This window comes from Crinia signifera, chromosome 4 (assembly GCF_055691185.1).
Source record: "Crinia signifera chromosome 4, ASM5569118v1, whole genome shotgun sequence".
NCBI classification, from domain to species: domain Eukaryota; kingdom Metazoa; phylum Chordata; class Amphibia; order Anura; family Myobatrachidae; genus Crinia; species Crinia signifera.
Genome location: NC_139220.1, coordinates 141,998,160 through 142,070,248, shown reverse-complemented (window position 1 = coordinate 142,070,248; position 72,089 = coordinate 141,998,160). Strand labels below are relative to the sequence as shown.

Genomic DNA, 72,089 nt, shown 5'->3' with positions numbered 1-72,089 from the left:
GCGCAACACCTCTAGTGCCCACCCCCTGCCAAAAACCTTGTCCCCACCCCCATCACCTTTGCTCTGGCGATCGGTACGCTGGAGCTCCCCTGACCCGCCAGCCAGCCAGCTAGCCGCCGTCACTCATTTTACAGTGACGTTGGCAGCAGGCTCGGGTATGGTCGGCATGGCTCGGGAGCGCTCAGGCACCCGAGTCCTCCTGAGCCGCCGCGATCATCCCCCAGCCTGCCGCCGACGTCACTGCTGAATGTGACAGGTGGCCAGCTAAGGCTGCAGCGGCAGCTCTGGCGTACTAACGCCGGAGCAGAGGTGAGGGAGGGGGGCTTACAAATTCCTGTGGTGGGTTTTGCTGGGGCAGGATAAACCTGCCCTGGTAGGTTTGTCCTGCCCCAGCAAAACCCACCACTCAAGGGGTTAATAGGGCATATGTGACACAATACCAGTTTCAGGACAATGCCTGTCTATCTATGGTCCTATACAAGGAAAATATAAGAATGCTTAACCACATTTAAACTTATGTGCTATAGCAGTAAGAGTATTGTATCAATAAACACAGTAGTGGACCCGGGGGCAGCCAGTATCATGTGGGAGGGCTGTCCAGTGTGTCTGAGACTCCTAAACCACTCTGGTCAGCTGTAGTCAATATCCCTGTCAGTGGCGCATATCGGGGTAACAGCTGGTTTTCGTGCGGCTGTCAGGAGAGGATGTCTCCCTATCAGTGGTGACTGTGAGCCGGGATCAGTGAATAGTCACCATACGGCTCCTGGAGGGAAGCGTCTCCTTGTCAGTCTCGCGTGTTAGGCAGGGGTTACAGCTGGGCTCCGTACAGCTCTGGAAGGGGAGAAATTGCCGGTTTCTTAGTCCATGTAAATAGCACAGCTGATGGGTGCCGCTGGATGCGGCATATGGGGGAGGGGGTTAGACGGCCGTTTCGCTGTTGCTTCATCAGTGTGGGTGTGTCCCACTGATGTCTGTTATATTGAGTGAGTGGGCCAATGGGACATGAATATGTGATTCTCTAATTAGAAGAGTGTGGGCATATATTAAGAACTGTATGGTGGGTTGATGCGCACCAGAAAAAAATTGGTAATGAATAAGATAAATTAGTGTTAAATGTATTATAGTGTTAAATGTTATTTCTTATGGGATGAATATTATATTAAGGTGAAAAAAAGAAGAAAGAGCTCCAGTGCATAATTGTGGTGATAATAAGGTTATATATTAGACCTATGTGGAATGAGGAAATGTAAATGACAATTATACGTGTAAGGTGATATTGTGAGGTGTCCAACCTGAAGTGAATGGTTAAGATGATATATCCGAACCAATGCAAAATGGATACTAAATGACACGAACGTGGACATGAAGATACCATCATAGAAAGAAAAATAAGTTCTTAAGAGAGAAGAGAGATTTCTCCAGCAGGAACATCTTCAAGTGGAATTGCAAACAGAAAACAAGACGGCAAAGATATCAATCTGACTTCAGCTCCTCTGATACAGATCTGTCAGATATTGAAGAACAACAGACAACCACCTCTAGATCTGCGGTTCCTTTTTAAGAGGAAGGAACAGAGACAAGAGGCAGGTATCGAAACACAAGAAGAGGAGGACGCGCAGGGGACAGAAGAAGAGCAAGAGACCCAAGAACATGGGATATCCCACAGCCACAGAGACAGTCCCCGAGATTTCGCAGGGACTACTGACAAGCGATGGCAATCTTAGGGTGATTAATCTGTCTACCAGAGAACTCTCACCACTCCAGATGCAAGTACTAAGCAAGGGTCTTTCTTTCTCCCCGAACCATTCTTTTGACCGTTTCCATTGGGAGAATGATCTCCATTTATTTGGCCGCAAAATTCTTCTCAGGAAATTCTTTTCACCCAAGGAATTGTCACCAATCTCAGATCCTCGTATGAGAAGTGGAGATTCATCACTCCTCTGAGATATCCACTGGTGGTGACCCTAAGACCACCAGTAGAGATATCCTGAAGAAGAAAAGTAACTTTACACCTACCACTAACATATGCCCGTAAGTAAAGATATTTTGGGATTTGGTCTCAAGAGACATGGATCTCCTACATTTCAAAACGAAAGAGAAAAAAAACAATTCAGAAGATAACCTTACGCAAGACGAAAGGATGACACTAACTGAAATAAGTAAATGGGAGGACATCCTAATAAAGTCTTCAGACAAGGGTGGGAACGTGGTCATTTGGCCTAAAGACCAATATATGAAAGAAGCGATGAGACTAGGGAGGCCAATCCCGGGCCATTTTTTCAATCCCGGGATTCGGGATTGAAAAACTGTCAATCCCGGGATTCCCGGGATTGGCCTCCAGATATGCCCAATGACAAAAATGTATTACCTCCAACCATGCTGCAGAGGAGCTGTGCGGCAGTGGAGGAGCTGTGCGGCAGCGTGCAGTGGCATGCGGTGGAGGAGGTGAGGTTACTTTGCTGGCCAGGGACTTGAGGTGGCGAGTAACTCGATGTCCGGGCAGACGCGGCAGCGTGGGAGGCAGTGTGTGGCTGCGCAGCGTGATCACTCACATGAAGCTGCGCAGCCACACAACCTTGTTGCCAGGCAGCGCAGCGTGATGTTAGAGGTCACGCTGCGCAACCACATAGTGTTCCCACGCCGTCGTGTCTGCCCGTACTCAGTTACCCTCCTCCTCTCCGGCCCGGCGTTCAGTGCTACACGGGAGAAAGGGATCAAATGCGCATGCGCATTTCGATCCCGTAATCCCGGGATTGAAGCCTCCAATCCCGGGATTCAAATCCCGGTCAAAAATGCCCAAAATCCCGGGATCCCGCCGATCCCGATCCCGGGATTGACATCCCTAGATGAGACGACTCCAAGATCAATCATGCTATCGTCTACTAATGTTCAATCCCACGGATAATTACAAAATCATGTACAATAGGATTATTGATGAAGCAAGTCGATCAGGTACTATTACCAAAAGTGAACATTTATTTCTCCAAATCGAGCATCCCAAAGTACCAACCTACTACATGCTACCGAAGGTACACAAAAGCCTCAATACCCCCCCCCAGGGAGACCAATAGTATACGGAATAGGGGGGCTTTTGGAACAAGCCAGCATCTTCTGCGATCATCACTTGAGACATCACGTCTTAGCACTGACATTATATGTTCAGGACACGAGTGATGTTCTCAGGAAAATCAATGATGTGGAATTGGGACAGGACCAATATCTTGTTACGCTGGACATTGAATCGCTATATACTAGCATCAACCACCAAAAGAGCCTTGAAGCAATCCAGTATTTTTTGGACATTGAGGGCAGAGATGAATTCAAGACTTTTCTCCTCACATTACTAGACTTCATCCTACATAAAAATTATTTTACGTTTGATGACAAATTCTTCCTGCAGACCCGAGGGATAGCAATGGGCGCGGCTTGTGCACCCACTTACGCCAATCTGTTCCTCGGGTGGTGGGAGAGAGAACCCGTTTTCTCCGATAACAATGAGAAATTTACCAGCCATGTGACAACATGGCTACGGTATATAGATGATATACTCATGATATGGCAAGGAGAAGAACAGGAACTCATGGAATTCATCTCAAGTCTCAATAGCAACAAATTGAATCTGAAATTGACTTACAATATCAGCAAGAAAAAGGCCATTTTTTTAGATCTTCACATCTATACCAACGGCACAGGGCAATTACATACAGAAATGTACAGAAAGGAGACCTCCACCAATAATCTGTTACATGAACAGAGCTCACATTTTCCGCCAATAATCAGGAACCTGCTGAAAGGTGAATTCTTAAGACTGCGACGGAACTGTACCACCAGAGAACTGTTCATCTCCAAAAGCCTGGAACTTTCCAACAGGCTACAGGAGAGAGGTTATAGCAAATGCCTTATAAAAACGGCGAAACATCATGCTTTCAAAACCAACAGAGAGGATCTTATCTTTCCAAATAATTAAAATAAAGATAAAATCGAGACGAATTCAACAGCCCGTTTTGTTACAGACTTTTGCACCGAGTGGATGGATCTACAAAAAATAGTGATAAAACACTGGCCCATACTGCTGAATGATTGAGACCTCAAGGCATCACTCCCAGATAAACCCTCATTTAGCTGCAGACGGTCCAGAAATCTAAGAGATAGATTGGTACAAAGCCACTTTACCAGGAATCCCAGAAAAGAACCCAAAATAAGAGGTACATATCCCTGTAATAAATGTAAGGCCTGCAATCACTTCTTAAAACCGACAAAGTCATGACTATATATGGAGAAACACATACTATCAAGAAATTCATGAGTTGCAGTACCATGGGCATTATTTATTGCTTAGAATGCCCTTGCAAGTCGGTATGACATCTAGGGTGTTTAAACAGAGACTATTGGAACACATAGGCAATATTCGCAATGCCTATGCAGATCAACAGAAAATGAAGAAACTCAACTCTAGCTCGCCATTTCCTTATCTTTCATCAAGGCTCAACAGATGAATTAAAAGCATTTGGCCTTCAACATATCAGATTGGGAATAAGAGGTGGCAATCTAACAAATGAATTACTCTGCCAGCAATGCAAATGGATATTCTAACTCAATACGGTCAGTCCACATGGACTTAATGAAAATACCAATTATACTCCTTATCTTGAGTAATATACCCTACCAGCTCTTTAATATTCTTATACTTTCTTTTTTCAACACATACAACAAAACATTTCCCAAATTATTTTTAAGATTTATTGTGTCCTACTATATGGTTTTCATAAATTGTTTTGGCCATGAGACATATAAAATGGGCTTGGTATATTACTATCCTTACACTATAATTATTATAATATAATTTATACCACATCTATTGTTCTGGTTTATTAAATCAACATTTTATTGCACGATAATTAACACATTATAATCTATACTATATTTATTAGTATTGTCATTTTATTATAAGACTAAAAAATAATAAAAGTACACAGTACACCAGTATATTTTTGTTAATATTTTTTTTTAAATTAATAACGTTCACTTCAAAACAGTAGGAATACCTTTATTCAATTTTATAATATATATTTATATATATTTAAGTCACTAGTAGTCAGTGGCGTAACTATAAATTTTGCTCCCCCCTGCCAAAAATAATTGGAGCGCCCCCCCCCACCCACCCTCATCTGAGTGCCAAAACAGGGAAATTTAACAAATGAAATAAAAAATTAAATATAGATATCTATACATCTGAAAAAATGACACCTGGGTTTTGCATAGTTAATGGGATATACACACACACTGTGACACACTTTGTGTGACACTCACCCCCTCTTAAACACCCGTTATGCTCCATGCTAGTGTGCTACAGGCTCCAGAGAGTCCACCCTGTAAGAAAAGTCTCAGAAGTCACGCTGGAAGTAAGGGACAGTCTGCAAACTACTTGCCGCTATACAAGTGTAATCAAGAGTGAATGAATACACTTGTAAAGTGGAAAATAGTTTACAGACTATCCCTTAATCCAGTGTGTGACTGTGACTGTGTGAGCTCTAGCAGACCTGAGAGGACTCGGGGGTACGGAACTGCATACAGAAGAAATAAATCAGTGCAGCTCCGTGACCCCAGTTCCCTCTCTTATCCTGCACAGCAGCAAAGAACTGAAGGCAAGTCAGGGAGAGCGCCCCGCAGACCCCAGGCTCCTCCAAGCCACTGCGGGGGTTGCTGTATGCTAATTACGCCACTGCTAGTAGTGTTAATAAATCATAGCTTTTTCTCCACTATCACAGGCACTATCATATCATTCTTATCACGACACCCTGTAGTATCTAAATTTCTATATATTGTCAACGTTCATGTCATTTAGTATCCATTTTACATTGGTTCGGATAAATCATCTTAACCGTTCACTTCAGGTTGGACACCTCACAATGGGCCTTATTCTAGTTCACTCTTTCTGACAAAATCCTTCTTAGATGGACAAAACCATGTGCACTGCAGGTGGGGCAGATGTAATGTGCAGAGAGAATTAGATTTGGGGTGGGTTTTACTTCAAAGTGAGATTTATATTGCAGTGTAAAAATAAAGCAGAAAGACAAGATATAAGCGATAATTCGCATATATCTAGAGAGCGCCACAGTTGGATGAATTCAATACAAATTTATTAATATAAAATAACACACAATAAAATTGTACAGACAATATAAGCTCATAAAAATACAAAAAAGTAAAAAGAATCGATATATTCGCACACACTCCTATTGACGATTTCAAGGGCTGTAATAGACAGCTGATTGTCCTTTAAATTGATCCCCAAATGGATTTGGGGAATTATAAATGTCAGTGGCTTACTCAGAGTATTTATCAATGATTAACCGACCTCAGATCCTTTGAAATTTGAACAGCCGAGAGAAATATTCAGTTGTGCTGTGTATATTCAACAGACAGCTCCAGCACCCCTGTCAGCGGTCGCCGCCTGTTGACAACCCACTGATGAGATGTTTCACAGGGGGCGAGCCGTCCGTCTCCGGCAAACAGCGCGGAGGGAAGTTTGCTGTACTGCCGGGAATCACAGAAGTCAGGACACAGTGCAAACACTCACCCAGGTTGCGGTGGCTTGAATTACCGGTCAGACGCCGGCTGCTTGTTGAAGATAGCAACACACTGGGGAGGTCACTCTGGAACGGCTTGGAAAGTTTTAAGGCAGGTTGAGGTAGATTGTTAAGCGGTTGCTCTGAGTCGGCTACACGGAGTGCCAGCTGGTAAAAATCCCTTGACGCGTTTCTCCGCTATGTGGGTAAGCAGCGGTTTCCTCAGAAGGTATAAGACAAGGTTTGTGAGCCATGCTATTTAAAAGACTGACATCCAATCATCTTTATGCACTAATTAGTGCTTCTAGCAAATGTCCTGATGCAGGTTGTGAGTTAACCCTTGGTGGGTTGGGTTTAGAAAGAAGCACTTTTTGCTTAGTCATGTGTAATTTCCCAGAACATTCGAATAAACTTATAAAACATTAATCCTAATGCTCCTGTATAACATATCATCCATACAAATTATAAACATTACATATACAAGTATATAAACCAATATATATTATCAAAAAACGAAATAAATAAATAGAAATAATAATAAAAAAAAAAAAATGCATAAACATAATATAATATAAACAATACTAAGAAAATAGAAAGGGGAATGGCATCCGAATATATTGTGGAGATAAAAAGGAAGGAAGAGCGTGCAAAAGAAGTTATTGCTTTGTATATATTCAACTCTAAGGAAGACTAATAGGGGTAAATTTGCCATAATGTTAATATAGAGCTGAATGGCTCACTCAGTAGTGCTCCTGCTTAGCAATAGAATCACTAGCTGTGCTATCCACAAGTTCAAAACCCCTGGTTAGCAGAGTTCGGCAAAGTGTATTTTTATTATTATAATTTTTTTTTTTTTTATATTATTATTAACCTTTTTCCTTTTTATCTCCATACCTTGTACTTGTGTTATAATATGGGGTATTATCCAGATAGAAACATATGATTATCCAAAAATTAAATACAGACAAAACCACATTGATGGTGTGGAAAACCAGAGTGAGTAGACCTTTAAGACAGAGACAATGACAGTAATGGTTTCTTCAACTTATTAACATATTAGATAAGTGGTTTGGGTGGTTGTATATGCAGCTTCACATTATATCAGAAAACTCAATAATAAAGCTCAATAATAAAGCTACAAGACTTAGGCTAATCAGATATTATTGAGCTCTATGCATTCATTTAAGCCCGCTGGATGCAAGCTATTAAGAGCAAAAATCCAGTAAGCTTCCTTACGGCAAAGTTGGTTAAACCTGTCACCACCCCTAGAGGTAGCATCGATGGTCTCAATGCCCTGAATAGTTAGGCCATCGATGCTACCTCTGTGTTTATACTTAATATGTCGCGATAGGCTATGAGTAGGGTTACCTTTAAGTATATTTATTCTGTGTTCCAAAAATCTAACGTTAAGTGAACGAGTTGTACGGCCCACATATTGGGCACCACATACACAAGAGATGAGATAGACCACAAAAGTAGTAGTACAGTTAATGTACTTTTCAATAGGGTGTCTGACTCCAATAAAAAATGAGGAAAAATATGTGCTATCCTTCATAAATTTACATGTAATGCATTTATGTCTTAGACATTTAAAGCATCCCTTACGTCTACTAAGTTGTGCATTAGTTCCCATGGGGTTTGATAAAAAATGGCTTGGTGCTAATGAGTTCTTAAGGGTGTTGTTTCTTTTGAAGACTATTCTTGGGCAATCTTCCAAAGACTCTGACAAGATTTTATCGCTTTTGAGGATTCTAAAGTTCTTACTAACAATATTTTTCAGTTGTTTGGAGTGTGTATTGAACTTGGACACAAAAACAGGTGTGGAATTCTCCAACAACACCTCGTTAGTCTTATGTTTAGAATTCTGAATTAATAAAGAATCGCGATCAACTTTTAGTGTTTCATTTCTAGCTCTAATTAGCAGATCTTCCGGGAAGCTACCCGGAAGATCTGCTAATTAGAGCTAGAAATGAAACACTAAAAGTTGATCGCGATTCTTTATTAATTCAGAATTCTAAACATAAGACTAACGAGGTGTTGTTGGAGAATTCCACACCTGTTTTTGTGTCCAAGTTCAATACACACTCCAAACAACTGAAAAATATTGTTAGTAAGAACTTTAGAATCCTCAAAAGCGATAAAATCTTGTCAGAGTCTTTGGAAGATTGCCCAAGAATAGTCTTCAAAAGAAACAACACCCTTAAGAACTCATTAGCACCAAGCCATTTTTTATCAAACCCCATGGGAACTAATGCACAACTTAGTAGACGTAAGGGATGCTTTAAATGTCTAAGACATAAATGCATTACATGTAAATTTATGAAGGATAGCACATATTTTTCCTCATTTTCTATTGGAGTCAGACACCCTATTGAAAAGTACATTAACTGTACTACTACTTTTGTGGTCTATCTCATCTCTTGTGTATGTGGTGCCCAATATGTGGGCCGTACAACTCGTTCACTTAACGTTAGATTTTTGGAACACAGAATAAATATACTTAAAGGTAACCCTACTCATAGCCTATCGCGACATATTAAGTATAAACACAGAGGTAGCATCGATGGCCTAACTATTCAGGGCATTGAGACCATCGATGCTACCTCTAGGGGTGGTGACAGGTTTAACCAACTTTGCCGTAAGGAAGCTTACTGGATTTTTGCTCTTAATAGCTTGCATCCAGCGGGCTTAAATGAATGCATAGAGCTCAATAATATCTGATTAGCCTAAGTCTTGTAGCTTTATTATTGAGCTTTATTATTGAGTTTTCTGATATAATGTGAAGCTGCATATACAACCACCCAAACCACTTATCTAATATGTTAATAAGTTGAAGAAACCATTACTGTCATTGTCTCTGTCTTAAAGGTCTACTCACTCTGGTTTTCCACACCATCAATGTGGTTTTGTCTGTATTTAATTTTTGGATAATCATATGTTTCTATCTGGATAATACCCCATATTATAACACAAGTACAAGGTATGGAGATAAAAAGGAAAAAGGTTAATAATAATATAAAAAAAAAAAAAATTATAATAATAAAAATACACTTTGCGTAACTCTGCTAACCAGGGGTTTTGAACTTGTGGATAGCACAGCTAGTGATTCTATTGCTAAGCAGGAGCACTACTGAGTGAGCCATTCAGCTCTATATTAACATTATGGCAAATTTACCCCTATTAGTCTTCCTTAGAGTTGAATATATACAAAGCAATAACTTCTTTTGCACGCTCTTCCTTCCTTTTTATCTCCACAATATATTCGGATGCCATTCCCCTTTCTATTTTCTTAGTATTGTTTATATTATATTATGTTTATGCATTTTTTTTTTTTTATTATTATTTCTATTTATTTATTTCGTTTTTTGATAATATATATTGGTTTATATACTTGTATATGTAATGTTTATAATTTGTATGGATGATATGTTATACAGGAGCATTAGGATTAATGTTTTATAAGTTTATTCGAATGTTCTGGGAAATTACACATGACTAAGCAAAAAGTGCTTCTTTCTAAACCCAACCCACCAAGGGTTAACTCACAACCTGCATCAGGACATTTGCTAGAAGCACTAATTAGTGCATAAAGATGATTGGATGTCAGTCTTTTAAATAGCATGGCTCACAAACCTTGTCTTATACCTTCTGAGGAAACCGCTGCTTACCCACATAGCGGAGAAACGCGTCAAGGGATTTTTACCAGCTGGCACTCCGTGTAGCCGACTCAGAGCAACCGCTTAACAATCTACCTCAACCTGCCTTAAAAATTTCCAAGCCGTTCCAGAGTGACCTCCCCAGTGTGTTGCTATCTTCAACAAGCAGCCGGCGTCTGACCGGTAATTCAAGCCACCGCAACCTGGGTGAGTGTTTGCACTGTGTCCTGACTTCTGTGATTCCCGGCAGTACAGCAAACTTCCATCCGCGCTGTTTGCCGGAGACGGACGGCTCGCCCCCTGTGAAACATCTCATCAGTGGGTTGTCAACAGGCGGCGACCGCTGACAGGGGTGCTGGAGCTGTCTGTTGAATATACACAGCACAACTGAATATTTCTCTCGGCTGTTCAAATTTCAAAGGATCTGAGGTCGGTTAATCATTGATAAATACTCTGAGTAAGCCACTGACATTTATAATTCCCCAAATCCATTTGGGGATCAATTTAAAGGACAATCAGCTGTCTATTACAGCCCTTGAAATCGTCAATAGGAGTGTGTGCGAATATATCGATTCTTTTTACTTTTTTGTATTTTTATGAGCTTATATTGTCTGTACAATTTTATTGTGTGTTATTTTATATTAATAAATTTGTATTGAATTCATCCAACTGTGGCGCTCTCTAGATATATGCGAATTATCGCTTATATCTTGTCTTTCTACATATTGTCCTCTTACAAATATACCTATTTGTACTTGGGAGCAGCCAACCATATTTACATCCATATTTACCTAATTGATTCAATAATCTTTGTGTAATTTTCCAGTTTTTTATTATTTTCTATTTTTTCCCCAAAAGGGGGTGTGGTCACTGATTGCGCCCGATTGGTTTGTTCTTTCTGAACCAGAGCTGTTAAAAATAAAGCAGCCAGTATTTACCCTGCACAGAAACAAAATAACTCACCCAAATCTAATTCTCTCTGCACATTTTACATCTGTTCCCCTGCAGTGCACATGGTTTTGTCCATCTAAGAAGGATTTTGTCAGAAAGAGTGAACTAGAATAAGGCCCTATATCACCTTACACCCACCCGTATAATTGTCATTCACATTTCCTCATTCCACATAGGTCTAATATATAACCTTATTATCACCACAATTATGCACTGGAGCTCCTTCTTTTTTTCACCTTAATATAATATTTATCCCATAAGATATAACTATAATACATTTAACACTAATTTATCTTATTCATTACCATTTTTTTTTGGTGCGCATCAACCCACCATACAGTTCTTAATATATGCCCACACTCTTCTAATTAGAGAATCACATATTCATGTCCCATTGGCCCACTCATCTAATATAACAGACATCAGTGGGACACACCCACACTGATGAAGCAACAGCGAAACGGCCGTCTAACCCCCTCCCCCATATGCCACATCTAGCGGCACACATCAGCTGCGCTATTTACATGGACTAAGAAACCAGCAATTACTCCCCTTCCGGAGCCGTACGGAGCCCAGCTGTAACCCCTGCCTAACACGTGCGACTGACAAGGAGACGCTTCCCTCCCAGAGCCGTATGGTGACTATTCACTGTCCCGGCTCACAGGCACCACTGATAGGGAGACATCCCCTCCTGACAGCCACACGAAAACCAGCTGTTACCCCGATATGCGCCACTGACAGGGATATTGACTACAGATGACCAGAGTGTATTAGGAGTCTCGGACACACTGGACAGCCCTCCCACACATAGGTGCTGATTTATGTTTTTGCTGGTGGGTGCTCAAGCCAAAAAATATAGAGGAGTGGCTTCATGGGGAAGGGGTGTGGCCACAAAATAATACCACTTTATAATACGGAGCACAGTTGTCTCCAATATTCAAATTACGGCAACAGGGTTCCACATCCATAAATTCCCCCACAGTGCAGGTACATAAATGCCCCCACAGTGCAGGTACAGAATACACTCTTCCCAGCGGGTCCGGCAATGTGGGTACTGCAGCTGCAAATTAGCAAGTTAATATAGCGTTCCAGCAGCGGGACTCGGCCCGTGGGTGTTCAACAATTTCCGTGGGTGCTCGGGCCCTTGAGCACCCACAGAATCGGCACCTATGCTCCCACATGCCGCAGATAGGAGCTAAGTATACTGGCTGCCCAATACTGGGTCCACTACTGTGTTCATTGATACAATACTCTTACTGCTATAGCACATAAGTTTAAATGTGGTTAAGCATTCTTATGTTTTCCTTGTATAGGACCATAGACAGACAGGCATTGTCCTGAAACTTGTATTGTGTCACATATGCCCTATTTAATGGTGTATATCTATATAATAAGTTGAAGAGTGTGTGTGTGTGTGTGTGTCCGTTGCATTGCGGGCACACCGTGGCACTCAGAGCCACCAAATTTGGCAACAAGGTACCTCTGGACCTGGTGGTGTGCACCTTGAAGCCGTTTTGGGGAAATTTCACTTAGAAATGTAAAAAACACCAAGGTTCAATTTGCCTTAATTAATGATCTGGGAAAAAAATCGACGATCTGGGAAACCGAAGACAAAGGAACAACACCACACCTTTCAGTTTATTGCTGTCATTTAGTATGAATGCAAACACATTCTAGCATTATGGTGAAGGCTTTCAACCAGGGCTATTTTTCTGCAGGCTCCAGCAGGAACTGTGGCCCTTATTCTAGTTCACTCATTCTGACAAAATATTTCTTAGATGGACAAAACCATGTGCACTGCAGGTGAGGCAGGTGTTACTTGTGCAGAGATAATTCAATTTGGGTGGGGTTTTACACCTGCCTCACCTGCAGTACACATGGTTTTGTCCATCTATTTTGTCAGAAATAGTGAACTAGAATAAGGGCCACAGTTCCTGCTGGAGCCTACTGAAAAATAGCCCTGCTTTCAACAATTGTTGGGAATAATTGGGGAAATACATAGACCACACATCACACACACACGTACACATTGTAAACACACACATCACACACACAGTACACCATATATGTACACACAGCACACATATACTGTATACGTAGAATACAACACACACTTACACATTGGCAAGATACACACAACACACTCACACATACATAACACACACCCATATACACTACAACACACCCAAAAACAGTACAACACACCCAAAAACAGTACAACACACACAAACACACAGAACACACACACACTTATACCCCTTTTACACCAAAAACCCCAGATCCGACATGGCATTTGGAACACAGATCCAAGCCAAGTCGGATCCGGGATTTGCACCGTTTACACTGTGGTGCCTACCTGCATTGTAGACGGAGGTGGTGCTTGAAGATGACATCATCTCCAAGCGCTGGGACAGCAAATCACCCTTGCCAGGACCGCCGATCATCGCCCTGGGGGCAAGCCCAGCACCAAAGTAAGCTGTTGGGCTGCCCCCAGCCGCCGTCTGCGAGGTGAATGGATGCCACACAGACATCCATTCACCTCCTCCCTGACTCTGCTGCTGTCTGCAGAGTACAGCAGACAGCAGCGGAGGCTGTGTGTGACCCCCATCCAACCTCCATACTGACTAAAGGATGCTACGGTCTGGAGGTTGGGCTTCCTCCATTGATGTAAACAGGAGCCAGGTCAGATGAATGTGACAGGTAGCAGGAATATCACATGTAGTGTGACATAGAGGTGCATGTCCCTACGTCACCCCACCATCTCTGTCCCTGCGTCACCCCACCATCTCTGTCCCTGCGTCACCCCGTCATCTCTGTCCCTGCGTCACCCCGTCATCTCTGTCCCTGTGTCACCCCTGTCCTTGCATCACCCCACCATCTCTGTCCCTGCGTCAGCCCGCCATCTCTGTCCCTGCGTCAGCCCGCCATCTCTGTCCCTACATCACCCCGCCATCTCTGTCCCTACATCACCCCGCCATCTCTGTCCCTACATCCCCCCGCCATCTCTGTCCCTACATCACCCTACCGTCTCTGTCCATGCGTCACCCCACCATGTGGCATATTGAGAATTTTGGCTCAATCCGGGTGGCATAATGTGAATTTTGGCTCAATCCTTGTGGCATAAAGTGAATTTTGGCTCAATCCGGGTGGCATAATGTGAATTTTGGCTCAATCCGGGAAGCATGATGTGAATTTGGGCTTATTCCTGGTGGCATGATGTGAATTTTGCCTCAATCCATGTTGCATACCTTGAAGTTTGGCTCAATTTATGTAGCATAATGGGAATTTTTGCTCTTTCCGGGTGGTATAATATGAATTTATTTTGCTCATTCTGTGTCGCATTAGGGGAATTTTGGCTCTTTCCACATGGCATAATAATTAAGGGGAAAGTGTCAGGGGATCTACTACTGTTTTGCATAATGTGTACAAGGGGCATACAGCATGGTACACTACACTCAAGGACATGCCCCCTTTTGAATGGCGGCACCCTCTTTTTCTGGAATGTGCACATAACTTCAGCCTGTAATTTCCCATACCTTACCATACCCCCACTTAATAATTTCCACTTTGACCATTGCACACACATATTTATACGTAGCGCACCTCACACACTTACACATTGGACAGATACAACACAACACACCACACCACAGTACACATACCCACATACACTACAACACACACAAAAACAGTACAACGCACACAAACACACAAAAATAAATGCATCATAGGTGCTAAATCTCAGGAGTGGATGTGGAATTCATCAACACACACAAGCTATAAAATCAGGAGTGGTGCGTTTCAAACAACACCACCAGCCCTGATTTCATTTCTGGCATAGAGTATCAATGCAAACACATTATAACATTATGGTGGAGGTTTTTGGAAATTACAATCTTGAGCCATAAACGCAGCAGAAGCCAACATTTTACAGCAATTTTGGAAATTAAAAAAAAAAACACGCAAGGTTGTCCCGGGCAACGCCAGGCGGGTCAGCTAGTATTGAAATATAGTGTTACCCAGAAAAATGCAAATTTGTTATTAGAGAGGCAGCTATGTATTATTGAATCCTTGCTTTTTCTGCATATAAAACTACGGCTTTGGGGAGTAATCCTTTTCCGCATAATTAACTCAGATGACAAATGTAAGATATTGTGCATATAATTAACCACTGTAATATAGTGCTACATTTTTCTATTTATGTGCATGTTAAATATATTTACCTTATTCCAAATCTAGTGAGGCTAAACATAGTCTCACATTTCCAGGTTTTTCCTCCCCTGCCAGGGATCGCTCATTTTCCCATCAATGCCATACGGTAAATGGGTAAAAAGCAGCATCCGGGGCTAGGAAGAGGGCCTACCTCTGATACTTTATACTCATATCTTTTCTGGGCTCTCTCATTGGAGCTTATGTGTGTAGCTTTCCTGCAATGACCCAGTGGTAATCAGGTGGCTCCGCACACTGAGCTTTAACAGCAGAAGCCCTCTGACTCCTTCAGTAGGCGTAATAAATCTGCATGCACTCGCTCACTTGCTATATTGGTACAGGTGCACTGCCCTGCAAGCAGCAGCAGTAGCAGCAGATTTAAAGGAGATTTTCTTTTCTCCCTTTCCTATTTTTTCCTATGCAACTTTCTGCGTCTACGAATCAAATATTATAATTTACTCAATCATAATTATGTACGTAATAGCACAACAAGGCACTCTTCTATTAATTAATGTCTAAAGGAATTATGTTATCATGTCCCCAACAAGAGCAATGGATTATTGATTTACAGTCATTCATTGCACTGATGTTTACTATACCCCTTATTTCTCCTGCATATCATTTACTAGCAGGAAGATCTATTATTGAAAAAAAAACTATTGCAGCGGTTCTCAAACTGTGGGTCCTGACCCCAAAGTGGGTCCCGACCTTCTCAGCATGGGGTCACGTCTCCATGTTGCTGACCATAAGGCTGATGACTTTTCTAATCTCAGTCAGTCATTCAAGGAGTCTGACCAATCTGTTGAATTGTCTGCTATTTTAGGCTCCTCCCATCACTCTGTGCCTCCACAATGCTGCCATGTATGTGCTGTCTGCTGACTATTTTTTTTTTATTGTCTGTTGGGGTCCCAGAGCAAAATAGTTTGAGGACCCCTGACTTATTGAATATCAATGGGTCTCTGAATTGTATATCTAGCTGCTTCCAAAAAAAATTGTCTTCTTATACAAGGGAGATTTTTTCACTAATTATTAGTGTCTAGCTGCATATTTAATAATTCTCCCTACATATTGTCTCTGCTACTTAAAAAGCTTGGGAGATTGTGAAAGTTAGTGTCATAACTGATTAGCAACCACATTAGAAGCATACTAGATATCTTTTCACAAGGTGATATTTTCGCCAGCTCGCTATCATTAGAACGTAGCTCATCTGCTCTAAACTATATAGAAGCAGAGACGCTACATTTGATATATTAACAGTATTTCCATCTGTTTTATATATATATATATATATATATATATATATATATATGAAAAAGAAAAGGGGGGTTTCAGAGGGCGCTGGAGTAACACAGCAACTTTGATAAAATAATTGTATTTAATACAAAAAAAGATTAAGAATGAAATTTCACATGAATCACCCTATACTGGGTGTAACAAATAAACACAAGTGTTATAATAATTTGCCACTTCTGGTGGATAGATAAATTGCTCCAAAGATGTTCACAAATGCATGCACAACTCTGGTGGGTTGATAGTGGAAATTCCAGCGCGTTTCGTCATTCTCATGACTTCATCAGGGGCAACTTCATCAGGAGCAACTGAGCAACCGAAACAGCTATGTTAATCCAAATCAAAAACATATATCCAGATTGAATTTCTCATAGATAACCAGATAGGCAAACTCCAACAGTAGCAAAAGAGCTTGATTTTCACTGCGGTGGATTCAAGCTGTATACACGCTCCCTCTAGACTTCACTATTATGTGGGTCTCATACCGCTGAGCCTATTACCTTTTATTTCTGGAGAAAATCAAGCTCTTTTGACCTAAGTTCAATATTTTAATGGATTGAATAAAAGTTGAAATTTTTACCTGCGAAATGGTGAGTGCCCTCCTTAAAAAATATTGTTTTATATATATATATATATATATATATATATATATATATTTTAATACTTTCTCATTGTCCTGTCTAGGAGATATACTTTCTTTGACAGGTGTTTTATGTTTTATGTTATGTTTGTAGAAATGTCTTTGTCCTGATAGTTGGCTCCCAATATTTTAAATTGAATTCTAATAAAAGTTAATTTTTAATATTAAAATACTATACAATCAATAATATGTGCCCCTAAAAAAGAGAGTTATTTTCTGTTTTTTCTTTCTACATCATATCACTCTCTAGGGAGCACCTCCACCTTCATAATTGCCAGATACGTTAGTATCTATTAATATATTTTTTTCTACTGTGGAACATTACAGATACACACAGTTTTTTGTGTAATCAACAGTGATACTTGTGCATAGACAAAATTTCCCTCTCCCTTTTCCCTGAGAACAAAATACGCATCCGTCAGAATCAAATAAAATAAGGCCCATTGTCCGCCTCTAGACTGCCCCAGATGTTCTGCAGCACTTTACTACTCAATACAGAGGGCAGTGCTGACGATAGTCTCAAACTCACATAGCGGTATGTACACCCCCCCCCCCCCCCCCAAAAAAAAATATGTGTAGTGAGGATTAGATTTGGGTATTTTTATTTCTGCGCTGGGAAAATACTGACTGCTTTATTTTTGCACTGCAATATAGATCTCACTTTGAAGTAAAACCCCACCCAAATATAAATCCAAATGCAGGAATTGCTGGAGGGAAGTTCAGGGCACTTGTGCACAGTCAGACTGTGAAAAGTGTTGATCTGGCATCTGGGCCTTGGGCATCTGGGCCTTCTTGGAAGAACGCTTATGAAAGATGAAGGATTTCCTGATTGGCCCAAAGGTGAATTGCTGCCCTTTGATTGGACAATCCATAATCAGATGGATTTCCTGTCATGGAATGAGGTCAGGGGGATCCGCTACCAGTGCTGATGTATGGAGATGCTGACGGGAGCAGAGAGAGACCCACCGAATGGACAGCGGCTCCAGGCACAGAAGAGACTCCGCACCGCATCGTCTGTACATCTGACACAGGCATTTAAGTCCACAATTATAGAAGAGTATTAATTGGTGCCATAGGCATTCGCACAAATGGTCTGCACTGCACATGCGTAAATATGAGCATGTGCAGATCCCCCACCATTAGAACAGCACTGAATTAGGCCCCTTCCAATCGGGTCTGCATTAGGCCTTCTGTGGTTTATACTATTTTAGTGTACTGACACACTGCACTGGAAACATTCTGCGCTCTAGTTAGGGATGACCATCGTTGCCATTGCCATCTATGGTTGCCATTGATGGCGATTCTGCAACTGGCCATCGATAGTGCTAAACTATGTAATGGATGACCATCAATATTTTTACATATCGATGGTCATCCATTGTGTTTGATTGATTGGCATGTGGGCCAATCAAAACACGGGGGCGGGGCTTTGCGGGTGTCGGGGCGGAGCTATGCTCCATGTACCGGCACTTTGAAAAATAAAAATGCAAAACATTGTTTTGCTATGCTATCGATGGAGGGAAACCATCTGATTCTCCCCCATCGATAGCAAAAATATTCGACATCGGCCATGAACCATCGATGATTTCGAATCAACGATGGTCGATGGCCATCCCTAGCTCTAGTTCATTCTGCACTACACATGTGCTTAGGAAGGTGTCTGTGTGCTTTTCTGGGTGTGCTAATAGCTTGAGGCTAAATGTAATTTAGCTTTGTGTATTTTGGCCCATAATCTATTGAAAATTATGTGTGTACAGGTGTTGATAAAGGGATTTTTGTAAGAACTTCACCCGATGTCTGGTCAGAGGGGCTGCAGAATGCCATCGAGGAAGGTAGCAGCTGGTTGCAGTAGGGAGCCACGGGCAGAGACAATGGGTCGTACAGGGGGGGGGGGGGATTCAATCCCTTATGGATTTTGGGTAATGTATAGAAGCAAGGAGCCAACGGGAATTGTGGGCAAAGGATCTTTTTAGTAGATTCGCTGATGATGTTTGCATCAACACCCATTTGCAGGATGTTGGATAATTTCTGTTTGCAATCAGCAGCAGGGTTGCTGTTCAGTTGCCGATATGTAGAAGTTTGTGCAACGAGGTTACAGACGCTCTGACCTGCTTGACTGCAAAGCTAAAGTTTTACAGTCTGATAGATTATCACTGTTACAATCTAAAGTAAAAAACAAAGCATTGACTGATGTGATCCCCTGGGTCAATAGAATGAAGCGGATCACGTTAGCGTATAGCAAGCTGGGTATAGGGAGATGGAGACATAATATTTACAGCAAGCTCTAAAACAAACAATGTAAAAAATACAAAGCTACAGAAGAGAAGCAAAATAAAAATAAAAAATATATATAAGAAAAAAATGAAAGATGCACAAACATCATAATATAGCAGTACAAAAAGAAAGAAGAATCTCTGGTTATATAAATACATTGATATTAGGATCAACAACTAAAAGATAACACTGTAGACCCCATTGTTCATTTAAGCCCTTCGGGGCTAAGGTTTGCAAGAAATAAATCCATTTGCATTCCAGCTGCATCAATTTTTTATTTCTGTTGCCCCCCCCGTAGAGAGGCAGGTATCTGATCTATAACAATAGATCTCATACTTGCCACACTGTGGCCCATTTTGATGCAGTGGCGTGCAACAGGTTGGTCGCTATGTCCACACAATAGACCCTGATGTATGCCTGACCTATGTAGGGCCATCCGCTCCTTAAACGTACGTTGCGTTTTCCCCACATAGGACAGGCCACAGGGACAAGTGAGAACATATATGACATATGTTGAGTGGCAAGACAAGGGAAATTTTATAGGGATGCGTTTGCCAGAGTGTGGGTGATTAAAGGTGGCACCCACTGTCATGGACCTGCATGTGATGCAGCCCAGACAGCGGTAGCACCCATTTTTTCTCCCCAGGAAGGTTGGACCGGGGAGTTTGTCCCACCCTGATATATCAAGCCTAACCACCTGATATTTAATATTTTTACCTCTCGTGAGGCTAGGAAGTAATCTGGTGTTATTCAGGAGGGGCAAATCTTTATCAGTAGACACTGTTGGCCAAAATTGTTTAGCTTTCTTAATATTTCCCTTGCTGCGAGTGGAAAACTGGTTAACCCATGGAATTTTATTGTCTTTGGCCGTCACTTTTTGTCCCTTACCCTTAAGTAGTACATTACGTGGGATACTAAGGACTTTCTTTTTAAGGGCCAATAGCTACTTTTTAGGGTAACCTCTATCAAGAAATCTGGGGTGAAATGTAATAGGATGAGAGATTCAGAAAGTGAGAGATTTGGTAAGAAATCTCCAGTTTTTTTAAAGTGGCAATCATTTACATGGCAAAAACCAGTGTGATTTTGCAGTGTAAAAGATTGCCGCTTTAAAAAGACTGGAGATTTCTTACCAAATCTCTCACTTTCTGAATCTCTCATCCTATTTCACCCCTGGCGACCATTGCATCCAAAGCCGGTTCCACTTGACTGGCTTCTGAGGTGATACGCCTTACTCTTAACAATTGAGAGTAAGGTAGGCCCTTGTGAGTGGACACCGGGTGAAAACTTTCATTGCGCAAGACCGTATTACGGTCGGAGGATTTAATGAACAAATTAGTTTGGATACAGGAATTTGTAATAACGATGTTTACATCCAAAAAGTGTACTGTAGAAGGATCTATACTGTGTGTGAATTTAATCACATTAGTGGTCTGGTTGTGTGCAGATAGTAAACTTTCCAGCCGCTCAGGCCCATCCCCCCAAAAAATCAATAAATCATCAATGAAGCGCCGATAAAATAAAACTTCTGATATCAGGTTATTGTGATGAAAAAATAAACCTTGCTCCACATGATGCATAAAAATATTGGCATACGCCGGGGCCACTGAAGACCCCATAGCGCAGCCAGCTACCTGTAAATAAAATTTACAAAAAAAAAAATATATATATATATATATATATATAGGAGACAGGCAAGGGCGTCACTCGGAGACTTGTTTCTTGCTGAAAGAATTTCTTTATTGCATGGGTGAAACCATGCAATAAAGAAATTCTTTCAGCAAGAAACAAGTCTCCGAGTGACGCCCTTGCCTGTCTCCTATCTGATGCACCTTATTGGTTCAGGGAAGGCACCGGAGCGAGCTGCAGTTATAGTGCGAGTGGAGTGCCGGATCTTCCTTTTCTATTATATATATATATATATATATATATATATATATATATATATATATATATATATATATATATATATATATATATATAGGAAGATAAATCAGAGCGCTCCATAGTGCAATAAAATAAAGACATTTATTTATAAAAAAACAGTTTTTGTCTTAAAATAAAATCAGGCATAAAATCAGGCCGTTATCACGTACCACAATAAGCGGTTCAACAACCGCTAGACAACAGCATACACAGTGGTTAAGTTATACACACTGAACAGTCGGAGCGGTTACACTCATAGACGTCACTGCTTCACTTGCATTGGATGGACAAGGACTCCAACGCCAGTCCTTGTAAGAGGTGTGCTAGCTATTTGTCTTATAAATTAGAACCACTACACCTGTGTATGTGGTAGTTTAAAAGGTTACAGTCCACCCACAGAGTCTGCTCAAATGTGCACTAGATCCTTCAATCTCCAAGACCGCTGCTTCCAACCAGTAGAGAATCCCTGGATCCAAATGGGATTAGGACAATCTGGAGAAAAATGTAGCAGGAAGCGCTTCTTAGTGCAATAACGTTTTTAATAAAAGGCAGTCTGCCACTTCATAGAAAAAATACAAAATAGACAGGTACTCGTACCCCACAATTCATCAGTGTGGGTTGAATACCACATGATTTAAAATCAATTTCAATGGATAACAACGGTCCCCGTCAGTCTCCTCTCGGTTTAAAGCTGGGGAATCTTGCTGGCACGTCCGTGTATATCACCGGGACCCTCATGCAGGTTAGCGGCTCTCCCCCTCCTGACAAGCGACCGACTGTAGTTAGCGTCTGGTGAGGCACGCCCAAACGTGTTTCGTCATGGATTCCCCAGCTTTAAACCGAGAGGAGACTGACGGTGACCGTTGTTATCCATTGAAATTGATTTTAAATCATGTGGTATATATATATATATATATATATATATATATATATATTTATATATATATTTATTTATTTATTTAAGGGCCACCCATGCACTTTGTAAAAATTAGGCAAACCAAAGTAGAGGCTGGCCACACCCCCTCTGGAGACTGGTCACACCTCTAAACATGGGCCCTACGAATGAGTTCCGTGGTGGGCCCTTCCTGTTCCAGTCCGACTTGTGTGGTTGTATCAAAAACTATAGCAAGACATATGAAATTCAATGCTGTTGAGACATGGCAAAAATGGCTGTGACATAAGTCGTTATACTTGACATGTGCAACATTAACTTTTACAAGAAAAAACTGTTTCTTGCTGGAAAAAACAAAAACATACCATTTTACCATGCATTTGTCTCCATCCCAGCCAGATAAAAATGGCAGGTGCCTCCTGCATTTATGTAACATGACAATAAACATTTAAAGTTGCCTAGATACAGAGCGTGGATCAGGCTACTGGTTTATCTACCCTAATCTCCCCAAATCCTATTTATTTCCTCAATTGTGTATGGTCAAATTATTATGATATTATTATTAGACGCTACATCCAACCAGGTGGGGAGCTCCTCTGGTTATAGGGAGTCCCAGTAACTGACATCACTGGGAATTCTCTCAGTAGTGTCGGGAAAGAGCCGCATGTGAGTATACACATATGCGGCTCTTCGTGCGTTGGTCCAGGTATATTACATTTTATGGTACTTGAGTAGTTTCATAGCGCCACGTTACGCTACGATGTCAGCGTAGGCCAAGCTACGTTGTCAGCGTAGGCCAACGGCAGCCCAGCGTAGTCAGCGTAGTGTCCCCGCAGCAGCCCTGCGTAGTCAGTGTAGTGTCCCTGCCAGGCAGCGTAGTCACATACTGTCCCCGCGAGCTGCATCTCTGTCCCCGGCATCCCTGGCAAGCCTAGTGAGCACATCTCATACAGCGCAGGTAACCGCTAGATCCCCTGTGCTGGCCGACGCCGGCAGAGAGGCGCTCTGCCAGGGCCTATTTTTAATTCCATTCCCACCCTCTCCTGCTGCTCTCTTAACATGTACACTGGCACCACTAACACCGCCCCTCCCCCATCCAAACCCTTTTTTATCATGGTGCCCCCCCTGTCATTTTATCCTGGATCCGCCCCTGCATGCATACACACAAACATACAAGAGAGATTGTTTTTACATGGTATTATATATTGCACAAACTGAAAAGTGAAAGTGAAATTATAAAGGTTGTGCTCACCTTCCCCTTTTTTACAACCAGTTGGATTAGTTTGTATGTGTAAGATACAGCGAGGATAAGACAGGTAATGTGCTGTATATTCCCAGTTCTGATATCTTGAATGCTAAGGAAGACTTCCAACAGGATAAAATTAACTGTGAGTAAAGATAAACTATCACCAAATGAGTTGTTTATGAACTTCTGCTGAACGTACTGTCACGAGCTGCCTCTGGCTAGTCTGAGTTATTGCAGCCTGATTCCTGTATGTGTTCTGTGTGCAGTTTTAGCTAATACAGCACATCAGCACATTATCTCCATATACCAGGCTGCAGTTTATTTCAGATGTTTAGCTGCAGCTGTGTATCCACTCACCTTGCACATATTAGGCCATCAGCACTCTGCCTGTGTGTCTGGCTATCCACCTGCAGTGATTAGGGGACTTGTCCTTTCTGGTGGTTCTCATTAGGAGTTGCTCCCTATATCACCCAGCCTGCCCTGGACTCTATGGCGGTTATAGAGTCTTATTAACTGATCCTGGTCTGTGCTGTTGGTCTGGTAACCTGCGCCCCTATGGGGGTTTGAGCCTTGCCAGTCTGTGTCCCAGTCCTGTGTTCCTCAGTGAAAGCTAAGTTTCTGGAGTATCTTTGTAATCCATCATTGTTACACCTGTGAATATTGCAAGAGTGTAATGGTATTGCATCATGTGTCTTGTTGCACTTGTGTATATTATTAGAGTACTATTATTTACCATCCTGTGTATTGCTGCATTCATTGTTACATTCTTTACTATGTTGTGCATTGTTGCATCCCGGGCTATACTATTTCCCATCTGGGGTATTATTGTCCATAGCATACTGTCCCAGTACAGGAAACAGGTGTAGGACTCCACCTTCCAGTCTTAGCTCCTTCAGTAAGATCTTCTGTTCCTCTCCTTGCACTGTCTCCTCTTGTCCCTTTGTCCACTATAAGACCCCAGTAACTGGAGGACCTAATTCAACAGAGAACAGTGGCTGTTATAGGTGAAGCCTATAACAGGAGGCTTGCGAATACTGCACAAGGGTAAATAGACAGCACTCATAACGTACTTTATTTAACAATGTTTTCACATTTTACATATTTTTAATAGCAGTTGAGTATCCCTTTTATGAAATGCTTGGGACCAGGAACATTTCGGATAGGGGATTTCCTAATATCTTTTGTTTTTTTCATACTCACCTGGTCCTCTGGTGTCCACTGCGTCCATCTTTTGGGGCATCCTTGGTCCCAATTATGTATTGTGTGGGTATGCTGGTGACCATGCATCATTGGGACCGTGCATGCCTCTTAAAAGAGAGGCCATGGGACAAAGTGAGTATGCAAACCCCAAAAAATCTAGGTGCTGGGGGATAAAAAAAAGCAAAAATTTATAGCACACTGACTTTACTTTAATGTAATAATAATAAAAAAAAAACATTAAAAAGGTTTATACATAATAATGTTAGTGTATTTGTATGTGCAGTATATTATGCAATGTTATGTATGTAAATGTGATTGTAAATATAAAAGCAAGAACGCTAATCCCTAGCCCGGCTGCTGAGTGATCAGATCTCTGTCAGACTTCATTCTACTTGTACATATATGTGTATACCATTATACTGTACTTAGTGACCAGTGGCAGATTAAACCTGTGGAGACCCTTAGCTAGTTGAAATCTCAGGTCCCATCTTACAATTTATGTCCAAATACATTTTTATTTTACCAACCAGTCTATGATGTGGAAATTGTAATGCAAATCTGATTTCTATGGTTTATGTACTTTAAGTTTATCATTGGCAATGAGTTGTAAAACTTATTGCATATGATAAATGTCACTCCAGCCAATACTAACTGTCATATGTTTGAAAAATGACAGTTGGGAGCAGACTTGCTTGAACAACTGTTAGAAAACTTGATGATTATGATAACTCATTGTGTATGATAAAACTTGATTATAAATCTGCCCCTCAGTTACACTGACTGCAGTTTTTTTTTTTTTTAGTTATTGTCTTACACAACACATACATTGCGGGACAATTGCGCACGCACAAAATTAAGATGCATGGCCTTGTCATCATCCCGGCATAAAATCAATCCGTGTCAAGCATCTGAATCACTTACCACCTTGGTTCTTCTTCAATAGTCCAATTGTGGAGGGTCTGGCTGGGTCCGCCCTGCCCCTTACTGACTGACACACCCCCTCAAAAGCAGGTCTCCATGCTGCTGAACACACCCATGTGGTGTGGCATTTCATCACTGGAGAACATGGCAATCCAGTAAGGGCTATTTAAGCTGTTAGGTGTGGCCTGACAAAAGTGTGCACTGCATCTCCAGAGGAGATATCCAATTCCCCCCTCATTATACCACCACAGTTGGTGCTAGACTGGATCTAAGGTTCAGGCAGGCCACAGGTCTATGCCACCAGAGGGCAGTTGACCCCATTCACCTCTGCCTTGCTATAGTCCACAGTTATAATTTGGCTGGCACTAGGCTGTGTGTGTTCTATTATTCGGCATGTAGTTGTCATGACCCGGGTGACTAAACACTCATTCCTACCATTAAGGTGTCTCTCCAGGCTAGCACTGCAAAGTCAGAAGTTAGCTGCACTGTTTGCGTCTTGTACAGAATTCGGTGCTCTCTCAGTGCCAGATGCACTAAGCTTCAAAAGTGATAAAATGGAGAGTGATAAACAGCCAGCCAATCAGCTCCTACCTGCCATGTCACAGACTGTGTTTGATAAATATCAGGTAGGAGCTGATTGGCTGGCTGTTTATCACTCTCCATTTTATCACTTTTGAAGCTTAGTGCATCTGGCCCTTAATCTCTTGAGAGGTCACCCAGCACTGCCTATATGGGTATTACAGATGACAGTCTCAGCTCTCTGTGGACCTCCATTACGACAGGCCATATGCCTGTTTGCAGCAAGCCAGATTTCCATTTAAAATTCAAACATGCCATGTTTGGTGTTGTCACATGAGCACTCTACAGCCAATCCTCAGCATCCTGGGCTCCAGCTGATTGCTATAACCTATTATCTGTCACTGCTATAAAAGTGTTGGAAAACCAATACAGCAATAGTGCTATGTTGTTCTCAGGATAGCAGCATCTCTGTTTAGCTATTATGTATAGCACTCTTCCTAGAGACTGGTGCTATTGTCCTAGTACAGCACTCCCTGGCTTCCATCAGTTTCCCACACTATCGGTGTTCCAATATCGATCCCACTTCACCATCGGTGTCCCCACAAAGATCCTGCTCCACCAGTGGTGTCCCAGCATCGATCCTGTTTCACCAACGGTTTACCAACATCGATCCTGCTTCACCATCAGTGTCTCTGCTTCAATCCTGCTCCACCATCAGTGTTCCTACTAGGGTGACCAACTCATCCCTTTAATCCGGGACACATATTAATTACACAGGTTCTGTGGCAGTTTAAAACCAGGTTAAATGGAGTCTTGAGGTGTGGCAGTTTAAAACCAGGTGAAAGCCAGCCACAGAACCTGTGTAATTAATATGTGTCCCGGATTAAAGAGATGAGTTGGTCACCCTAGTTCCTACATTGACCCTGCGCCACCATCGGTGCCTTCACATCAATCCTGAAAAGTAATGTGCTCGCTGTTGGAATGGATGTGTCACAAACCGTAGTGCGCAGCCCCATTTGCGACCGCGTCCCCTACCTTCACGCTGTGCCACCTCTGGTGGTGGATCATGGTGTGATGTCCCTTGTGCCCCCTGTGCCTCCGTGGGCAGTTGGCGATGCCCCTCGCCAGTTTCTCGCCAGGCCCATGCAGTATGGCCGCCATGACACCGGTGACCAGCTACTGTGTAAACCAATGACACTGGCCGCTGGTCTGAACTCTGACCTGTACACCTGTAGCAGAACCAAGGTGTACACTGACACTTCCTGGTTCTGATTGATGCTGCGGCTTGCAGCCAATCACAAACAGGTAAGGGGGATATAGATCAGGCCTTGGGCCTAACTTCCTTGCCTTGAACAATTGCTTCCATCTGTTCCCTAAGTGTACTCCTGTGTCAGAGAAGTTCCCAAGGCTCCTGGCTACCCAGTGTTACCAGCGATACCATCTCCATGTGTCCTGCTGCTGCTGCTACTTACCTGGTTCCGTTCATCTTTCAGAGACTCCTGCTAATTCCATTACTGCGGTTGAGTGAGCAAGTTATCCCTAGCAGAGAACCCCGCTGGCACTGGCTAGCAATCCCCCTGCTAGCTCCCAGGCTAGACCCATTGGCTCCCAGACCAAACTGCTTTTATCATTCAGTGACTTTCTGCATCTCAGTCCTGATCTGTCGACAGGCACTGTCAACATCCAGGTCGACTCTCAGCTACTGCCGTCTTCTAGTGACCAATACCACCTGTGCCCTCTCCGACATTCACCAGTTGCTGTACTACAGTATTTGTCGCAGATATATATATCTGCTGCCGACATCCCTGGTCGACTGTGCACTGAAGTGCCCCCAGAGACATTGCAAACATCCTCCTGGTTATGGACATCTATAACCAATGACTCCCAGGTCGACATCCTCAGCTCCCAGGCCTTCCTGCAGCTCCCAGGCTGCCTACTGTCATCCCGCAGCTCCCAGGCCATCCCGCAGCTCCCAGGCTGCCCACTGTCATCCCCGGCTCCCAGACCATCCCGCAGCTCCCAGGCTGCTCACTGTCATCTGGATGCACTCCTACAAGCAGCGAAACGCGTTAGGTTTCAGCCTGGACCAGGATAAGCTGACCACTTTTGGACCCACCACTCAGAATTTCCAACATCCTGGGCTGCTCTTTCCCACCCTGAGAGCCAAACAGCCTTTTAACATCCCGCATCTGCGGCGCACCATTGTTGGCACCACACAGTTACAGCCTCAAGCAGTAATCAAGGTTGGTCTCATACAACTGAGACCATTGACCAGCCGGTCTTAAAAGTTACCAACCCTGAGGACACCTGCACATGGTTGCCTTTCCTATTGGAGCCTCTAGCGACGTGAGACACTTTGCGGCCATTTACCAGCTGTCAACCCCATCACATCAATTGGGGTCTTGACCCTCCGTGGCCCCACAGTCGCATCCATTTGAGGACCATTTCACACTACAATCTTTGGAACTAGATGACAACTGCCATCAGTGTTAACTATCAGCCCACAGGGCAATCTGAATTTCTCAGCTACCCAATCCCTTTTCAAGCATTACCAATTGGGTCCACTCTATTCAGCCTCTGGTCCAGTTATTGACTTTTATTGCAATTTTATTATATTTTTTTCATTGTACATTTTTTTTTATTGTATTTTTGTATACAATTGCCATATGCAATGTTGTTTTAATTAACATTAAATATTTGTGTGATTATTTCATCAACATCAGCACCACTTCTTTTCTTTTTTACTCTGCTCACTGTCATCCCTGGCTCCCAGGCCATCTCGCAGCTCCCAGGCTGCTCACTGGCATCCCCGGCTCAGGCCATCTCAAGACATACCCTCAAGTCTTCTGTGTCCTCAGTCCTAACCTGCGTCCAGAGGACCAGGGCAGGGGGCCGTGACCTGCTTGTCAGACGCAGCTAAGTCCATAGTTCCTTGCAGGACTCCCTGGTGAATACCGCTGGCACGTTAGACTCCGCGCCCCTGCTTCTGGTCTCCGCCAACCTCTGGTTTGCTGTGCCCAGGTTACCCGTGTATGTCATATATCAAATCTCCTGCTTTCTGCTTGCCAGCGCCCTCTACTGGTCCACCACGGTTACAGCCGGGAACACAAGAAACCCCGGTGCTGACAGGATGTTCACAGCTACAAATCCATTTGCAGTTTAGCAAATATTTCCAAAACCCACCTTCCATCCATCCACACCCCCTTATGGTGCTGTCTGTCCATCTATACCCCCTCCCGTCCTGTGCTGTTATCAAGTAGTCACTCCTGCTCGCTCCTTCTCCCTCTCTCCCTAAAAATTATAGAAATTTTTCATGTTCTTAAAATTTTATTTTTGTTCTGCTAAATTTTATGGTAATGTTTATGCACCCAGAGACTTTCGGTGATACTGTATTTATGCAATCTTGGGATGGGTTAATGTGGATTGGTTATGGCCTCATCATGCATTTCTATTAATTTAAAATGATCTCAGACATTGGCATAACTAATGTGTTTATCTATTTATTTTATGCTAATTATCCTATTGCCTTGTATTAAAAAAATGACAGAAGTAGTATTTGTATAAAGTTTGCATTGTGACATACTGTATAGAAAAATGGCTCATTGTACCCAAGCATTATATAGAAATTTTTCATCTAATCTTGTGCTAACATTACTTATGCAGTAATTATCAACTACATTAGGTTGCATTTCTTGCTCTGTATCTAAGAAAATTGTTAATGGTACAGTATATATATTTAAAGTCATTATTTCAGAAAGTAAGCTTGTATGTGATCTGTTTGTCCTACACATCTGTTAATGATTAGCAGAATTCCATTCCAAGAATATTCTACATGTTAATGATAAATGTATGTAATGCTTGTTTAAATATCTGTTTTATATCCTGATACTCTTGTATTGTCATTAACCCTTTTGAGTGCCAAATTATTTTGCTGTGACATAGATTTGCCAAGTGAATTCCAAACTCGGCATAACATTATGTCCCCCCCCCCCCCTCCTCTCACTAGTACTCGCACACCTCCCTTTCTCTCTCTTGATCCTCACTACAATGCCCCCCACCTTAAGGAACATTATAATGATAACAGTAGGGGTACTTCTTTCAAGATTTTGCTATGGGGCCACAAAGTTCTAGTTACATCCCTGATTGAATGCAGCCACCACAAGCACCAGCTTGACTTGCAACAGTCCAACTAGAGATGGTCGCTAATGAGAAGGAACCTCTGCCGGGGGAGCCGCAGAGGTAATCAGCTGGTCGCAGGAGCGGGAAAGCGACCATATTTCCCGCGATGGGAGTGTGCACCGGGTGCGCGCTCCCGTTTTTGCCCCTGTGGTGATCGCTGGTTGCAGGAACATGCTCCTGCGACCAGCTGATTTCCACTGCCGGGCTCCCCCCGGCAGTTTCTTTTTCATCAGCGACCATCTCTGGTCGCTGATGAAAAGGAGAAACTGAGCAAAATATTGCTCAGCAATATATTGCTCAGCCATATATGGTTGAGCAATATATCTCCCCCGTGTGTACGGGGCTTAACTCTCTCTGCACATGTTACATCAGCCCTGCCTGCAATGCACATGGGGGTTATTCTAGTTCATTCTTTCTGACAAATTCCTTCTTAGATGGACAAAACCATGTGCACTGCGGGTGGGGCAGATATAACTTGTGCAGAGAGAATTAGATTTGGGTGGGGTTTTTCTTCAAAGTGAGATCTATATTGCAATGTAAAATAAAGCAGTTAGTATTTTCCCTGCACAGAAACAAAATAACTCACCCAAATCTAATTCTCTCTGCACATGTTACATCTGCCCCCCTGCAGTGCACATGGTTTTGTCCATCTAAGAAGGATTTTGTCAGAAAGAATGAACTAGAATAAACCCCAAGGTTTTGTCAATTAGAAAGTGACTGTGCCTTTCCAAGTGAATCAGAATAACCCCCTTAATACAGTACATAGATTATTCTGGGCGAGATGTACCAAGCCTTGAAAAGTGATAAACCACCAACCAATCATTTTACAAAACCCAGCTTGCTTATGATATGGCAGTTAGGAGCTGATTGGCTGGTGGTTTGTCACTCTCCAATTTATCACTTTTCAAGCTTAGTAAATCTGTCGGTACTTATGTAGTATCTGGGCGTCCGATTTTGTGATTGTACGCCTTACCTTAAGGCATACAATCAGATGCGATGCGATTTTGCATAGGATTCAATGTTATGAAGGTCCTGTTCATTTCCCCACTATCCAAGTGGGCATAGAGTTGTATTTATATAGCGTGGCGAGCGCAGCGAGCCACCGAGCCCGAAGCGTGCCCCGCGAGGGGACGCATATTTCTTAAAAAGTATTCTGTGTCCGCTCGCCACGATTCGGGCTCGGTGGCTCGCTACGCTCGCCACAGGTTTATATCCAACTCCATGCCCACTTGGATAATGGGGAAAGGAAAAGGACCCCTTTTTCCCATTGAATTCTATGTTAAAATGGATTCAGACCATTTTAACATTGAATCCTATGGAAAAATCTTGACCATCGCATCGCATACGATTTGGTCGCATGCGATGCGATCCGATTTCTAAATCGGACGCCCAGATACTACATAAGTACCAATCTGTCCTTCTGTGCGTTAAATCAGAGCTGGTCCTTAGAAAAACAAGGCAAATGCCTAGTGGCATGTAAGAATAGGGCTGGTATTAGCTTGACAGCGGGCACTGCAATGGCCTATTGGGTCACTGGGTTGTTAGGATTGAGGTGTTGCCATGGAAACTGCAGCCTCATCCCTCTTGGAGAGGTTAGTTAGGACACAGAGATGGCTCCAGCTGGGACACCGGCTTGTGTACATAAATCCGTGAGTCCAGGGAAAGATGTCCCTTGAGTTTCTACATCATTACAACAGCATTGTATTCTGCTTTCGGCTCATTGAAATTAATAATGTTATCAAATAGTACATAACACTGAAGAAATATTACTATGCAGTTACAGATAAATAATACACAAACAATATTGATTGACAACTCAAAAAAGTTAGAGTTTCTATTTGTTCTGCTTATCTGACTGTGCCCACATAACAAACATTTACCAGGACTGCATGAGCCACAAGCTGTATAGAGGGCCTGATTCAGACCTGTTCGCTAGGCTGTGTATGTAATCAGTGCTCCCCCTGGCCAATCAAATCCCCTCAGTAGCATGCAAGGGGATGTGTACGGTAACTCAACCCCTTGCATGCGGCCGCACAAAAGAAAAATCATTCGATGGTTACTCACCATCAAATTTTATTTTAATTTTCCTCTGTTTGTAATGAAAAGAAAGCCAGGACTTACTTTTCATTTAAATGACCCGAAAAGTCCATGTTGAACAGTTAGGCCGGTTTCACACACTGCCGGACGGTGAAATCCCGCACGGCCAGGGAGCCGTGCCGCACACAGTAGTTTATCATGGAGGGGATGGCCACAGCCCGGCAGCCGTCCCTTCCAGTGGCGGGATCCGGCTGCAGCCGTGCGGCCGGGCCGTGGCTGTCCTGTGTGAATGGACACAATAGTGTCCGTTCACAACTAATGTGTGCGGCACGGCTCCCTGGCCGTGCGGGATTTCAACGTCTGGCAGGAGCCGGAGTGTGTGAAACCGGCCTGACAGGAATGAAGACAAAGCAGGATATCCTGTTAACCAGGCAATGCAGGAGCAGAATGCAAACAGTAACTAAGGAATGCATGGATGCCTGGAGCAAGGCCAGCTATACAGGAAAGCACTGTGTAGCAGTCACATAGAAAGACTAATCTGCACAAGAATGCTTGGGAGCAGAACATAAATAGCAGTTCCCAGTTGCAAGCCACAGCTTCTCATAATCAGGCATTCAACCTGCAAGATTGCAGAATAGAATTTGCTAGTCAGACTACAGGCAGAGAGTGACACCTAGAGGGAAGGAGGAAATACAATTCAGGGAAACATCCCAAATAATTCAGGCCTACAGAAAGGTCCATATAGGCCACTTCTGGGCGTTTTTGCTTTCTTATAGTTAGACTATGGAAAGCCATTCACTCATCTTGTTAAACAGGGTGACAGACAGCGGCGGTTGGCAATGATGCGGAACCACGCATCAGTGCTCACTGCTCATTACGCTGCAATATATACTAGCTGATTTTGGTACTTGTGTAGTTTCACGGCGCCAGCATGGCGCTGTGCTACTTCCGGGTTGTACGCTCACCACAAACTATGTAAAATAAAGTAACTTAACTCCATGCCAACATGGATAGTTCATACCTCCACTATCCATGTTGGCATGGAGTTGAATTTAGATAGCTTGGCTAACCACCGAGTCCGCAGCGTGGGCGCCGTGAAACTACACAAGTACCCTGATTGTATCTGAAAGAACTCAAAAAAAGTGAGCTGCTTACAGCTCAAAATCGACTAGTGTATATGGGCCTTAACAGGTACATCTCATACCTCCCAACATGACCCTCTCCAGGAGGGACATTGTGCTCTGCTCCTGTGCTTTCCTCTTAATTTTAGATTACGTAGTAGTTATAAGGTGCCACAAAGTGTCCGCAGCGCCGCACATAGCAAACAAAAAAAAAATTACAAGGTAACGTATAGGGTGTGTTGATAAAATTCAGCATAAACAGGGGTATAGCTGGTTGAACTCAAATCAGCATCAGTTCTGATGCACCTGTGGTGAAGCACCTTTCTTATTAGTTAACCTGTTCAAAAACAGGTGATGGCAAGAGGAAAGTCCAGGAGCAAAGTATTGTATCCCTACAGGCATGGGTCATGTTGGGAGGTATGCATCCTACAAAGTGCAGTGGGGATGCCTACTTCAAAGATAGCATTCTGGACCTATTTTTTATTTTTATATTTAAAAAATATAATGTAATTACATTTTTACAGGCAGAAGGAATACAAAAACATCCATGTATTTCCACATGAAGATTCTACTGTTAGCATCCTTCTTGGCCTCAGGTAAAAAATATAATTCTAACTATATCTATTTGTGTGTATATATTGTACTGCACATACATTAGAAAAGTTGCTCAACAAAAACAAATCCCCAAAACTGTTCCACAAATTCCTTCCCACAATATGGAGATCTTTTTCAAATACATCAATACCGACTGTTCTTTTCTCCATTCCAGTAGTGTCGAACTATAAATCAGGCCCAGCTTTATAGGAATGAGAGAAATATTGTGCATTACATGTTTCTAGTTTGAACGGGGTCATTTTAAATTAAACATGGATGGTTTACGTACATCCATACTTGCCTACTCTTTGGATCCTGTGGCAGACACGTTTTTTGTGGTACTACCCCGCAGCCACAGAAGAGTAGACACTGTTTCCGTATATACAGAAAACCTGCTGTCCTCCATATACAGTAGGTGGCAGGGCCTAATGATGAGATTCTTGCTAATTGTGTTATTTTGACCCAACCTCCATGCGAATTTAGGCCAGTTTGTGTTCCAATATCCTTTTTCGGTGCTTGTGTATTAGCACGGCGCCCAATTTTACTATGTACGCAAACGTAATAAAATCGCATCGCATGCTGTTATGGTATGGCATGCGATGCGATGCGATTTTTGACACTTATAATGGCATTTAATGTACTATACCATTAAATGACATATAATGTCATTTATTAAGGCCCCTCCAGTATCGATGTGATCCTGAAGCGTGGCGAGCGGCGGTGGTATGGGTCCGTCCAACCTTTTAATACCCCCTCTATCCACATCGGCGTGGAGATGCTTTTATATAGTTTTTTTTTATCGCACACCATCGCATCGCATGCCATACAATAATGGCATGCGATGCGATTTTTTTATCGCACCCTATCTTTTTAATGGATTCACTGACACAGAGCAGTGAATACATTATATAGGAAAATTGCATCGCATGCCATGCTATATGGCATACGATGTGATGCGATTTCACTACCGTGAATAGCCCTCTACGCAAATGGCATAGTGGGCGCCGTGATAATACACAAGTACCCCTTTTTCAAATTTAGGCCAGTCGCAGTGGTTTCTCTGCGAGGAAGAAGCATGTGTACATCTCTGATGGTGGGTAGACTGTCCATTTCAAATATCTTAGAAATTAAATTAAATTATTAAATTAAATTATATATTACCCATTGTACAAACAGAAGGGAATATTTATTTAGCAGGAATTCTGCAGTTTCGGTTAATATTCATTAATTTGGTAAATATATACATTTATGGTTAAGTTGCATTTGCATCAAATTATACACTCATCTGACTGTTACATAAACAACAACATAACTAATTAATACACTTACTGTATTTACGATATCACATCAACAAAGTAACTTTTTCTGCAATATTTATTAGTGTTCACTATTCCTACTACCTTATCATATATCTTAACACATGATCCTTATTTTAGAATAGAGAAGAACATTTATTCTCCCCATTTTAGTAGAGTGTACACTCTAATTGGCAAGGTAACCTTATATTGGTGCACATATATGTCAAGTTTATGCTTCCCTGCAGGGGCGTAGCTAAGGGTTCATTGGCCCTGGTGCGAAAGGTCAGCTTGGGGCCCCCCTACATACAACAAAATTAAAATCTCGGTCAGTTTATATTTTAATACATCAAGTATATTATGTTAATAATAGAACTAACATTTAAACATAGGATAGTAGTTTATTTAAATAAAATATTGAGTCACAGGGGGTCTGCACACTGGCGGAGCTCCGGGCAGCAGCTGATGATGTGCCTGGAGAGTGATGGAGCGGGCACGGCTGACAGCAGCCAGGACTGCATCCCCAGAGCGGGGGACGGGGGGCTGGAGGCCCTGTCGGGGAGGATTCCCCGCTACCACCGTTCTGAATTATGAAGTCCCCGGAGATGGAGAGCCCCGGCGGCAAGCCCGCCCTCCCCCAGAAAGCCTGCAATGTGCGGAGGGCATACTCAGCATGGGCAACGTGCTCAACTACCTGGACAGGTACAGGGTGGCAGGTGAGAATATACCCAACCCCCCCCCCCCCCCCCCGGTGCCCGCTATGTACCCTGTCACAGCCAGCCGCAGCCCACTATGCGGGACATACCGTGTGTGTGTTACATCCCGCCTCATGCAGTGCTCGCCTCGTGCTCAGATCAGGAGGATTCACTTCCTTCCTGCCTGACTGAGCAGTGTCTTCTGGGTCCTGTCAGTGAGAGAGGAGCAGAGGTGGCCGGACAGTGGCGGGGGCTGGGCCCCCCTGGCTCAGGGGCCCGGTCGCAGGTGCGACCGCTGCGACCCCTGTAGCTACGCCACTGCTTCCCTGGTTTATATATACTGTAATGAAAAATTGCAGTTTTTTGGATTTTGCTGGCACATATATAGTGTGCTATTACTTCACTATATTGGCTAGCTGTGACGCCAGATGCAGGCCAGCCATGTTCGGGTTGTAGCAGCAGCGTGTAACGTCATGTAGTCGCCATAGCCTTCCCCCCTGAACATCTGCATTGTCTGAACCGCACCCACAAAAAAACAACAGTCAATTGGTGCACCCACCACCGCTACATAAACTGCGGTCGTGATGGTTTATATGGTCTGCATGCGAATTTTGGGGGTGTTTCACATATTTTCACTTGATTATGTCTGGGAATAGAACCTGCCCAAAGTGTAACAAGCCCAGGAGTATAAAAGTTTGCAAGAATTGTGGTCACATACTATGAAGTATAGAAAATGACACCCAGAACATTTGTGCCAACATTTTTTGTGTAAGGAGACCATTTCCATGTCAACTTTTTGAACATGTCGACATTTTTTACCTCACACAAAGAGAAAAAAGATGCAGATGCACTATTCAAACATTACTAATTACAATTGTTTTTGATTTTGCAATACATTTTGTAATTAATAGGTCTTGGCCAGGGTTATGGGCTTAACCATTTTTTATTTTTGAAACAAACAAGGGCTCAAGTCTGGGTTTTGGGACACCCCCAATGGTATGCAGTCCCTGGGTTTGACAATGTCAAGGTGGACAGTCACTAGGTCAGTGGCAAACCTTTTGTGAATGGTTGGCCCATGTGCAAAAATATAATTTGGACTCCTCTCCATCCCAAGTTCCCAATATGCCAGTCAGCAGTGGGTGACACTAGTCACCGTCAACCATTAGTGGTCGACCTAGTAACGGTCGAACTAGATATTATCTATCATCTATACCAGGGGTGGGGAACCTTTTTTGTGCCAAGGGCCATTTGTATGGGGAAAAAATCCTTTGGGGGCCATATGTAAAAATGTATCTTACAAATTGTCCTGCTGCAGCTGTCCCATGCTCCGATGGCTGCCGCTGAATAGGACTGTCAGTCTCCGGCTGCTGTTGATTAGGAGGAATCTAGTGAGAACTACCGACCTGTCGCGAGAATTCCCCTGTACTTGACTCCCGGCAAAGCTGCCAGGTGGGTGGAAGGGCCACTCAGACGGCTAGGGGGCCGCATATTGCACCCGGGCCTGAGGTTCCCCACCCCTGATCTATACCGTAACCCCCCCAAAGCCAGCTCAAGTGATCATACTAGTGCGCAGTCTAGCCCCCTCCATAGACCTTTTGTACGGGATATGGTCGAATGGTTGACCATAGGATGGTCAACAGTCATTAGGTCGACATGGGACAAGGTCGAAAGGGGTCTAGGTCAACAAGGCACTAGGTCGACATGGGTCTAGGTCGACACATGTGTTGGGTCGACATGGGTTAGGTCCATGGTCAAAAGGTCGACATGGTTTTTTTTACAGTTTTTTTGAGCCGACATGTGCCGACAGGCGGTATTTCATGCTCTACCATCCACTAGTGCATGGTGGGAGAATTAAATAGTGTGCTGAGCATAGCGAGGCACCGTGCCCAAAGCATTGCGAGCACAGTGAGTGATGCGAGTGGATGCGTTACGCTTAAAATTATGTCCATGTCGACTGTGTTGACATTCGGATAAAAAACAGTAAAAAAAAACCATGTCAACCTTTTGACCGTCGGCTTAACCCATGTCGACCTAACACACGTGTTGACCTAGACCCATGTCGACCTAGACTCCTGTCGACCATCCTGTATGTCGTCCCAACGTTGTCGACCTAATGACTGTCGACCATCCTATGGTCGACCAAACAATCCCAACCCTTTTGTACTGGCAACCATTATTTACGGTTGACCCGCTCAGCCTGTCAAGATGCTGTAGACCTAATGACTATCTAGTTACTGTAGATCTTCAATACTGCACCCTCAGAATACAGTAGAAAAATGTTTCTGCTTATTATTGGTGTTAATGCTACTGGGTCTGTTTTCAGCTAATTTCATTTGATTGGCAAACAGTTTGGCTTTGTACTGGGCATGTGAAGAGTGAGAGTGATATACCACTGAAAACAATGCACATGTGGATCACATCTTCCTCTTGTTGTAAAGAATTGGAAACTTCTTGTTTTTCAGCCTCTAGCAACAAAATTATCTCTGGATTTATAGATGAGAATGTGATTCTGCCTTGTACTGTCACACATATGAAGGACTATTCATATAGTACACTGACGGTATTGTGGAACATAGATGACCTTCCAGTGCACTATTTCTCTGATGAAGAATTTCAGGACAGCCTTCAGAGTGAACAATATAAAGGGAGAACTCAGCTTTTTCCTGAAGAGTTTCCAAACGGAAATATGTCACTGCTGCTAAAACATATACGGCCATCTGACGCTGGGACATATCGTTGTACTGTATTTCTCACGCAGTATGCTTCTTTTTTTGAAACAACAATGGAACTTGTGGTCCAAGGTAAGAAAATCTAAATATAAGGTACAGTTTCAGCTTTAAAATGTATACCGTATCTTTGATTATACTATGTATAAACTCTTCTAAAGGTGTAGAAGCAGGGAGTTAAACAGGATTTATATTAGGGAATGCATTATCTATTATGTATTATGGACAACATTTTAGCCTTATGTATTTTTTAAATTAAATTTCCAATATTCATATAAAATAAGTAGTTCGATGAGCAGAAGTAGTACACAGTAATATCCGTGAAACATAAAAAACATGCAAACAGTATCTCTGTAATACAGAGGGTATGTAGAGCCATAGATGTTCCAGCAACTTCCTGTCCAACAGGAAAATAATTACCATTATTACTTGTGAATTGGACACAAAATGCCAAAATAACTGCATATATAATTGACACTAATCTGCTATATTGTTACTAAAGCATTAATAACGCTGCCATATTGAGTATGCACTGAAATGGCGTAGACATCACAATTTGTAAGCATTAATCTTCAAGAATTATATGTTTAGGATTTAACAAATGTTTTCGTATTTCCTGCAGATCTAGTTAAAACGTAATAGTATGGAATATTTAGGCAATAGAGTCAATGATAAAAGTAAAATAAGTGTAAGTGTTTTAACAGATGGTTATAGCATGGTTACAGATGAGCATGGATGGTTATATCAGAGGACCATTATCAGAAATCCTATTTAATACTTATTTTTATGTAAAGATTTATTTATTTTAATAAAACTTGATTTATTTTATAGTTGAATATTTCCATTACAGTTTATTTTATTAATTTATGTTGACTTGCATTCATACTGCAAGCCCTTGGTTTTGTATCTGATTACATGTCAGCTTCTATGGCCAGTATTCAATGGTCCGGCGAGTGTAGGGGCAGTGTACACTGTAATGCTTTCGCATGCGCTGCACTGCCAGGAGGGGACAGGGGGGAACAGAGAGCAGCAGGAAACAAATATTCAATGCTTCAATTCACCATGCTTCAAAATGATCTTGCAATTCTAGATGAGTGGGCAAAAAAATGGAAGATGAGGTTCAATGTAGATAAATGTAAGGTTATGCACCTTGGGAGACACAACCAGTGTGCAAGTTACAACCTTAGCGGAGAGGAACTGGGTAATTCCATACTTGAAAAGGATCTAGGAGTCCAAATAGACAGCAAACTGGGATGTAATGCCCATTGTAATGTAGCTACAAAAAAGACCAACAAAATTCTGGCATGTATTAAGAGGGGAATGGAAACTACTGACTCAAGGGTAATTATGCCACTATATAAAGCATTGGTGAGACCTCACCTCGAGTACGGAGTACAGTTCTGGGCCCCACACTAAAAAGGACATCATAGAATTAGAAAAAGTCCAAAGGCGAGCAACAAAGCTTATTAGGGGAATGGAGAATTTAAGCTACGGGGAGAGATTAAGCAATTTAGGACTATTTACATTAGAAAAGAGACGTTTAAGGGGGGACATGCTCAACATGTACAAGTATATCAAGGGCCAATACAAGGAACTGTCACACACCCTCTTTCTACTAGAAAGGAATCTAGGACACGAGGGCATGAGTATAGATTAGAAGAAAAAAGATTTCATTCAGCTAGTAGAAAGAATTTCTTTACGGTCAGAACAGTCAAACTCTGGAACTCTCTTCCCAGAGAGGTCAGGGGCAAATGCAGGATTTTCAGAAGGGGGTTTCCATAGGTGCGGAGCAAAGTACGGAGATGGACACTTAGGTGACCCAGTATATGTTTTGATGTCCCGCGGGTGGTAGGGGGTATTATATCAACCGCTCAGCATGTAGGGCCTGGATCAGTAATTTCCACTAATTACCCCTTTACTGCACAGATGGTTGGAGAAGGGGTCATTGGGCTGAATGAAGGGGCCCTGATACATAACTTCACTTCCAGGGTGGTAGGGGATGTTTAATATGCAGAGGAGGGGTGTATAGTGGAGTGGGCTTATTATTCATAATTTTCTGGTGGGAGGACAACTTGCTTGACTGCAGATATCTCCATTTCCCGGAAATAGATTTCTTAGATTTTAATGGAATTAAAAACTAGAGAATCCCACCTACCAAATGGTGTTGGGGATGAGGGGATCAGAGTTCAGGAGGCAGAGCATTCTGCCAAGGAGTATATAAAACTACATACCAGGTGTGTGGAGCTGGAGCAGTAACCAGCTGCTTGGAGGCTGATATCTCTGGTTCTGGGAACAGTAGAGACAAGTTTCTAGTGTCCTTCAAAGGGGAAGAGTCACAGATTTTGGAATATATCCTCAGAAAAACTCTACGTCAGACAGAACCTGAAATATCTGACTGGGAACAGCAATTAACAGGCTTGGATGGGGACCACTGCTTTGAAGTCAGATATCTCCGGTTCCCAAGGCCCGATTTAAAAAATTCTTGTACTCTTGGAAAGAGGTGGCCTTTATATTCCTGGGGGGGTTTCTGGGTACTCGGAAACCACCCTCACGTGCGCTACTGCAGGTGGTAACGGCTGGCTCATTAAATGCGTTCAAGGCAAAGTTGGACAAACATTTACTGGAGAAAAACATCCATGGGTACAAATAAGAAATATAATTTGTCAGTAAAATACCAGAACCTACCAAATCAGCAATGGATATCTATACCAGGTTGAACTAGATGGACGCAAGTCTTTTTTCAGCCTTACCTACTATGTAACTATGTAATGCAGGGAGGGCTGGGGGAGCCAGGCAGCAGTCTGCGTTGATCTGGTCCTGCTCCGTGCATATGTAATGAGTGGGACCCAGCGCAGTAAATATTAATGAGAGTCCCCCCCCCCCCCTGCATTCGTCGTGAAAAAAAAATATATATATATTTATGTGCTGCATGTTTTTGATTAAAAATAGCACCCTTCAAACAATAAAAAACATATTTTTGGACACAAAAAAATGAATAGAAAACATTTATTGTAAAAGTACACATTACAGTTCACCTAAAAAAGATGTTGAATGCAAAATGATGAAACTGCAAAAATCATGGTGAAAGCAGTTCTCCAATTTAGCATTTAATACACTTTCAGCAAATTAGAGTAAAAATCCCATTAAATACACCAGTGCCGGCATTCCCTGTTCGCTTTCGTTAAACAGTGGACATTGAATACAGCGACTATAATTTTCGTAGAAAAAGATCAGGTTTCGCTGAAAAACAGCCCTGTTCACTGAAAAAAGTGGTGAATCAAGAGCATTGAATACTGGCCTATGTGTAGTGTTTCAGTAAACACTTATAGTATCTGCTCTGTTTAAGAGTTAGTTGCCACCTAAAAGTCCAAGTTATTGGTGATTTAAATAAACAAGGACAATGAAAAGACAGTGTAAGAAATTTACTAAGAAGGCCGATCCCGAGTACGATTGCTATTATCGGAAGAAAATATGAATGGAGAATACAGAAAATTTATAAAGCTGCAGTATTTTCCAGATTCATATTTTTCTGAGGGCGAAGTCATTCGTATTTGGAGAACCACAAGTACCAGCATGCGGGCATAAATGGGCCTACTGGTTCTTGTAGTTTCACAACAGAACCAATACATAAATAAAACACACGCCATAATAAAGTATAAGTTTAATACATCCCTCACACAGAGATACTCACCTGTAGGATCGCCCCATAGGTCTGTCCTCTTCTCCAGTAGATAATTCATAGGGTACTTGTAAAAAAAAATTATACTCACCATCCCATCAAGCGTAGATCGCATCCTCTTCGTTCCAGCAGCAATTCATGGCTGTGTCAAATGAAAAAAAACGAGGCCTGTATCCAAAGGACTGAGGGAATTGCTAGTGTGGGAATCCAGGGTCTTCCCTCAGCAAATCAGAAGCTGGCTCTGGGGTAGCTAAGCGCCTGATGGGCTTCTATGGAGCCACACAGAGCCTATGTTATGAAATTAACATAGGCTTATATGGTGGGAACAGGTAACTCAGGCTGACCGCAAGGTGACCCCAGTGTTCCACAACAGACAGCAATACTTTAGGCAATTTTTTACACTTTTCACTCCATCAGATGGTATCCACAGCTCAGGGGTGGTGGGGACAGCCCTGGGCTTCAGCCTGGGCCAGGCTTCCCCTGGAGGGGGGAGCCCTTTTATTGGGGGGTCCCCACTCCCCCAGGGAGCTGGCCCGGGTTGACCAGCCAGGGTGTCATGTTTTGGCCGGGGGAACTAATATAAATAGTTTCTCCCAGCTATGGCATGACAGCTGGGGGAAACCAAGACCGGCGGAGCCTGACGCTGGTTAGAGAAATACAGGGGGGCCCCATTTAATCCCCCCCCCCTGTATTTCTGCAACCATGACAGGCTCAATGAGCCCAGGGCTGGTTATACTCCAGGCTTCCAGGCCCAGGAAAATGAGGAGGATTTTCGTATTTTCTGCTGAATTACCAGCCGAATTCAGCAGTACAAATGATAGTAAATGAGCACACCACCATATTATGGTCATATACGATGGTGTTCTATCGATGATGTATTCATCTGTACACCAGAATTTGGCTGAGCTTGCCTTATTAAAATACTACAAATCAGATCGGATGATTAGTAAATTAGCTCAAGCTAATTTACCAGCCGTATATACACTGTATCAACATTCTTTTTTTCATAGTCTCATCTACTGTCTATTTTTGTTTTCTATTTTTTTTGTCACAGCAAGCCGCACCCCTGTTTTGCAATATTGCTTCCCCCACACACATACACCTGTCAGGATTTTGGTGCCACTTCCCCCCCCCCCCCCCCCCCCCCACACACACACACACCTGTTTGGTTTTCTAGAAATTCTACAGTCTGCTGGCATTCCAGCCTGTATTTTGTTTTGTTTTGCAGGGTCCCCCCATCAATCTGTACTAACCCGCATTGTACCTCTGTGCCAATGTGCTCCCCCAGTGAGTACAGTAGTATATTGTACTCACTAACCAAGCTGTCTTCGGTACTTGTGTAATATCTGGGCGCCTGATTTTTTCATTGTATTGCATCGCATCGCATGCAATATAGTGGCATACAATTCATGCAATGCGATTTTTCATTGCAAAGACCTGATTTTAATTGTACAGTCACCCATGGGTGATTTCATACCCTCACTATCCAACTACGCATGGAGTTGATTTTATATAGTGTGGCGAGCGCAGCGAGCCACCGAGCCCGAAGCGTGGCGAGCGGACGCAGAATACATGTCAAGTAATCCGCGTCCCCTCGCTTACTTGTGCATAGAGAGTAAGATTTGGGTGGGGTTTTACTTCAAAATGAGATCTATATTGCAGTGTAAAAATAAAGCAGACAGTATTTACCATGCACAGAAACAAAATAACTCACCCAAATCTAATTCTCTCTGCACATTTTACATCTGCCCCCCTGCAGTGCACATGGTTTTGTCCATCTAAGAAGGATTTTGTCAGAAAGAGTGAACTAGAAATAAGGCCCCATGAGAGCAACTCTGCTGGAAGCCGGGAACAGCTGCTTCACTCAGGCAGTGGACTGATGAGCGGTGATCGGTGCAGTCATCTGCTATCTGCTACGGGTATTGGGACACATAAAGGATCCCACCAGGAATAAATGGTTGCCAGGCCACCTTTGACCCTGAAGATAACTCTTGACTAAATGCCCTCCATGCCAACGCCCAAGACACATGCACCGCTTGTCCTGACTATTATGTACTCAATTAAACAGCGCTGTCGACATGCAGCCCAGGCCCCCTGATACCCAAGCCTTACGCTGTGGCTTGGTCCCATATCGGAAAATCCACTGCTGGTCTATAGTGATGGGAAATAGTGGGGATATATTAAATTGATGCTGCTGATAACACTTGCTATGTTCAGGTTTAGCCACATAAAGCAGCTAAACCCAACTAACTAATGGCGTAATGTAAAAAGTCCCATTTGAGCCCTCTCATAGGTCACCTTTTGCTTATTACAGCTTGTCACCTGTGGGGGAGTGGGCTGAAATAACAGTACTGGCAGCCGTTTGCCCATAATAGGGTGACATTGGGATAGCTCAGTTGGGCACCATCTGCTGGCTGCCGGAACACTAACCATCTCATTTCCACCTTAGCCTGATACTCTGTATTTCTCTATTCCCCTGATAGGTAACACAGAGTCTACTACAGCTTACCCATCATTACTGCTGGCAGACAACTTACCTCCCCCGCCCTCTGTAACTTACCTGCCCCAACTACTCTGCTTCACATAAACACGTGATTTGTTATGCTTTACTTGGTTGCTATCAGATTCATTTGTCATTAATGTTTGTTCTATTTTGCAAACTATTAAAGGCAATTTGTATGATAATATGATTATGAAAGCAACTATTTGTCATATACAATTAATGTCATTTTATGAATAACATGACCATGAGTGCATCTAATTACCACATGTCAGGGGTGCATTGGTATGGAAAACCCAGCCCGGGAAATTTCTAGAAGCAGCCCTATTGGGCAGCATACTCCTTTCTCATAGGGCCTGATTTTGAGTCATAGGCAACTGACTTTATGTTAATGTGGCTGCACAGCCCTTCCCTGGAAATGGGATGCTGGTGCCGGAACCCTCACTGCTGGGATGCCGAACATAAATATGCCAGGCAGCGCTAGTGTCAGGGTGGGGAAGGTTTAGGTACTAGGGAGGGATTGAAGCTTAGGCTGCATGGAAGGTTAGGGTTAGGCTGCAGGGGTTAGGCACTAGTGGGGAGGGTTAGGGTCAGGCTGTAGACAGGGAGGGTTGGGCAGGAAAGTATACTTACCTGATCCCTGTTGGGATTCCCTCCTTCGGGATGCCAGTGTTGGTATGCTAACTGTTGGCATCCCCACTGCGGTCATCTGTATGCATCCCCCTTCCCTAGTGTACATTTGCGTGTGAGCTGGCTAGGACTGATACACCTATTATTAGTGTCTATAGATGCTGCAATCATACTTTGTGCGTCTCTATACGCCACCATTGGTCGCACCATTGTACCCTGCTCAAGCCTGTTAATAGAAAGTGCGCCCGGACTCTAGAGGGTATTGGGAGCTGGTTACAGGCTTGAAAAAGGAGTTGCAGCGCTTTCTACCCATAGGTCTGCTGACCCCTGAAATGCCAGTTTGCTGCATTTGTGAATGCTGCAAATGTGTGATTTATCCTAAATAAACCAATGTGCTTTTAACTTATTACACTATTAAAGAGGCTCCTCATTCACTGTTATAACCAGCAATAATAAAGGGCTATACTACATTGGGATGACAACAAGGTGTTTTAGTGAGCGGATGGCTAACCATAGGGCATCCATTAGTGCTGCCCTATCTTCTAAAGAGACTGATAAACATGTGGCAACAACACTTTATGAAAAATGGTCACCAAGTAGCTGCCCTCAGATGCATGTTCATAGACTATGGGCCTGATTCAGACCTGCTCACTGGGCTGCAAGTGTTCGGAGCCCAGCAAGCAGGTAAATACCGCCCCACACCAGAGAAATCCCGCCCATGAATATGCCTGCAAATGCGTTTGCAGCCGTGCACATGAGGTGTAAATCAGTGCGCCCCGAAGGCATGGAAGAAATTTACAACGCAATGCCTATTACACATGTCTCACACCCATTACATGTTATTCCATACGCCGTAATGCCCATTACACATTATGCCACACACAGTAATGCCCATTACATGGTCTAACACCAGCATGTCCATGTACACATTAAGCAACCATTACATATAATACCACATACTGTAATGCTCAGTACATATTATGTCACATAAGTGCCGCTTACCTACATGCTCATTTCTGCGGGTTGCATGTTTGATGCCAGGGGTCAACATGCCCTGTGCCAGGGGTCAACATGCCGGAAGCCAGGCTCCTCCAGCAGTGGAGGTGCGGCTGCAGAGCCTGGGGAAGATCCCTGTATGAGAAGTAGCTAACCGCTGTCTCCCACGCTGAGCAATGTAGCAAGAGAGTCGGGAGGAGCGGCGGCTCTGCGGGGGCAATGTATAATGTCAGTTATCATAATGTTTTTATTTTCAGCATATATCAGCAATAATCTGGAAACAAGTATAGGGAATTAGGATTTTGCCATGGTAAAAATAAACCAAAAGAGGACAAAAAAGAAATAAAAACAACCCATTCACAGGTCTTTTACTCCATAGGCCAGTATTTCTTCATGTGCACACACTAGATTCACTGGCAGGGTTTGGTAGGTTTTGGCCCTATTGGGGGAAGTTAGGGTTAGACTGTGGGGGGAGGTTAGGGTTCGATTGGGCGGTACAGGTGGTTAGATGAAGGCACTATCAGGGAGGGTTAGAGTTAGGCTGCTGCAAGGGAGGGTTTGGGTACATACAGAGCCCATGATGGGGTTCTCCATGTCGGGTTGAGGGGGTTGGTCTATTGATTATACACAGGCCCCCTACCCCGTGCAGCCTTCAGTACACTGAGCACACTGTATTATACACAAGCCTCCTTCCAGCACCCCCATTTCACCTCCCATTACACACTGCATTATACACAGGCCCCCTTCCCCATGTCCCCTCAATATACTGCATTATGCATAGGCCCCCTACCCCATGTCACCCCACCCAGTACACACTGCATTATACACAGGCCCCCTCCCCATGTCCCCTCAATATACTGCATTATACACAGGCCCCCTACCCCGTGTCACCACCACTACACTGCTTTATGCACAGGCCTCCTCCCACATTTCACTCCACCCAGTACACACTTCATTATACACAGGCCTCCCTCTCCATGTCACCCCACCCAGTACACACTTCATTATACACAGCCCCCCCCCCCCCCACATATCACCCACCAGTTCACACAGCATTCTGCATTATACACAGACCCTCCCCATGTTACGAGGATGAGGAGCAGCCAGAAAGTGAAGGCTGGGCTGAGCCTGGTGGGCGGGGGCAGCCACAGACAGTGAAGGTAAGGTGCCATGGATGCAGTGCTGGATCCAGGGACATGTGCCTTTCACAGCTGTCGTCGCCAGACTTTAAAGGGAACTACTGCGCATGCGCAGAAGCTCCCTCTGAACGCTGCCCGATCAGAGCTCTGCTCCAATTGCGGCAGCAGCGTGAGTCAGCCTGCGGGGCTGTGAGTCAGCCTGTTGGGGGTGCCGGCCCAGCGGGTCATTTCCCACTGGGCCGGCACCCCCAACAGGCTGACTCACAGCCCCGCAGGCTGACTCATGCTGCTGCCGCAATTTGAGCAGAGCTCCGATCGGGCAGCGTTCAGAGAGAGCTGCAGCATGTTATGCTTGCAATGATGCAATCACAGAGTTGTTTTGTTTCTGTATTGTATTAAATGGGGGGGAAAAGTATGTTTTATTAATTAACTTAACGTTTTATACTGTAAAAATCATTTACTATGCTTTAATTTGCAGTACAGGTTAAGTTTCCGATTTCCATAAATTTTGGATATTAGAACTATTTCTCATAGTTTTGAATATTTGCATACCATAATGAGATCTTGGGGATGAGGCCAAGTCTAAACTTTAAATTAATTTATCTCTTATATATTTAGCCAGATGTGTCAATCATGTGTGTGTATAACGCTGGGCGGAGTTACAGTCAACTCTGCCCCTGCCCAACGTTATAACCCCACCCCCTGCCCAGTGTTATATACACACACACAAGCCACATATCCCCCTGTCCGAGCCAAAAGTGAACCCGTACACCCCCCCCGCGCCTCCCATACACACAATATTTACATAGATGTGAGTGACTGTGACAGCAGGAGGAGGAAGACAGATGAGCTGCTGCCATGCACACATGGGGGCGGGATTACAGCCTCACTTCCGGTGTGGCAGCATCTCCACCCGCACCCCCCCATCTCCCGGCAGCATCTCTGCCCCCGCCCACCCCCTCCTGGCAGCATCTCTGCACGCAACACCACCCACCCTCCTGCCAGCATCTCTGCCTGCATCCTCCCACCCCACCACTCCCCCACCCCCAAGCACCTACCCCCCTTAGCACCCTACCCTCACCCTGCATTCACAGGTTAAGGGGGCGCAGCCCCTTACGCCAGTGTGAAGAGCGCCCGTAGGGCGCGTTGAATCACCTAGTGTTTCATATACACCTAATACACACAGTCTAAATGTAATTTTATACAATATTTTTTATAAATATTTGCATCAAGCAACATTTGTGTGCATTGAAACGGCCACAATCAAATCAGCTGCTGTCAAAAAACTCCTTATTTCAGAATATTCCGTATATTCAAAATTGGAGACTCAATCTGTACTATATACTGTACTGAAAGGTTCAACATAAATTTGTGTCCAAGGTAAATGGTTGAAATGACTGTCTGCTTTTTCAATAATTTTTCAGGCAAAACAATTGGAAGTGCAAATGAAATTTCACTTTCACTTGTTGTGGTATTTATCTGTCTCCCCATGGCATTCTGTGTTTTCCTACGGAGAAGAAAGTGGAGCAGAGGACGAACCGGTTGGTATAAGCACTTTACTTTTAGGGATATTACGAGAAGTTTGGGGTCCCTTGAGAAAAAATTATCAGCCTCCCCAAGCACATGTGGTGTGTGTGTGTGTGTGTGTGCCACACAGGCCCCACAGATCTCTCATCATAGTCCATAGCTCAGTTTCCCCATTACTTTTTTGCCACAATAAACCTTATGTTTCATAGTGTATGATTTGCATTCTGTAACTCCTGTACAATTTCTTCTGATTGCACCAGACTATTCTGTATATCTGTTTTTAATCATGCTATATACTATACTTAACCATTTTCTCTATTGCTGTCGCTCCTTTCCCTGTCTTACACCATGGGGTAGATTATTGAAGGTTCTGAAATTGAGGATGCCGATAGCATCCAGATACTACTATCATTTCTCTTTTGTAGCTCAGAAAATCATAGACAGAATTAGATTGGGTGTAATGGGCAACATCACCAATTTCCACTTTAATAATAATAATAATTATTTTATTTATATAGCGCTCTTTCTCCAATAGGACTCAAGGCGCTTAACAGATACAATGAATATAATACAGTACAAGAACAATGACGTACATAAAAGCTTTTCATAAACAATACTTAAGGGACCGAAGGAAACGCTTGAGTAAATAGGAAAGTCTTGAGTCTGTTTTTGAAGCATTCTAGAGTGGGGGTCTCTCCAGTTTACAAGCTTTAGTTAATCTCCCCCATCAGTCTGGATGTGACAGGAAAAACCAAAGCTCTATAATGAAGGACTTGATGCAACTCATTTATTTCTTTAGGTACCCACTAGATTTTGGCTCCCTAGTTGCATAATTGGGAAAAGTCTAAACATTTGAGGTGGGATGTACTGCCGGCTACCACATTCTCACTAATCACATATGCACTAATAGCACAACAAGGGACAGCCCTTGCGGTGCTGCACCATCCCTTGGCTTCCAGGTCTGAGACGTGGGAGTTCCTCTGCGCATATGCAGAGTGAAGGCCCAGAAGCAGGGCATGCTGGAGGGATCCGTGAGGGATCACTCACACAACACTGCGAAGAGAAGCCCATAGGCATCTACAGGGTATCGCCAGTAAAAGATGGTGATACCCTCCGCAGCACTGCAATGGCAGTGGGGCATTAGATCATACGAAAATGCAGTAAAAATCTGATAACTGGGTTTTTACCGCATCTTTGCATTAGTGCATCCCACCCTTGGTCAGTTGTGCATAATGGCATCTATAAGCTGAACAAGGCAAATAGCAATAACACAACTTTGACTGCGAATTCTAGAAGTCATCTGCATAGTCTAAGTGCAGAGAAGGATAAATTATTAACATTTATTGACATATAATGGAGAGGTTCTGCTGCAGCACATCTTTACAGTACTTTGGCTGGTTTTGCCACCCTGTATTCAGAGAAAGGCAGAACTAGTGTATTGCTAACTGCTTGTGATTTACAATAGTTTGGGTAATACCATTTTTCACTAAATGCTGCTTACCATGAAGTGATCAGTCTTAACTTCTAAGACCTAGGGCCAGATGCACTAAGCTTTAAAAGTGATAAAATCGAGAGTGATAAACAGCCAGCCAATCAGCTCCTACCTGCTATGTCACAGGCTGTGTTTGAAAAATGACAGGCAGGAGCTGATTGGTTGATTGTTTATCACTCTCCATTTTAATCACATTTGAAGCTTAGTGAATCTGGTCCCTAGAGAGTTATGCTGTTGTTATAGTCAATGAAAAGGTAACTAAACTTGTTTTGTTTTCAGGAATGTCACAAGGTACCCAGAAACTAGAAATGAAAAGGAACTAAATACACAATGCACAACGCAGATTTTCTACTCTGTACATGAAAGAAAAAGGATAAACAGAATCTCAAAATATGATGTGCAATTATTCTGGTGAATAAATTATGGAAATAATATTTTTTAAGGCCCTTTCAATGCCTGCTCAGGACCCTTCAACTATTTCATGTATTGATCTTGATTTCATGTGAGTGTAGCTCACCCAATAAGCTGCGGTTTGCTGCAATCTGCAGGCTGTTCACCCTTTGAGAGAGCTTTGGTCTGGTCTGCTCCTGAGAACAGATGCTGGTAGGTAGCAGGTGGCTGTCAGTACAAGTGCTGTCAGCTCTGTATCTAGAGTAACATCTGTCATCCCCACTACCCCTCTGCCCTTCCATGGTGCTGCTTACATCCCTGCCTTGACACAGTCCTGATGTGAGGCTATGCTGGTTGAAAAACACAGTGTTTACCTGCATTCCCATCTGATTAGCCAGCTGGTGGTGTATTTTCATCCTGAGAGGTGTGCTGAGTTAGCTGCTCATGGTACAGCAGTCCTTAGTTCTGATGATTCTAGTAATGCTTAGCTGACTCCAGGAACCAATCACATCCAGTCACTGGGTATATAAGGAGACTCCTGAGACCCAGGAGACACCAGTGCTATGTTTCTCTCAGCCTGTGCTGTATGCTGTGCCCAAGCTCCTGAAATCTGCTTTTGGAGGAAACTCTGTAAGTCTGTCCAGTTATGCCAGTCCGGTCACCATAATGTCCATTACACGTTAAGTTACACGCCATTATGTCCATTATGTATTATGCCAAACACCATAATGCCTATTAAAAATTATTCTATATAAGTGCTGCTTATCTACATGCTCATTGCCAAGGGTTCCATGCTCATTGCCAGAGGTTCCATGCTCGTTGCCATGTGGGATTACATGCTCATTGCCAAAGGGGAATACATGCTCGCGGTAAATGGGGGACAGCCGCCACCAGGACAGCGGCAGAGCCTGGCTGTATTCAGAGCACTGCAGGTCCTGGCTATTTGAAATAATACCCCTTGCACACCAGAAAATGCATTCCCAGGTTGGCCCCTTTTACACCAGCCTAGTCCCTGCATTTTCTGGTGTGAGGGGGAGAGAAAACAACCCCTCCCCCCCTTTAACCAGTTATCTAATTTAACCGGCTATATCTTTGGAACCAACTGACCCATTTACATGAGACAAGTATCATATTGAAGAACTTTTGAGTGGGCTTTGAATGATTTTGGTCCAGTGAAACTGGAACGTTTGGTTCCAGAGTAATCTGTCTTCAAAGAACATGAACTGCCATGAAATTACATTTCAACAATAAAAAAATCGGTTTACACGCAATATCTCTGGAACCGATGGACTGATATGGACCAGCCTGGTATCATATTGAACGTTACAGCTTTGCCAGGCGATATCTCTGGTTCCCGGGGGGCTAGAGACACGAGGCTGGGCTCGTTGGAAAGCCCTGGTCCTCAGCTAAATGACAAATTAAATGACAGGGGGGCACATGCCCGGGTGCCCCCCCCCCCCCTGAATCCGCCACTGCATACTGCACTGTAAATCTACCTCTAATAACTTCCTGTTCCAGTAATTTGGACTTTCCTTGATTTCTGGAAATGATTTGCTTTGTGTGGTGTTTTGAATAAATACATGTGTTACAAAATATACTGCATTATGTGGATATTTTTCTTAATAGCCACGTAAACCTCAGTGAAGTCTGGCTGAATACATAAAATTGGGGAATGCACACACTGCACTGAAAGCCTGGATTCGTCATTTGGGAGGAATATTCAGATTTTTGGCTATTGACTATTTTTTATTTTTTGTTACAATAAATCTTATAAGATAAGCTTGCAATTCTTTACTAAAAATGTAAAGGGGGTGAAATCCCTTGAATGCTTCTTCAACATGCATTCACAATGATATGCTTTCAAAACTGATACACTTAAGAAAAAAAAAGGTTATCCAACCAAGTACAAACATGGCTGTATAGAAATGTTTTACGCACTCACTCTAGATGATTTAAAAACTTTGTGTGAACAATCTAAATCAAATCAGAGTAGGATAGATCATTTACACACTAAGTAAAGAAAGGTTTTGAGGGATCTTATGAGAGGTGATTCAATTATTTGGTACTTGTGTATTTTGGCGGCGCCCATCGCACATACGATGGTATGCGATGCGACGCGATATCGTACGATAGAGCACGATGGCATACAATTTTGAAATTGTATGCCATTGTACATGGCATACGATGCCATACGATGCGATGCGATGCGATTAAACATTGTATAAGCACCCTAATGGGTGCTTATACTATGTTAAGCACCCAAATGGGTGCTTACAATGTTAAATGCACCCCCACGCCACCCCCCACTATAAACGTGAACCCGAAGCGTGGCGAGCGCAGCGGTACGCGTCCTACGACCTTTTCATACCCCCACTATCCACGTCGGCGTGGAGTTGAGAATAGAATAGTGTGGCGAGCGCAGCGAGCCACCGAGCCCGAAGCGTGGCGAGCGCACGCGGATACCTTCACAGGTAAACGCGTCCCCTCGCGGGCTTCACAGGTGTCCGCGTCGCCACGGACACCTGTGAAGCCCGCGAGGGGACGCGTATAACTGTGAAGGTATCCGCGTCCCCTCGCGGGGCTCGCTGCGCTCGCCACGCTTCGGGCTCGGTGGCTCGCTGCGCTCGCCACACTATTCTATTCTCAACTCCACGCCGACGTGGATAGTGGGGGTATGAAAAGGTCGTAGGACGCGTACCGCCGCCCCTCGCGGGCTCGCTGCGCTCGCCACGCTTCGGGTTCACGTTTATAGTGGGGGGTGGCATGAGGGTGCATTTAACATTGTAAGCACCCATTTGGGTGCTCAAAAGCACCCTTTAGGGTGCTTATACGATTTTTGGTCGTATAGGGGGTCAAAATCGCGTCGCATCGCATCGCATGCCATCGGGTGCATGGCATGCGATGCGATGCGATCTGTTCGTCGTACGACGGACATCGGGGGCGCCGCCAAAATACACAAGTACCAATTATTTAAATAAAAATGCAGACAAAGGGGGACAGTAATTCAGAATAAATCTGATTATATAACAGAAGCTACAGGTGTTAGACAGTTTAACACTTCCTTTCCTGTAGGATGGACTACAGGCACTCCAAAAGTATTTGGATCTTGACGTGTATCTGAGTGGAGCTCAATGTCAATTTGTCCTTGACTCTGTTTGATTTATTTGATCACACTTGATGAATAATTTTATACTTGCTAATGCCATGGGGCATTAGGCTAGCAACGAGTTTTGCCAACATATACATATATCGGCCTCCTTGAAGAACATTATGTGGGGGGGGGGGGGGGCATTCAGCCAGTGGCGTAATTTAGAGGGTGCAGGGGATGCAGTTGCTATGGGGTCCAGGGCTTGGTGGGCCCTAGGTCCCAGCATGCCATCCCCTGTACCTTTTTGAATTATTATATTTTTTTCAATTGAAAATGCGGCACCGTGCTGAGCTAGAAGCTGTCATTATAGTTGCTGGTAGAGATGGGACAGGACAGGGCACTCGGCAGCATAGAGCACCAGACTGTAGAGGGCGCTGCAGCTGGCTTCTCTACCTTCTATTTGCTAGGCCTCAGTGTTTGCAGGCAGTCATCCCGGCACCCACAGACCCAGCAATCTCCTCCTCCGTGCTGGGTGCGCAGAGCTGTGACTCCGCAGAGGTGAGGACCCCAGCAGAAGAAGAGGCTCTTCATTACTGTAAGTCAAGAGATGCCTGTAATCAATCCGGTAAAGGTGGGCGGACAAGCGGTAGGAACAGCGGGGGCAGGCTCGACATGGGACTCAAGTTTAGGCTCAGCGGGTCATGAGTATTGTGGCGGGGATCCAGTGTGCATCGCTTGCTGATGCACCCCATACACCCGCAAGTGACAGCCTGCTCTCCAAGGTGACAGCCTGCTCCTCCTACAACCTACAACTGTCTTGTGTATCCCCCAATCCTGGTCTTTCCTACATGTTCTGGATGACCCCAATCCCCCTTCTTTAAGTGACAGCCTTTCCCACTTTTTTCTCCCTCCTCTGTCTCCCTAACAGTATCTCTTGCTCCCCTCTCTCTTTATCTGTCTGACATGTGCCCCCCCGCCACTTTATCGCCAAGTGCCACGGGCCGCCGTGTACAGCAAAATGGCCCTGGTGGTCCAGTGTATATTCCTATGCAGCTGCAGCTGTGCTCCGACTTCACTGTCAGTAGCAGCCGCGGTCATGTGATTTCACCAGCATACTTCTACTGTGTCCAACTCCTACAGGGCTATGGATGCTCTGTAGGTCCAAAAAGAATTACAAAGCAATCTGTGATATGGCTGCGCTGCCGCGCATAGGCGGCCATATCATCACAGTAGGAACTCCTGCATGGTGGCTTGTGTGCAGCTGGGTGCTCCCACGTGACAGGTGAGTACAGCACACAGCGTAGTAGCGTACACAGCATGCCATGCCAGGGGACGGGGAGCCACAACATGACACAGTAATTAGTAATACAGCCGCCCTGCTGCTAGGGGCCGTGTGTCAACCAGGACCACCCCCTCACAGATTTAATTTTGCGCCCCCTATTACGAATTAATCAATAAATAAAGATAAATAAAATAAAAGTAGTTGTAAATGGGAGCCCTTTATTAAAGGATGCTTTCATATTTATTCAATTAATAATAAAGATATAAGCGGCCCTCCTGTGGGACTACAAATCCCAGCATACTCTGTCACAGTTTTCTATCGGAGCATGCTAAAAATGTGTTAGGCATGATGGGATTTGTGGTTCAACACTCGGAGGGCAGCTTATTATTGGCCACCCCTGGTAGCCTACTTTGTAGCCTCTGTCATTAGGTGACTCCCATATAGGCAGGGCCATGAAAAGCCACTGGCTGTATCCTGAATCTGGAAGAAATTGGAGAGGAAAAGAAATAGGGGAAGAGCAAAATAAAAGGAGAATAACCCAGTTTGTGTATGTTCAGTATACTCTTTTTTATTTTCCTTGGTGTGGGAAAAAGAAATGTGGTAAGGAGTTCCTGTATGGAATTTCTCTCTCGCTCTCTCTCTCACTACACTGGACTTTGCAGGATATGTACAAGTCCAGTTGCAGGATATGTACAAGTTACTAAGGGAAAAAGCAATTAGCCCTGATGCCATTTCGGTTGATTAAAAAATGGCCAGATTTCACAAAGAATGACCGATGGTCATTATCAGGGTACCAATTAGTGGATGTTTTTATCAAACAAAAATGGACGCATGATTGGTCGAAAACACATTGGATTAAGGACAAGTTAAGCTCTCACGAGCAGGGCCCTCTTCCCTAATGTGCTTTTTCTTCTCTTAAACCACTCCATAGTCCCTTCGACGGCACCAGAACCCACTTCTTTCGACTAGCCTATCCCTCCTCCTCCTAACCTCTTGCTCCTCCTATCCTGCCTACCCTACCCCTCCATCCGTTCCCATCAGTTCCTACTTATCCTATTGTTTTTTGTTCGTCCACCCACCTTCTTTTAGTCTGTTAACTCTTATGAGTAGGGCCCTCCTTCCTCATGTACTCACCCTACCTCTTTCCCTCACCAGTGCTCCTGCCCTGTTCTTCCCTTCCTCTACTTCTTTTTCAGTCTCCTCGACAATTTCGACACCTACTTCAGAACTGATGCTGATTTTAGTTCTACCAGCTTTACCCCTATTTATGCTGTATTTCATTAACACACCCTGAACGTTACCTTGTAATTTGTTTTTTGTTTGCTATGTGGCGCCTTATAAATAAACGTACTACTAGTACTACTAAGTTTTGTGATGTAGGCCATGTACAATTTTAGTTGCCTTTCTCGTACCTTCTCTAATGTATTTATATCTTTCTGTAGATATGGCCTCCAGAACTAGACACAGTATTCTAGCAACCAGTCATCTGACTTGCCTTCCACATTGCTTTGTTACATTGCTTACCTGCCTTTAAGTCACCTAAAAAAAGGCCTAGTGACCCTCATCCCAACTCCCCCCACCTCATCTGTTGGTTAATGCTGCAGAGATTTGATAAAGGATAGTGGTGCAAATGCTAAAAAAAATTATCTGCTTGTGCTAAAATTAAAGACAATACTAGTCAGGCCTCCAAGCCATGACCATTTTAGTGGAGACCTAAATTGGTGAGCCTTTGAAACAAAATATGCTATGGGGCCCACAACGTTGTCGTTACACCCTTGGCTAAATTAATTGCAAAATATGTTGCACAACTTGTTGACTCTGGTAAAAGTCACAGCCAAAACTTATTTGGCTATTCAGTTATAAATATGCACTAACATGGGTATCAATGAGAGTTAACAAGGCTTTAGTACACACCTGAAGACTAATTGAAAAGAAACACACAAACCTTAGTGTAATGTAAAAACTATAGCACAAAGAAATAAATTTTAACATTTTTTTTATTTCCACATTTCTGCATTGATGTCATTTTTGGCAAATTCTTGTTATGGACTTTTTTTACGGGTGTATGTGAAAATTCTCCTCTGTTGGGGATGAGAATAGTTTATGGTTATATTGGTCAGAATAAATAATTTTTTATATAAATAATTTTTTGGAGATTTTTATAAAAGAATCACAGGAAAGATATAGGAAGAGAAAAAAAAAACTATTATATGTGTTGCACCTGCGATAAAGAAGTGAGACCTGGTATGCACACCTGTAGTAGTAGTAGTAGTAGTAGTAGTACATTTATGTACGCAGCGCCGAACATAGCAAACAAAAAACAAATTACAAGGTAACGTACAGGGTGTGTTAGATAAAATACAGCATAAATAGGGGTATTGCTGGTAGAACTAAAATCAGCATCAGTTCTGAAGTAGGTGTCGAAATTGTCGAGGAGACTGAAGATGAAGTAGAGGAAGGGAAGAACAGGACAGGAGCACAGGTGAGGTAAAGAGGTAGGGTGAGTACGTAAGGAAGGAGGGCCTAACTCATAAGAGTTAACAGAATAAAAGGAGGTGGGTGGACGAACGAAAAACAATAGGATAAGTAGGAAGGGATGGGACGGAGGCAGGATAGGAAGATCAAAAGAGGTTAGGACGAGATATAGGCTAGTTGAAAAAAGTGGGTTTTGAGGGAGCGCTTGAAGGAGGTAAGGGAATCAGAAAGCCTGATGGGTGTCGGGAGGTTGTTCCAGTGCAGGGGGGCAGCGCGAGAGAAGTCTTGGATGCGGGATTGGGAGGATGTGATTAGGTGAGAGGTCAGTCGGCGGTCAGCGGTGGAGCGAAGAGGACAGGAAGGAGTGTGGATAGAGATCAGTGAAGAGAGGTAAGGAGCGGTGGAGGAGGAGAGAGCCTTGTAGGTGGTGAGGAGTTTAAAGAGAACTCAGAAAGCAATGGGGAGCCAGTGAAGAGATAGACAGAGGGGGGAGGTGGAGGTAGAGCGGTGGGAGAGGAAGATGAGCCTAGCAGCAGCATTAAGAATGGATTGGAGAGGTGCGAGGCGGGTGAGAGGTAGCCCAGAGAGAAGGATGTTGTAGTAGTCAAGGCGGGAGATGACAAGAGAGTGAATGAGAATTTCGGTCTCATCAGTGGAGAGGAATGATCTGATGCACGAGATGTTGCGTAGGTGAAAGCGGCAAGACTGTGAGAGAGCACGAATGTGGGGGGTGAAAGAGAGGGAGGAGTCAATGATGACACAGAGGCATCGTGTTTGGTCGGTGGAGATGATCTCGGTTTCACCAATGCTGATGGAGATAGTGGGAGAAGAGGGGATGTTCGGGGGATGGAAGATTAGAAGTTAAGTTTTAGCCATGTTTAGTTTCAGGAAGCGTTGGGTCATCCAGGCTGAGATGGCCGTGAGACATTCGGAGACCTTGGACAGGAGTGATGGGGATAGGTCGGGGGAGGAGAGATAGATTAGGGTATCATCAGCATAAAGGTGGTAATGGAAACCATAGGAGCTGATGAGGGTGCCCAGAGGGTTGGTGTAGAGGGAGAAGAGTAGAGGGCCAAGGACTGACCCTTGGGGAACACCGACTGGCTGCGGGGTAGTAGGAGAGGAGGAGCTTGGAGTGGAGACGGAGAAGGAGTGATCGGAGAGGTATGAGGTGAACCAAGAGAAGACCGTGCCAGTGATGCCAAAGTAGCGGAGGGTGTTGAGCAGGAGAGGGTGGTCAACAGTGTCAAAGGCAGCCGACAGATCAAGCTGGATGAGGATAGAGAAGAGGCCTTTGGATTTAGCCGATAGTAGATCGTTTGTGACCTTGGTCAGGGCAGTTTCAGTGGAATGTAAAGGGCAGAACCCGGATTGGAGGGGGTCTATAATGGAGTTAACAGTAAGGTGGCTAAGGAGACGATTATAGGCCAGGCGTTCTAGAAGCTTGGAGGGAAAAGGGAGGAGGGAGATGGGCCTGTAGCTGGACTGAGAGTTGGGGTCCAGATTTGTTTTTCTGAGAATTGGGGAGACAAGAGCGTGTTTGAAGGAGGAAGGGAAGATCCCAGAGGATAGGGAAAGATTAAAGAGGTGAGCCAGGTGAGAGCAGACTGACGAACTGAGACGAAGGAAAATATTGGAGGGGATAGGATCGAGAGGGCAGGTGGAGGGAGAAGCGGATTGAAGGATAGAGTGGACTTCAGCGGCAGTGGTGGGGTAAAATGAGGACAGGGATGGGAAGGAGGGGAGTGGAAGAGGGAAAGGGTGAGGTCATGGCAGCAATGAAAATCAGGCAGTCCTGAGAGAGGAGATTTTGGTTGAAAAGTAGGTAGCAAAATCAGAGGCTACGATGGAGGACGGAAGAGCTGGAGGAGGGTGGGAGAGCAAGGAGTTGAAGGTGGCGAAGAGCCTGTAGGGGTTGGATGATTGGGAAAGGATGAGGGACTTAAAGTAGGATTCCTTGGCCAGAGCAAGGGCAGAGCTGAAGGAGGAAAGAATGAATTTGAAATGGAGATAATCCGCTAGGGAGCGTGATTTCTTCCAGAAGCGCTCAGCAGTGCGAGAGCACTTTTTAAGGAATCAGTGATGGGCAAGTGCCACGGTTAGGGGTTGGAGCATCGAAGGGGGATAGAGGAGGGAGGGCAGGCAGAGTCCAATGCCGAAGATGGGGTGTCATTATAGAGGGAGGTGGCGAGGTTCGGGCAGGACATGACAGCGATTGGGCCGAGAAGAGGACACAACGTGTTTGAGAAGGCAGCAAGATCTAGTGTGTTCACATTATGCCGTGAGACAATGCGCTTGGGAGGGGGTGGACGAGGGGGAAGCAGTGAGGGAGAAGGAGATGAGGTGTTGGTCAGAAAGAGGAAAAGCCGAAATAGTGTAGTCAGTAAGGGAACAAGAGCGAGAGAAGACGAGATCGAGGGAGTGTCCTTGGATGTGGGTGGGAGAGGTAGTCCACTGAGATAGGCCAAGAGAGGAGCAGAGAGAGAGTAGTTCGGAGGTGCCAGGATCAGCGGGGTTATCCAAGGGGATGTTAAAGTCAACAAGAACCTTTACTTGTTTTATTCACTCACCTGTGTTGATGAGTGAGGTATATACTAACTTATGGCTTTCGCTTAAAGTAAGATATAGAAAAACACTTTAATAGGGTGTCTCCACTTCATAATTCACCCCATGATGACTGGTATCCCAATAGAAATCTAGAACACTTAATCCCCTTAAAATCCACTGGTTGATCTTTTTTTTTCACTCACCAAAATAATAAAAATCATTGGGGAGTGAAAGCCACTTAAAAAGAACTTCCAGCATACACAGGGATCCAAAAAAATAAAATGCCATGTGGATAAAAAATCTTAACTGACCATAAATTAGGTACAACTACCATTTCTTCTATTTAAAAAGAAACCATTATAGGTGAGTGAGGTATGCACCCACATCTCCATGAAGCTTAAAAATTATTATCCTGCACTCTTTTTCCTTGGCCTGACTTTAACCAATAACATATATTTATTTGTATTTATTTTCATGAATGACACTTCACAAGATGGAGAATATCAACACACTAATTGGTTGAAAATTGCTGATCCAGAGATAAAGAAACCATTATCTGTTTGAAAGAATCACTGCACTGTGTGAGTTTTGGTATGATTTCTTGATGTCACAGATAAAAGAAACCTTTATATTAGTACCTCCTCTCCCTCTTTGGTGAGTGAGGTATGCCCACAGTCTATTTTCTTTGCACTGGGTATATCGTTCACTAAAAAAAGAAGTATACACATTGTGTATTTTTATTTATTTTCATATTCACATCCACGGAGATGAATACTACACCATAGGACATTAGGACACAGGATAAAAGAAAACGTTATGGGCATTTACATCATAATACTTACCCTGAGTTGGGTACGCCCATCCATAATTTTTTAACTATCACTAGTGAATACATTAAACAATAGCTAATTACTCATATTTTCCATATAATTTCTCCATATACTCCTGTGAACACACTGGGGGAGACAGAAAGGTGGAACATCCGAGATACTAGGACGTGGAAGAATTGTAGGAATCTCTGGGCCACACAATATCTTACTTGGTTGCGCCTCACAAGTTTGGAACCACCATTTTTGTGTTTCGTGTTTTGTGTTTTGGATCTGGATTTGAATGAAAAACTATAAAAACCACAAAATGGCAGAATTTTTTTTTTGCTCCTACGCTAATATTGACCTCAGTAACATTAATTTCCACTACTTTCAATCTATCCTGAACACCTCACAATGTTGTTTTTAGGCCAAAAGGTTGCACCGAGGTAGCTGGGTGACTATGCTAAGCGATACAAGTTGGTGGCACAAACACGTGGCCCATCTAGGAGTGACACTGCAGCGGAAGACAGGATGGCAGTTTGAAAAACTAGGCCCCAAAGAGCACATAATGCCAAAAAAAGAGGGGGGGAGGAGGAGGTCTTAGACCATTGTGTGAAGCTGAACCACTAGTCACGAACATAAGCCAGGGCCTTAGTCGTTCCTTGCCACTCCATGTCATAAGTGGCATATTGGCAGCTTACATTTCTCCTCGATGTACTTTATTTTTAAGTGTTAGTGAACCTTGGCATTTTTGATTTTACATGCCCTCTATGATGACATTGGGAATCAGCCTAGGCAGAAGGCGGATGACATTTCATGTTCTATGTCATGACTAGTGGCAGCAGCCTCAGGACTAGGAGGAAGTGTTTCTTGCTCTTTCCCTATTTTATCCTCTGAATTTTGCTTCTCCGTTATCTTTCTGGAGTATCACTGGATTGGATTTATGCAGCATTATCACTGGTCTGGACTTATATAGCATTATCACTGGACTGGAACTGCAGTAGTCTCACTGGACTTTAATGGCATAATGGCAGTACCACTGGACTGGACTTTAATGGCAGTACCACTGGACTGGAGCTATGCAGCAGTATCACTGGACAGGACTTTAAGGGCAATATCACTGGACTTTAACTGCAGTACCACTGGACTGGACTCAGCAGTCCACACCCTTCCTATACCCTCTCCTAAGCATGGGTGAGAAATGGCGCCGGCCGCCCACATATATATGGTCTGGATCTCGTGAGATCTGACATGGGATCTTGCAAGGTCCCAAAACCCACACTCCGAGCCTTGTCGGGAAATCCCAAACAGGCTCGGAAAGCAGGTTTAGATTAGGGGTGTCTGTGGGTGTCCAGATTTCTCTAATCCAAACTTGCTCATCCTAAATAAATAAATATCTATATATACAGTATATGAATCAATCTTTTTAATTTTCCATTCATTTCATTTTGATTAGGTTTTTCTTCTGATGTTTCTCCTTGTGGCTATCCCTACGTTTCTACATATCCAATGTGGCATTGCTAATTGGTAATTCAGAGCAGAATATTCAGCATGCAAGAATTTTAAATGTAAAAAAAAAAAATGATTCATGTCTTGAAGCAACCTAAGTATAAAGAACATGGCAGGTCCACTTATGCTAAATCTCTTTCTTCAAAATGCATGGAACCTAACCCATTATAATATGACTTTCATTTAGTGAAAAGAGGTTAAAAAAATTCTTTATTATTCCCAATGAAGTATCACTTTTAATAAAAGACTTTCTTATAGTGTTATATTTACACATTTATAGAATCATTCTTGTGTTTTTAACACAATTTTAATTTACATATACAGTAATTTAATTGATCATTATCAACATAGTTCACACACGAAACTTCTATTTACTGAACATTCAGCAACAGAATTCTATTAATGTGCTTAGTATTTGATGGGCATTAGTTGTAGTGTGTGCAGAGGAAGGTGCCTCTTGTCTGGGCACTTCTGCTAATGAAATTTTACTACAGCCAAAGTACCGACTACTTCCACTTGGTTTGTTTTATGGAAAACTTCAACAACCCTATAATATACATTACCATTCTCCTTGAGTACTAGAAAATTATTACATTAAATAACATGCGGCCCCCGTAGCCGGTCTGAGTGGCCCACCCACCCGCCCGGTGGCTTTGCCGGGATTCAAGTACAGGGGAATTCTCGCAAGAGGTCGGTAGTTCTCGTGAGATTCCTCTTAATCAACAGCAGCAAGAGACTGTCAGTCCTATTCAGCGGCAGCCGCCAGACCGTGGGACGGCTACAGCAAGACAATTTGTAAAATAACTTTTTACATATGGCCCCCAAAGGATTTTTTCCGTATACAAACGGCCCTTGGCACAAAAAAGTTTCCCCACCTCTGGTTTAAAGAATCAAGAACTGAACCTTGTACTTTTTTTTGCTCAAAGAGATACTCTGAACACAAAATTAATATGTGATTAATAAGCATTAACTAGCTGCCTGCAAATATCTATGCATGTAAAATATATGTAAATTCATATAAATAACTAAATAATTTCTAACAAACACCCAACACAAAATATAGGATAGCTCAACACTTGCCAGTCAAGCTATATGTTTGATGATGTACTTGTTTTTATATGGAGGCCCATAGTCTACTGTACTCTAATATCAGCTGGACATTGGACCTACGTGGATTGGCTGATGGTGGCCGGTGCACCGGGAGCCCCTCTTTTGAGAACAACTCAATCTGTATGGAGAATATTGCTGTGAGAGTTACAGTATACAGAACTTCAGGGATATGCTGACAATATATACACATTGTAATTTTGCTTGTTGACTTTATATTTTTTTTACCAAACAAAGTCATCTTCCTTACACTAGACTAACCTTAGCAAATCATATCTACAATATTTATAACAAATATATATATTTTTAAATAATTTCTACTTTAATTCCATAATCTGTCACAATTGATGGCTTCTGCAGTTTATATGACAGAATATACTAAATCACAATGTTAAAAATATAAATCCATTTATTGAAACTTATATAATGTGATTTTAAACATTTAAATAATCCCGTTGATGAAGTAAGTAACAGCAAGCAAGCTAGGAACGAGGAGTGTCACTTATAAAATATTTATTTTGGGATAACTGTTCTCTAATAAGTGGCATTGGCCTAAAATGTGCTTATGAAGTGTGGCATTGCTATCGGCAAAACTGCTTATCGTGATGACACTCGATGTCACTTTTGAATTTTGCTTTGGCATCTATAAAATTACATTTTCATCATATTGAAAGATCAAGCTCACTGTTCTGACTCACATGGGTCAACATTTTGCAAATGACTGAATTTACCACTTGAACCTTAAACCCTTTGTGAATAATTTTGCCCATTGATGTTTTATAGCCAGGGGCACAAATGTTAATTTCGAAACAAGGGAAGAAGTGTCAAAGCATAATGAATTTTCTTTTACTGTATGCATACTAAATGATTTAATTCTATCTCTCTGCTTCAAGAATGATGGAAGCAATTAACATATCATATATTTAGAACAATGTAAAGAACTGAAATAAAATCAAATATATTCTCAAATTTAAATTTACACTGAAGTTTGAGAATGGCTGGTATATTATATCTGTCATTTATGTGTTTACTGAGATATAAAGTAGAAATATGGATAATGAACACAATACTATAAGTACTCTAAATATAACATGCCTGTTGACTGCCAGAGAAAACATTGAAGCTGCGAAACATGTTGCAAGATTAAAAGTAGGTAAGACTTATTCCGTTTTTATGTCTTTTTTTAGTATTTTAGTAGCATTTTTAAGTGTTTGTATTTATTATCTGATTTTTTTTGTACTAATACAGCCTAGTTAAGGTAAAGTAATTGGTAGTCACTGCACTAAGATTTACGCTTTTGTGAATTTCTAATAAAATATTATGGTCCACTTATTCAATATATAACACAAGACTCATATTGTATCCTAAGGTATTTATAGAAATAAAATAGATATAAACATACTCAACATCAATTAATAAAATATAATATATAATGTAAAAAAATTAGTAATAAAGAGGGAAAGGTATCCGTATCTAGAATAATAGTAGTCAAGCTGTCAGGTTAGTAGCATGGCAAGCGGGCAAGAGTAGTAGTATATCATTATCTTTAATAAGTAGGAATTGGGTAATAGCTTAAATTATTTGTAGGTACAGCATATAATGTACTTGCATAGTCCCATAAGATCATCGTTTCCCGATAGCTTTGTGCTGTTTGAGATATATATATATATTTATATATACACACACACACACAGATAATAAATTGGACTATCATGGTTCTATAAAACATGTTTTTCAATAATTAATATATAGATATATACAAAAATATAAATTGATATATAGAAAGTATAAAAAAATAAATAAAGAGCAGGTAGTCAGGTATTACTAGATAATGTAGGTTCAGGAGGTTAGTAGCTGGGGGCTAATAGATCCCTTAAATTTGTATTTCTCCTAAACACAATCAGAGCCGGCCCTAGCCTAAATTACGCCCTAGGCAAGATTTTGGCTGGTGCCCCCTAGCACCGCCACTAGTTCCGCCTCTGACCCTGCTCCCCTTTCCCAGCACCATCAACCCTCATCATAGCAGTCATCATTTTGGTGACCCGCAATATTTTAAATAGAAACAGTGCACACATTCGGTCCGTAGCCCAAACAGGGGTGTGTTCTTGCTGGGAAGGGGCATGGCCACACAATAGTACCCCCAATTCAAATTATGCCACACAGTAGTGCAACTTTATTCACATTATATCATGCAATGGTGTCCCTTATTCACGTTACATCACACAGTAGTACCACTTTACCTTACATACATTACTCCTCACATTATTCACATTATACCTTTATAAAATCCTGAGAAAATATTGTATTTTAAGCACCTCCATGGCCACACTGCAACCCAGCCCAAAGCAGTGTGTGCTGGGCAGAGGAGAAGAGCTGCAGCTGCTGCTGTCACTTAAGGGGAGGGGGCCCAGAGCCCCCACTGGGCCCTTCCATCAGACTTTGGCCTGGGTAATTTGTACCCCCTACCCCTTTCTCTCGGCACCCCTGATAATACCACACAGTAATGCCCCTTACACATGACACACATTATTAATGTCCTTATAACCATAATGCCCCTTACACAATATGTCAACCTTTATTAATGCCCTTCATACACATAATGACACACATAATGCCCCTTACACATATGTTGCACATTATTAATGCCCTTATACACATGACACACAAAATGCCTGTTACACATATGTCACACATTACTAATGCATTTATACATGACACACATAATGCCCCTTACACATATGCCGAACACTATTGCACAACCAACCCACTCACAGACAGCACTCGCACAGCCGCTAACACTGGGACCTCTGCCTCTGCTTGGATACAGATGTTTCCTCATACATCTTGACTCAATAAGCCATGTAGCTCCTGGCCAGTTCTGCTAACGTTGGGTGCATTTTTTGTCTTATTTTCATTGTGTCACACGTAGCCGCGACGGAGCGCGGCAGGTACAGTACTCACCCGTCCGCGCCCGCCGCCGGCTAGCGTGTGCAGGCTCCGGTCTGCGGTGTGCGGGTAGCGGCAGCTCTGGGAAGGGATGGCAGCAGGGGAGCGTCGGGTAGCAGTGTCTTTGCAGATAGTGGTGCTGGGAGGCCGGTGTCGCCATCTTGGTTGAGGGCAGGAGACAGATTGGCCCAGAGTGGAGGTTCCCTCCTCATCCTGCGCTGACAGCCAATGGCAGCCGTCCCCTGGGGATATAAGGGATCTGCCTAGGCTGTTCAGTGTCAGTGCAATGAGTCTTTGGAGTCATTCACAACTCCTAGCTGATTCCTGGATCCTGGCTCTTTCTCTCCTGACTCTGGTGCCTTGCTCCCTGCATCTTTCTACAAGGAAGTTTTCTCCTGACACCAATGCTGCAAGTCCTACCTAGTGCTTGTTCCTGCTTGTGTCCCAGAATTACCCTGCACAGCATTCCGCTGCCCTCCTTCATACAACTCATTCATTCCATCATCTTTCAGTCATCCGGATCCATTTCTTCTGTCATCAAATCAACCTCTTTCCGGATCCTCATCTATGTACTCTGGCTCATCAAGTATACGTTTCCAGATTTCCCTGTCCGTTATTAGTATTGTGCTGGACTCTATTTAATTTATCCAACTGTCACTTAAAGAAGTATTTGAGTGAGGTTTATCATTTATGAAATCCGTTATTAAACCGGCACGTTTCAATCCTACTCCTCCTGGTCCGTCTCCAGTTCCTGTGCACCACACGACTCCATCCAGCCCTTTAGCCGTGACAGTTTGCACTGACCCGATGGAATCGGGTGAAGCACAGGCCTCCATGACGGATGTTCTTCAAGGCATCATGGCTCGCTTGGAACAAGTAGAGGCTACCCAGCGTCAAGTGGCTCAATTTCTCCAGACCTTGTCACCACCTCAGGCGGCTCCCTCAGTTTCGGCAGCACCTACCTCCGGAGCTTCGGCTTCTGCTGCTCCTCCGGGGCCCGCTGCTCCTCACCATCTACAGCTGTCAACCCCCAGTAAATATGACGGGTCCCCAAGGGGGTGTCGAGGATTCCTGAATCAATGTGACGTCCATTTTACCCTCCAGCCTTCCAATTTCCCCTCTCCCAAGACTCGAGTGGCTTACATTGTGTCCCTACTGGCGGGTCCAGCCCTGGAGTGGGTGTCCCCCCTCTGGGAGCGTGCGGATCCCATCCTCAACAACTATGAAGAATTTGTGGCTTCCTTCCGTCGCATCTTCGACGAGCCTGGCAGAGTGTCCTCCGCAGCCACGGAGATCCTAAGAATTCGTCAGGGCAGTCGCCCAGTGGGACAATATGTTGTACAATTTCAAACCCTGGCTTCCGAACTCAGATGGAACGAAGAGGCTCTCGTCTCTGCCTTCTGGAACGGCCTAGCCGGCCGCATCAAGGACGAGTTAGCAACTCGCGATTCTCCTTCCACCCTGGCTGAACTCATTTCATTATGTAACAAGGTCGATCTGCGACTCCAAGAACGCCAACTTGAGAGGAATCGCTCTGATCGCCTTCGCCCTCGATTCCCTTCCAGTGTCGCACCCGCTTCCAGACCAACCCCGCCTCCTGCGGTGTCAACAGATGAGCCCATGCAAATCAACCGCTCCCGTCTTTCTCTCGAAGAGAAGTCCCGAAGACGGCGAGAGAATCTGTGCATGTACTGTGGCTCCTCAGCTCACCTGTTGGCTTCCTGCCTGCTGCGGCCGGGAAACGACCACTCCTAATCTCCACGAGGGAGGTCCGATTAGGAGTCTTGCTTCCATCTCCCTCTTCTTCTGATTCCACCATTCCGGTTACCCTTGTGTGTCCCCAAGGGAGAGAAAGAGTTCAGGCCCTATTGGACTCTGGGGCAGCGGGAAACTTCCTTTCGTCTTCTTTTGTCACCCAACATGCCCTGCCGGTGCAACCCCTGGATCATTCGCTGGTCCTCACTGCAGTGGATGGGAGTCGAATTCGTAGTGGACAAATCACCCATCAGACCACCCCGGTGACACTGCTCATAGGAGCTCTACATCAAGAGACCCTCGAATTCTTCATTCTTCCACAGTCCTCACATCCAATGGTCCTGGGCCTTCCCTGGCTCTCTAAACATAACCCACACATCGATTGGACCAATATGGAGGTCAAGGCCTGGGGAAGAGATTGCCAGTCTACCTGCATTCCACAGATCCTTCCAGTCTACCAGACCCATCCACAACGTGAGGATAACTGTCCTTCATCCTCTTCAGCTCCACCCTTGTCTATACCCGCACCATACCGTTCATTTACAGATGTCTTCAGTAAAGGAGGTGCCGACACCCTTCCTCCTCACCGTCCTTGGGACTGCCCGATAGAACTGGTGGCCGGGAAATTCCCTCCTCGTGGCCGCATCTATCCTCTGTCGCTACCCGAGACTGAGGCCATGTCCTCGTACATTCAAGAGAACTTAAACAAAGGTTTCATTCGACCATCTACTTCTCCGGCCGGGGCCGGGTTTTTCTTTGTGAAAAAGAAGGATGGCGGTCTTCGGCCATGTATCGACTATAGGGGCCTGAACGACATCACCATTAAAAACCGCTATCCCTTACCCCTTATCGCAGAACTATTCGACAAGATCAGAGGGGCGGCAATCTTTACTAAATTGGACCTGCGAGGGGCCTATAATTTGATCCGGATCCGTCCAGGTGACGAGTGGAAGACAGCTTTTAATACGCGCGACGGTCACTATGAATACCTGGTGATGCCCTTCGGCCTTTGTAACGCCCCCGCCGTCTTCCAACAGTTTGTAAATGATATCTTTCGGGACTTGCTATACCACTCCATCGTAGTCTATCTAGACGATATACTCATCTTCTCTCCAAATCTTCAACTTCACAGACAGACAGTGTCCGAAGTCCTACAACGTCTTCGCCAAAATCAACTGTTCTGCAAGTTGGAGAAGTGCGTTTTTGAGGTCACGTCCATTCCATTCTTGGGTCACATTCTCTCCGCCACTGGGATAGAGATGGACCCAGAGAAGGTGAGAGCCATCCAAGACTGGGCAGCCCCCACAACGCTCAAAGGAATTCAGAGATTCCTTGGGTTCTCAAACTATTACCGGCGATTTATCCGGAACTTCTCTACTATCGCTGCTCCCCTCACTGCTCTCACTTGCAAAGGAGCTGATCCAAGCCGATGGTCGCCAGAAGCATCCTCTGCCTTCCAGCAGTTAAAAAGAGCATTCGTGACGGCACCAATCCTCCTCCAACCAGACCTCGACAGGCCCTTCATTCTCGAGGTGGACGCATCCTCGGAAGGGATCGGGGCCATCTTGTCACAAAAAGGTGAGGATCAAGAATTACACCCTTGTGCCTTCCTCTCCAAAAAATTCCTTCCGGCAGAGAGGAATTACCCCATCGGGGAACAGGAGTTGCTTGCAGTCAAAACTGCGTTAGAGGAGTGGCGATACCTTCTGGAGGGGGCACGGCATAAGATCACAGTGTATTCAGACCACAAAAATCTGTCCTTTCTTAAACAGGCTCAGTGCCTTACTGCCCGCCAAGCCCGTTGGGCCATGTTTTTTGAACGCTTTGATTTCCAAATTAAATTCCGACCTGGAACCACGAATACTAAGGCGGACGCTCTATCCCGCTCCTTTGAGACGACTTCTGACCTAGAGACACCTCCTCGTCCAATCCTCGATCCGGTGGTCTTCGCCCAAGTAACCATACAGCCATCTCCTCCTCCAGGTAAAACGTTTGTTCCCCCCGAACTCCGCAAGAAAATATTGACATGGGCACATTCTTCCCGCTTCGCAGGGCACGCAGGAGCACAAAAGACCTTGATGTTCCTGTCACGTTCTTATTGGTGGCCAACCATCCGACACGACGTAACCAGCTTCGTCGCCTCTTGTGTGAGATGTGCTCAGCATAAGGTGCCCAGAACAACTCCCGCTGGTCCTCTCCGCCCTCTAACCATTCCCACAGAACCATGGACCCATCTGTCAATGGACTTCATTTGTGAACTACCTCCCTCAAAAGGTCATACTGCAATCTGGGTAGTGGTTGACAGATTCTCTAAAATGGTCCATTTTTTCCCACTAAAAGGTCTCCCCTCTGCTCCAGTACTGGCCCAGCTATTTATCTCAACCATTTTTAAACTCCACGGACTGCCCAAAGAGATTGTATCCGACCGCGGAGTACAGTTCGTTGCAAAGTTCTGGAGAGCTCTCTGTGCCGCGGTACAGGTCAAACTCAAGTTTTCCACTGCCTTTCACCCCCAGACCAACGGCCAGACAGAACGGGTGAATCAAGACTTGGAGGCCTTTATCCGACTGTTTGTCTCGTCTTCCCAAGATGACTGGGTGGATCTTCTCCCGTGGGCAGAATATATGCATAACAACTCCTATCACTCTTCCTCCGGAACCACTCCCTTCTTTACAGTATTCGGCAAACATCCACGGTCTCCGGATTTCTCAGAATTATCCTCTTCCGAAGTTCCTGCAGCAACCACTTCATTACAACGCTTTGCTAAAATCTGGTCGGATGTCCACACCGCTCTTCTTAAATCTTCCGCCCGATACAAGAGGATGGCAGACAGAAAAAGAAGGGCCGCACCCCGATTGAAAGTCGGAGACCGGGTATGGCTGTCTACCCGCCATATACGCCTCCGTCTGCCCTCGATGAAGCTGGCTCCTCGGTTCATTGGGCCATACCCTATCATCCAAGTCATTAATCCGGTCGCTTATAGACTTCAACTTCCTCCTTCCCTAAGGATTTCGAATTCCTTCCATGTGTCCCTCCTCAAGCCTCTAAGGTTGAACTCTTATCAAAATAGGATTCCCAAACCGCCCAAGATTAACTCCGAGAGTGGGGCTGAATTCGAGGTAAGACGCATTATAGACTCTCGCTACCGCAAATCTCGTACCCAGTATCTGGTGGAATGGGTTGGGTTTGGTCCCGAAGAGAACTCTTGGGTGGATTCCATTGATCTACACGCTCCGAAGCTGATAAAGCAATTTCTTCAGAGAAATCCTCACAAGGCCCAT

The 72,089-nt window shown here is 43.7% G+C and overlaps 1 protein-coding gene across 2 annotated transcripts; it reads left to right on the top strand.

The window, feature by feature from the left end:
• The first annotated feature begins 23,651 nt into the window (after positions 1-23,651).
• Positions 23,652-52,885, top strand: LOC146074492 (myelin-oligodendrocyte glycoprotein-like). 2 transcript variants are annotated; one of them, XM_083182635.1, is made up of 5 exons: positions 23,652-23,792; positions 34,152-34,223; positions 38,674-39,012; positions 49,306-49,422; positions 51,180-52,885. In XM_083182635.1, exons 2-5 carry the CDS (start codon positions 34,175-34,177, stop codon positions 51,221-51,223), a joined length of 549 nt encoding a protein of 182 aa, XP_083038761.1. In that variant the 5' UTR covers positions 23,652-23,792; positions 34,152-34,174; the 3' UTR covers positions 51,224-52,885. The 2 variants fall into 2 exon arrangements, with proteins under 2 accessions (XP_083038761.1, XP_083038762.1); XM_083182636.1 differs by lacking the exon at positions 23,652-23,792 and adding an exon at positions 32,053-32,118.
• Positions 52,886-72,089: the final 19,204 nt, after the last annotated feature.

What these genes read in the sequence shown, in the direction of transcription:
- LOC146074492 (XM_083182635.1), top strand. Translation starts at nt 34,175, where the DNA reads ATGTATTTCCACATGAAGATTCTACTGTTAGCATCCTTCTTGGCCTCA. An exon ending in AGCATCCTTCTTGGCCTCAG is followed by an intron (nt 34,224 to 38,673) that starts GTAAAAAATATA and finishes CTTGTTTTTCAG; the next exon opens with CCTCTAGCAACAAAATTATC. An exon ending in GTGGAGCAGAGGACGAACCG is followed by an intron (nt 49,423 to 51,179) that starts GTTGGTATAAGC and finishes TTTTGTTTTCAG; the next exon opens with GAATGTCACAAGGTACCCAG.